General features: G+C 46.2%; 1 long non-coding RNA gene across 3 annotated transcripts; it reads left to right on the top strand.

Annotated features, from left to right (window-relative positions):
* Positions 1–42,811: 42,811 nt before the first annotated feature.
* Positions 42,812–69,885, top strand: LOC139077024 (uncharacterized). Of its 3 annotated transcripts, none has more exons than XR_011529161.1 (5): positions 42,812–43,207; positions 66,435–66,747; positions 66,920–67,079; positions 67,221–67,312; positions 67,429–69,861. It is a non-coding gene; the product is annotated as an uncharacterized lncRNA (long non-coding RNA). The 3 variants fall into 3 exon arrangements; XR_011529163.1 differs by lacking the exon at positions 42,812–43,207 and adding an exon at positions 43,407–43,590; XR_011529162.1 differs by lacking the exon at positions 67,221–67,312 and having other exon boundaries at positions 67,429–69,885.
* Positions 69,886–71,906: the final 2,021 nt, after the last annotated feature.

The following is a 71,906-nucleotide window of genomic DNA, read 5'->3' as shown; positions in this document are numbered from 1 at the left end:
AGAAACTCAGACTTGTTCATTTATTCATTCATTTAATCAGTCAGTTACAAATATTTATTTAGCACCAATTAGGCACTGGCATTACAGCAGTGGGGACAAAAGAAAATAGACAAAAATCCCTGCCATCTTTGAGTTTACATTTTTTTGATCCACTGTGCATGGCCTTCACCTCGTGGTCCAAGATGGCAACATCCCTGCAGTCTAGGCAGCAAGATGAAGGAAGGAACGAAGAAGAAGAAGGCAAAGAGTGCACTTATGTAATCTTTTAAGCAAAGTTTTTGGGAGCCACATGACTCTTTCCCCTACATTCCATGCAATGGTTAGTCACATGGTCCCACATAGCTGCAAAGGAAGCTGGGAAATGTAGTCTTTATTTCAGGGGACCACCATGTGCCCAACTGAAAGTCTGTTGTTAAGGATGAAGGGAAGATGAATAATGGCAGGCAACAGAGGACTACTGGAATCTTTCACAAATAAAACTTGTAATTAAAAAAAATAGTACATTTTATTTAATTCAGTATATCCAAAATATTATTTCAACATGCAACCAGTGTAAGAATTGTTTTACATTCTTTTGCTTTGTTACTAAGTCTTTGAAATCCAGTGTCTATTTTACACTTATGTCACTTATATCCTTTCACTCATTCACTCACATCACATCTCAGTTCAGATCAGTCACATGGCAAGTGCTCAGTAGCCATGGTGGGCTGTGTAGCCCTGGGGCCTGGCAACTTGAAGTACGGCCTGCAGGTCAGCACCCTTGGCCACACAGGGCAGCTTGTTGGAAATGCTGATTCTCAGGCCCCACCCTAGACTTACTAGATTAGAATCTTTGTTTTAATAAGATCCCCAGGTGCTTGGTGTGCACATTAAAATATGATGTGCCCTGTTCTATAATTCTCCTCCAGACGAGAATTTCCATTACAATCTAATAAAAAGTCTAAAGAAAAGAGAAGCTACCCCCAGTGAACTCTTTGCAGTCAAGTGTGGAAACTTGTCGGACCTCATCTTTCCTTTTTCTGGTCCCATTAGACTGCTAATTGGACCTTCTGAGAAGGGGCCATTTTAAAGAAGCTACATTCAAACAAATCAATTAATTTTAGTTAATTGATCGAGAGGGACTTGAAAAGACACACAACCTGGAATTGTTGGATTATGAATGGATTTAATTTTCAAGGCTATCCTCCAATACTGTGAGCACAGCTTTAAAATACATTGAATTTCTCTTAAATTTGTTGCCTGGCTTTTTAACAGCTTTACTGAGATACAATTCACATACCTCCCAATTCACCAATTTCAACTGTACAATTCAAGGTTTTTTTGTGTATTCACGGAGTTGTGCAACCATTACCATGGTCAATTTTAGAACATTTTCATCACCCTAGAAAGAAATCCTGTACCTTTTAGCAGTCACTACCCATTTCCTGGTAGCCCTAGGCAACCACTCCTCCACTCTCTGTCACTATAGATCTGCCAATTCTGAACATTTCATATAAATGGAAGCGTATCATGTGTGGTCTTTAGCGATTGGCTTCTTTCACTTAGCCTAATGTTTTCAAGGTTCATCTCTGTTGTAGCATATGTGAGTGTTTTATTGCTTTTAATGGCTGAATAATATTCCATGGTATGGATATATCACATTGTATTTTTCCATTCACAAACTTGTAAAGTTTTAATACAGAAGCCAGAAAGAAGGGGAAAGACAGTAAGTCGGAACTCAAGGGTATGACAGCTCCTACAGGGTTCAGAGTCACAGAGTCAGAATCGACAAGAAGCTTAAAAATCCTTCGGCATCTTCTTTTCCATGTGGAAAACTGAGACCCAGCAAAGGAAAACCATTTGCCGAGGGTCCCTCAACATCGAGGAGTCAAGCTGGGATGAGCACCAGGTTATTCTGACTCCAGGTCCTGTGCTGTCCCTGCCACCACACACATCCAGGGCCTCAGGGCTCCTCTCCAAGGCAGCCATGGAAACAGTAGCCCCTGGTGACTGCAGGGGGAGGCACAAGTCTTTTCATCTCAGTCTTGGTCTCAATTTTAGAAAACACTTCAGAGTTCAGAGCCTCAGGGTGGATTTGGAGTGACTTCTGATGAAGTGTTTTGAAGAACTGGTAGGGAGAAGTTTGTCTGACATTCTGGACCTCTCTCCATTTCGCTTTCAGCCACATCTCTTAATCATCAGTAAGAATGTATTGCAAATTCGGGAATAGAGCACATGACAGCTGGGATGGACCTCATGGCATCCGCTCAAACAGAGGAGCAGGGAGGGAAGATGACTTGCTCAAGGAGCAGCCACGGTTCACAGGGCACCACCCATCTGTGGTTCTCTTACTGTCGGGGCCTTGCTTGCAAACGACAGAAGCCAGTTCTTGCCCATGGTACCACAGCCCAGGAGCTTGCCGCTTCTCCACTGAACTCTTGACTGCCACTACCATCCTAGATAAGCTCTGATGGTCTCTGTGTTCCTGCTTCCCTGTCAGATTCAACTGCTCAGGCATGAGCCTGCGATTAGCCGAGCGCCTTGAGGTGTGCAGAGTGAATGCCTGCTCCCCTTCAGCCTCCGTCATGAGAGGCACGGCCCTGGCTCTCACCTATTTTGGGATTCTTCTAAGTTAGGAAGACTGTTTGGATGCTGGGTAGTCAAAAAACAACAGGTGTCCATGACAGTTATAAATATAGTGTTCTCAATGAGAAAAAAACATGAAGCTCTGTCCCATGAAACAATACCAGTGTTGGGCAGTAACTCAGGAAGGCAGCAGATACGTGTTAAAAAAAGATCGAGAACCTTTCTGGGGGAATGTGCTCCATTCTGACTGTCTTTCAGAGAGAAAGAAGCAAGTTGCGTGGGGGATGGGCGTCCAAGGGAGGATGAGCCCATGAGGGGCCAAGCAACTAGGCCATGCGTAACCCTGAGAAGAGCCAGACACTGGGGAACAAGGACAGCATGCTCCCCGTCTTCAACCATCAGAAGTGCTGTCATGAGGGAGAGAGAGTCCAGGAGGACTAGTATCGAGAAGTGGGAAATTCTAAGGAGGAAGATTTCAACTTGATATGAAGCTGTTTCCAGCAACCAGAGGTGCCCACCATGTAACTAGAGTGATTCAGACGGTGGGGACCTCTCCTCCCCTGGAAGTCCTCAAGCTGGGACACACGACGTCAGGCGGTTAACCTCTAAGATTGCACCGTTCACTATAGTAGCCTCCAGCCACACGTGGCTTTTGAGCACACATTGAAGTGATAATCTTTGATATATTGGCCTGGCCCAATGCCCCCTGTTCTGATTTGAGCTGGGCCCCGCAGGGACAGGTTCTTCTCCCAGACTCCCCAGTCAGACAAATCATCTCCCCTGGGGAGGAGGGAGGTGCAGAGTCAGTGTTTCTCCCGAGACTATGAGTGTCAGGAGGTATGTGGGAGAAGGAGAGAGAGTTAGGTTTGCCCAGGCTTAAACCTCCAGAAATAGTCATGTCCACCACGGCGAGAAGGAGAGAGATTGGGGTTAGAGGTTGCACACCTGCTGAGCCACGTGGGCGAGTTACTCAACCTGTGCAAGCTCTATCTTCTCCCCAGGGCTAGTAATGCCCACAAGGGCACAAAATGTGACCATGCAAAGAAAGGCACAGCACCTTGCCGAGTGCGTCCTCAACACAGAGCAGCTATTGTTTGAGTCCTTGACCGCAATGCTCGGTGTATTAGACACGGTATCGAGCAAACTGGGAGTCGGGGCTGGGCTTCTTCCTGTCTCTGCCCAGCTGGTCTTGTAGCTGAATTACAGAATTGTGGCATTTCAGAGCCGTTAGAGATCCCAGATACCATCTCAGCGTGCTGCAGATTAGGCAACTGGTCTGTCAGAGGGGAAGTGAGGTGGCAGCTAGGAAGAGGGCCGCGTGGGGGTTGTATGTGACACGTGTAACTTCTGCCCCTTCTCCCCCAACCCCTGTCACCACTGCTTCCTAGACCTGGTAATTCAGGAAGGCGGTCTGTCTGACCAAAAGGCAGGAAGTCCGCCGGGCCCACTCCCATGCCGGTGGCGGCTGGCTTCTATTCTCAGGCTGTCAGGGACCACACACCCTTCAGGCACGTAATGGAAGCTGGACTGCTCGCTTTAGCTCCAGGATCGCCACTTCCAGTCTGTTTCCTATTGTTCATCTTTCCTTCGTATTTTACATCTCTGTGACGATCTCAGGTCATCTCAGCTTCCAATGACGATATTCCTGGCCCAGCATCTGGGAAGAGAGAAGCAGATATTTTGTGATTCTTTTTTTCATACTTTTCTCATTTACTTTATTGTTCATTATCTGAAAAATATTGTTCAATATTTTAATGCAAATCTATTTCAAACTCCAAGTATTTGATAATAAAAGAGTTTTTCTTAAAGCATTTTGAAAAAAATAAGCTGTGATGCCTTCAATAGAATATAGATTACAAAATCAATTTTTATCTTAAAATAAATTTAACGGAGCCAAAGTTTCACTTGCAACGAACCAGAAATGTGACGTGCTTATTTGATCGACTCCTTGCCTCTGTATATTGGCATTTCTCTAATATCCTTTTTGTATACGCGAAATGCATTGTAATCATTTATTCTAGATAAATCTACTCCTTGGAGAGCGAGAGACTGATGACAAGACACAAGACATGTTTTGTTTGAAGAGAAGCATCGGCAGGTGAGGTTGAGTTTGCTCACAGTTCGTGTTCACAGCACAGATGAGGAGCAGAGGCAGGGTGGACTCAGAGACCCAGGTTCTCATCTTGGCTTTGCCACCACTGGACTGGAGACCTTGGGCAAGGCACCTCAGCTTGGCTACCACTTCTCCAGCCTTGAGGATCAGCTGAGCTGAGCCCTGTCACTAAAGATGGCCCTGGGGTCAAAGGAAAGGTGCTGGCCCTGGTGCCCTGGGCCGTGGTGAATGGCCCGAGCAGCCCAGCCGACAGCGTTGGTGCGGGTCCCCGCCACGGTGTGTGGAGGAATGTGCTCTTGAACAGGGCCCTCCTACAGCTGACCACCCCAAACCTCGTTCCTCTAGTGCAGTTGGGTGAGATCTCTCCCAAATTACGTGCTTCCAACTGTTTTTTAGCATGAAAAAAATTGAAATCCACCCCCTAGGTCTGCCTTCCACATTGTCCTATTCGCTGAGGAAACAGCCTTTCTTGGGCTCAAACTTTTGAAACTTTCCTATTCAGATGAGGTCCATCCTAAGGGAGATGATCTTTAGCATTGAAAACACTGTCTTTCCATCTTTGGTTTGCTGTTTGTTTTCATTTATTCCAGGCCCTAAAGTTCAGCTCAGTTTGTGATGTCTGGATATTTGGCTTAAGCAGCCAGCCTGGACTTCATCAGGATGGCAGTATTTTAGCAAATCCACTTGCAGGGCTAATGACTGGGGTTTCGAAGAGCATAAGCCATAGCCTCTGACCTGAGCTCCAGAAGGGTAAAGGTTGGCATTAAAGGCTGCCATTTTTATGGGGGACATTAAGCAAATGGGGCTTTCTCCTCATGCAGCCAAAAGACGTAGCAGCTCCAATTCAAGTCAAAGAGAACTCAATGAAGGCCCCATCGGGGCCCAGAGCTCCCGTCACTGGGAGTCTCCCGCTTTCCGCTGAATGTCTGCATGCTCCTGGAAGAGTATTTACTGAGCACTTACTATGGGACCAGCTCTGTGCTTAGTGCTGTGGGGGACAGACCTAACACACGAAAGACTGTGTATCTCACCTGAGTGCTGGCGGCACCTTCCAGCTCTGCTGCAAGCTTCAGCCCAAGGCTTCCTGCACTCGGGCCTGAACAGCCCAGCAGGAGGAGGGTCTGGCATCTGTTTTGCAATCACAGTCCCAGCACCTGAAGCAGCTGGAATGAGCTGACTTTTTGCCTTAGGCCTCCAGTACTCCTCTAGGACTAGAACTCTGTCTGAAACCCTCTCTGAGCCGGGGCCCAGGCACCTGGCTGATCTCTTGCCACCTTCTTCGATCCTCCTGGTGTCTTCAGCTGGGGCTCTACTCCAGTCTGATGGCCACCTGCTCTCGCCTCACAGCCCGACTTAGCTGCTAGGATTGCCACTGTCCCATGGCCCTTGGAACAGGCAAGACCAGTACAGACTCTTCATTTCCCGGCTCCCTCAACCTGCTTCCATTTCTGTTGGCCCCTCGCCTCCCTGAGGGAAGGGCACCTCCTCCGCTCAGCACCCAGCCAGAAACTTGAGAATCATCTTATATGACTCTCTCTCCCTCACCACCGTCGTCCAATTACAGCTGATTGTCTGTTTCTCAAATCCATCAACTTCTCTCCATTCTCACCCTTATAACCTTAGTTCAACCCATGTGTGTCTGTCTTGCTCACCACGGCAGTCTCAGCCCCCAGCATAGGACCTTTCAAATGGTTGCTCATAATATGTGTTGAATCAATGAAAGAGAGCGAGTGAGCCAGTGTACACCTTCCATGCTTCTCCCTCTAGTCTCATCTCTCCCTTTGCTCCAAAGTACCCTTTACCCAGCACCCATCCTGAACTCTCGGCTCCCTGTACGGCCACCTCTCTGGAAGCCTTCTCTCGTCCTCCTGTCTGAATTAGATGGACCCTCTGTGCCCAGATCACCACATATCCAGCTCGTTCCTATAGAGTACATACACCAGGGCATCAGCATTGCCTGTTGGTGTATCAATTGTCCTCACTCGATGATGAGTTCCAGGAAGCAGGGGCCGTGTGTCACTAACCATTGCATTCCCAGCACGTGGCACATAGGAGGCCCCATAAATATTTACTCACTAAACGAAGGTCTAGGAACGCCCGCTTCTGTGCCTACCCCTTGACACCCCCGTCTCTCTCCACAGTCCCCCTAGCCCATCCATCTGGGTTTTGGCACTGGTCATTCTGCACCTCGGTCCATGAGCCTTGGGACTAGCTCCACGTGGTAGTTAGTTTCTGGGCACCGGGGTCACCCATTCGGGTTCCTGCCCCACACTGGGTCCCTCGGTTCAGAGTGTCCTGACCTGCACAACAGGATGTGCTTGGCTGTTCTTTGACCTCCAAGAGTCTATCCAGTGCTCGTGCCCTCTTCTGGCATTTTCTGAATGGGTCTCCTATGGTGTTTTGTGCTGATCCGTTCACTGGGCTGTGAACCCCCTGGAGAAGGGGCAACATCTAATTCGCCTCTGCCTGCCCTCCTCATCCCCTCAGCACCCAGAACAAGGGCTTGTTTGTACTTAGTAGGTTCCCAGGAAAGGGCAGGGGCTATGAGAATTAGGATGACTGGAGGAGAGTTTTGAAGGTGAGGGAGCGAGAGGAGAAAAGGGGAGAGATTCCTCACCCAGAGTGTGGGTGTGGGAGGAGATGATGTAAAGGACTGTGGCAGGAGTGGCAGGGGGACAAGGCTGGGAGGGAGGGAGCTGGGAGAGCAGGGGTGCTGGCCTCAGCGCCCTGTTACACAAGCCCTAGGCCCTCGGGGCAGCCAGCAGGCCAGGGCACAGGTCCAGGCTCTCGGGCAGCAGAGAGCCCCAGATCAGTGCACGCGGCTACCAGTGCACGCTGGGAGCCGCATGCAAGCGTCTCTCCCTTGGCTCCAGGGCCCTGGTTCCTTCTCTGCCAGTTCTCCCCGTGTTAGGTAAAGGGCCTTTCACCCTGTGATTGCCAGGTAAGAATCAAGTCAGCAAAGTGTTGTATGTCCCCTCTAGAAAGGATGTGAACCGAGGGTTAGTTATCTTGACCACTATCCCCACCACCATCTTCCTCGCCATGGCTCACATCTGAACACACCTGCGTAGTTTCCCCGGGTGTTCACCTTTATTATCTCATTGTGATCATCACAGCTGCCATTATTTACACTTTACAGAGAGGTTGAAGGGCTAATCCCAGGTCACACAGCAGTGTGGACTGAGCAACTTGCTCTGGAAACCCTCTTAGAAAGTGTTGGCAGGGGTACAGCCAAGTCTGTGTGTGTGCATGTGTAAGTGTGTCCGTCCCGATTCCCTCCGTGTGCACCTGTGTCCATGCATACCTCTGCGTGTCTGGGGTGTGCGTGGACAGTTCTGTGTGTGCCTTCATAGGTGTGTGTGTGTGGATCGGTGCCGGGAGTGTCCTTGGGGTCGTACACGTGTGTGAATGTGGCCTGGGTGCACACACACGCGTGCACGCGGGCTCTCCGCCCCCTTCTCAGATGTCTTGGCTGTGGGTCTGACAACTGAAACCCAGCTGCGCTCTGGCTGGGGCAACATCCGCTGTGGAAACCGAGGAGGAGCTGACAGTCCCTAAAGAGGGTTTACACATGCTGCCAGCAAGCGTTCCTGGCCCGCTGCCTAATTCCCTGCAAATGCTCTTTAAATCTGTTTCTAATTTGGACTCTGCCTTCCCCTGCCCCCACCCACCCCTCCCCGCTCTCCCAACTTGCCTCAAACCAGTCAAATTATGCTGAATAATGGCTGCGGAGCCGGGAGAGCGCTAAAGGTCGCCGGTGGGCTGTTGCAGGGTGTAATAATGTCACATTTTAATTTACACAGGGAACGGCGCAGCCATCAAAACCAATAAATTCGGGCTGGGCTCCCAACTCTACCCAACGGTAACTCTGGCAGGTCACGCCACTTCCAGGGAAGAAATCACTGACTGTCACACCCCGCAGTCCCCAGGGCTTGAGAAAATCCATGTGCGTAGGTACAGATGCAAAATTCGGCGTTCTCTGTCTGAAAGGGGACTTGTATTCGGAGATCACAGCATCAGAAGAAACTTTGGTTGCCTGAGTATTACCCAGATGTCCTGGGAATTAAGATTCTAAAACAAAATATGTCTTCCATGTATTTTGCAGTCCTGTGAAATACTCAACAGCAGGATGACCCAGATCCATGGGAAAGTGTACACAAAGCTGAGTGAGAAGAGTGGAGAGCAGGGTTGTGTGTACACATTGATGGCAGATCTAAAAACCTTATTTACATGAGAGAAAGGTGTGGAGGGGCCGCTGGGAGACATCTGTGGGAACTGTGTTTGTTCATGTTGAGGGGTTGGGGATGTGATTTGAGGTACAGTTGTTTTAATAGTTCACGTGGACTCAAAAAGAAAACGTGCATTCTTTGAAGCCAGGGGACTTGCTCTGCTGACGCCTATGGCCCCTTGCAGACCAATGGAGTCCAGAGGGCGGAGGTCTAGAGATGGTTCCCTTCTGTGTGCGTGGCCAGGTAGCTGGGACAGACAGGAGAGGACGAAGCCATAGGTCTTCAGTGTCTGGAGGCCTTTGCAGGGGAGGCCACGGTCATGGTGATCTGGTGAGAACCCTGTTCCCTCCCTCCAGCACCCCAAGAGTCTGCAACTGGCGTGTGCTCCAGGGGCTGCTGGAGGCGCCTGGCGTGCTGCCCATCCCTCAGCTGGCTCTGCAACCGCAGGAAGGTGGGGTTTGCAGTCCTGGGGGCCACCGCCGGGAAGCGAGAGGCTGTCAAAACTCTGGAGTGCAGGCTTCTCCATCTGGCTGGAAAGGAAGCGGGGGTGGGGGAAGCTGGAAGCTGCTCTGGGTTGAATGACACCCTGAGGACTTCTGCTCCCCTTTCCCTACCACACACCAGACAGCGGCCACCAGGATGTCTTGCTTGGGGAGAAAGGGAAGGAGGGGGCCCACGCTTCTGTTGTGCCCTAGGATCTGTCTCCTATTTCATTCCTCCGGGCACTTCCCTTTCATATTTTTTCATTTTTAAACTGTTGCCATTTATTGAGTTGTGTGCGATGCTAAGGACTTTGCATATGTCAAAAGCCTCATTTAATCCTCAGGACACACCTGCAAGGTAAGTGAGGCAGAGATGGCTAACTTTCAACCAGGAGTCCGTACTTCCCTTTCTTTCGGGTTGCGTTCTAGCTGGGAAATAGCTGCTCAGCCAGGGACCACATTTTCCATCCTTTTTACAGTTGGTTGCAGCCACCACACTGAGTTCTGACCAATGGAATGTGAGCAGAAGTGAGTGCTCTGTGGCAGAGCATGGCCCCTCAAAACCTCCCAGGAAGCATGCTCTAGGCTCTATCCCCTTCCGCCTGGAGGGAATAGGGACGGTCCCCAGGATGACCTTGGAAGCCACAGATCTAAAATGGCAGAGCATCCATCAGCCTGGGTTTCTGAATGCCTGTGTGGAGACAGACTGCCCAGGAAGTATGGTCCCTGCCCGGTTCTGAGCAAGAACTGAACTTACATCCTATTGCTTCCAAGCCATTATGCTTCCGGGGTCTGTTTGTTATAGCAGTGAACCTGCCTTAAGTAATTAATCAGGAATTTTCACTCCCATTTTACAGATGAAGACACTGAGAACCAGAGAGGAAAATACATTGCCCCAGGTCACATATTCGGTAGTAGCAGGGTCACCAAGCAAGTTGAGGCCTCCCTGGTTTCAAGGTCATGCTCTAGTCTTGTGAGTTTCCCCAAGTGTGTTCCACAGAACACTTCCACGCTCAAATAAGTTTGGGAAATGCCAACTTAAATGAAGTCAACAGGTTTCTTCTGGCAGTAGGATCTTTGCATGCTAATACCACACAGAATCACCAGCCAGGCACCCGCCAGGCAGGCGTCAGCGTTTTCCAAATCTGTGAGAGCACGGGAGCCTTTCACTACAGAGCTTCTTATGGGGCTAGCACCCTTAGAGGACGCTTTGGAGGAAGTTGAACTCCAGGATGCTGCCTCTTAGGGTTGAACTGGATCTCTCTCCGTCTCTACATAGAGACACACTGAAGTTTTAACCCTCAGGACCTCTGAATGTGCCCTTTTTTGGAAATAGGGTCTTTGCCGATTTAACCAGGTTAAGATGAGATCTTTAGGGGAGCCTTAATTCAATAGAACTGGTGTCCCTATTAAAAGGGAAATTCAGACACAAACAGGTAGGCACAGAGGGAAGATGATGTGAACATATACAGAGACACAAAGGGGAATGCCCTGTGAGGACGGAGGATTGGAAAAATGTGTCTATAAGGCAGGGAACGCCGAGGATTGCCAGCAAACCCCAGAAGCTAGCAGAGGCTGGGAAGGAGTCTCTCTTGGCTCCGTCAGAGGGAGCACGGCCCTGCCAACACCTCGATCTCTGGCTTCTGGCCTCCAAAACTGTGAGAGAATAAATTTCTGTTGTTTTAAGCCACTGGGTTTGTGGCACTTGGTTACGACAGCCCTGAGAAATGAATACACTGCCTTTAGCTCCTTTCAAAACCAAGGTTTCTCAGCCATGTTTTCTTACAGATGATCATCCAAATGACAAACTGAGGTGGCTTCAGTTTACCAAAACACAGATGGAGGAAAAGAGAGCCAAGAGGGGCAAGTAGCAGCTAAGAACTTCAGCTTTGGTGCCGGGCTCTGCATTCCACTTTGGCTGCTTGACCTCTCTGTGCACAGCTTGCCTTTCTGTAAGGTGGGGATAACAAGGCTCACACTCACTTCATAGGTTGAGGGAGGGTTAAATGAATCAACATACCTCAAATGCCTAGACTAGTCCCTAGCAGATAGCTAGTGCCCATTCCTTTAAAGTTATACAGGCAGGATTGCCTGCTCTCTGGAGGGAGGAGGACCTGCATTTGAATCCAAACTGTGCTATTCACCAATAGTGTGACCCTGAGCAATTTGCCAAATCTCTCTAAGTCTCAATTTTCCCATCCCTACAATAGAGAAAGTAATGCGTATTGTTAAAAGAGGATTTTCAACAAAGGTAAAATTCCGACTCAAACAGGTAACAGGTGAGCACATGAAAGATTTTATTTAACTTCTTGTTGAGTGAATAGGGAGATGCTACAATTGGTTCAAAGCAGAATCCAAAAAGTAGACACATGTATAGATCAGGAATCTTGAAATGCATTTTCAAATGGACACAATGAACTAGCTTTTGCACAGGCAAAGAGGGTTGTGTGTCCCCAACCAGGCGTCCCTGTGTGTCCTCTGTCCCCTACAACTTGCAGAGCTGCAAAATGAGCTCAAACCTCGAATCCAAGAACCAGAAGGGTGTGCTCTAAACTAGACGTACTTTTCTCTTAGAGACCCCAGGAATCCTTCTTGCTTGTTCCAGATTTCCTGAGAGTCTCTCACATGTTTATACATATGGGATTAAAAAAAGATAGATGAATTTGTGGAAAAAAAGCAGATGGCCGAATAAGCTATGACCCTATTTTCATAAAAACAAACAAGTTGTGTGTGTGTGTATATATATGTGTGCACACCCGAGTGGGTGTGTGTATATCACGTTGATTAGATACAGACAGACGTCAGGAAGGACACAGGACGGTAAGCAATGCCTGCTTCTGGAGGGCAGGGCTCATGATGGTGATGCAGAGGGAAGATTTCCTGACTGCTTTTCTAAACTTCTGTGTTGTTTGACTAAAACAAATACCTGCTTCCCAGTATACTGTGAATGGGGAATGTCTGAAGGAGAGTATGTCCATCATGCTTGGCGCAATTCCTAGCATTCAAGAAACAGTGGGTTTCGTTATGATTATTAATATACATTCAAAGAGCCCAGAGCCCCAGGCCTATTGGGAAGAAATCAGGAAGAGGACAAACCATAGGATTTCTCCCCTTGAGAGAAGCTGGTTTTGGAAGTCTGGACTTGTGTTTTGGGACCCACTTGTCTGCCCCTTCCATCCTGAGGATTGGAGGAGGCCTCCTTCCTGAGTTACGGCCTTGGGGTGGCTCATGTGGGCTGTATTTCCTCAGCACTGCTGGCAGCCCCACGCTCAGGCCCACCCAGTGTTTAGCTGTGATAAGCTCCCGGACCACCGGAGGGAGGCTTGGCTGGGCCAAACTCTAGACAGAAGGGCTGCCTGCCCCAGTGCCCTCCTTCTGCCCAGCCTGGGGCTATGAGCCACCCATTAGCTCCATAGGAGTGTGGTTAGCATCCTCCAGCTAGGGGAATGGGGCACGAGCACAATGTGCAAAGAGATAAAATCGAATTTTTGGTAATGCAAAGCTGAGGATCTAATTTTAGCCTCCAACTCATCCCCAATGGGCAGTTTGGGTACATTGGAGGGGACATGGGATGGGGGCTGAGCACTTGACCCTGGTACAGGTTTGGCCATTAACTGGCTTCATCACCATGGACTGGGCCTTCCTTTTCCCATCTGCCCAATGGGATAAGAATAGTCTCCAAGGGTTCCTGTGAAGCTCAAACGAGGTGGTGTCTGTGAAGGCACTTTGCGAGCTGTGGAGTTCTGTAGAGTTAATTGTGGTTAATGCCATGAGGTACTTCATGATGCTTGATATGCTCAATAATGGCAAATGTTATCTGGCACTTGCCAGGTGCCAGGTCCTGTCATATATTTTTACATGTTTAGTCATGCGATATTCACAGCATTCTCAAGAGGAACGTGCTGTTAGCCAATTCCGTTTTACAGATGAGAAAAAGAGGCAAAGAGAGGTAACTTTCCCCAAACCTTTCATGGCAACAGTCCCACTGGACAGAATCCTTTCTCAGGGAACCATCTCTTCACCAAATCCACAGACTTGGCTGGGCTTTCCTTTCCTTTTTATTGTATAATATTTCAACATATATAAGAGTAAAAAGAATGTTATAATAAAATCCCATGAATTCCCATTACCCAGATTTATTAATCATCAACTCATGGCCGGTTCACTTCACCTTGATCCCCTCATCTCCCTGAATTATTGTGTAACAAATCCCTGACATCACGTGTACTTATAGTCCCTTTTGTAGTTGCACAAAATAGAGATTCTTCAAAAAGCATTAACTATAAAACCATTAGGTCACCTAAAATTTTTTTTAACAGTAATTCAATAATCTTTAATATCATCTACTATTTAGTCAGTGTTCATATTTCCCTGATTATCCTATACACTTAAAAAATGTGTTTATTTGAATTGGCATATATATAAGGTTCATATATTGTAATTGGTTGATAGATTCATGAAGATTTCTTAATCTATAGGCTTCCTCTTCCATTTTTTCTTGCATCTTTTTTGTTTGTTGTTTGCAAAACACCAGGTCACTTGCCCTATAAAATTAACCATAGTGTGGATTCTCTGAAATTAACTCTATGATTTGTTTACGGTTGTGGTCTCTCTGTCCCCTAGATTTTCTGTAAATTGATAGTTATATTTAGAGGTCTGCCCAGATTCAGGCTTATTTTTTGGGTTTTGGTTTTTGGGGTTTTTTTTCTGAGCAAGAACACTCACAGGTGTTGTCCTTTTCCTCCTCCTAGTCCCCCAATTATTAGTCTCTCTTCTTCCCGGCATCTAGGATGCTGTCTTGACAGAGTGTGTCCTGGGAGTAGAGACACAGGGATCTGATAGGGCAGGGCTGAAAATGAAGTAGTTTCAAGAGAACATCTAGGAAACTCAAGGTCTCTACCTGTACCCACTGTTTAGTTGGGAAGGCTTCCCTTCAAAGTAGTAATAATGGTTACCATCACTTCTTGAGTGGTTACAGTATGCTAGGTACTCTTGATTGCTTTTAATCTGAAAACTAATTTCCTCTGCTCAATAATCCTGTGCAGTCAGTACTAGCCGTATTATCACTTAGAAAAGTGGAATCAGGCCCAGAGAGATTAAATCAGTTGCCCCATCTCACTGGGCTTTTGCCGGAGGGAACAGTCCTGTCTCGCGGAGTCCTTGACTTAGGGACTCTATCACAAACACACTTTGAAATGCTGCGTGCTCGCTCCGATTGACCCTTCATGAGCTCAAAATAGTGTGTCAACTGCAAATTCCTCCTTTATCTTTTAGGGAGTTTGCCTCTGAGACAGCCACTCACGGCCAGATTCCTCATCTCAAGGTCTCCTTGTAGACACAAGAATGATGCTTTCTCGTCAGGCAGTGCTTTGCAGGCTAGATTCGGGGAAATGGCCCATCTGCCTGGAGCCTTTTGGCCTTCTGGAAAATTACTGGTGCTTGCCTTTCTCTTGATGCTAGAGGACCACAAAAAAGCTTTCCTATAAAGGCAATCTGTTAGGCACTCTTTAGTTTGACCACTTTACAAAATATGCCCTCCTCACTCCACCTAACAAAACCAATTCACCCTTCCGCAGATCTCAGAGTTGGAGTTCTTCCTACCTGGCCTGGGGATGTGGATCAAACAGCGAATCTTGCTTCGCTTTACCTGCAGAACTGAGATAATGATCTTTGCATCTTGCAGGGATGTCACTTGTCTAAGATTTCTCATCAGAAAAACGGAATTAAGGGCTGGCCCGGTGGCATAGTGTTTAGGTTTGCACGCACTGCTTCAGCGGCCCGGGGTTTGGCAGGTTCAGATCCGGGGCACAGACCTAGCACTGCTCATTAAGCCATGCTGAGGCAGAGTCCCACATAAGATACAGGAAGACTGGCACAGATGTTAGCTGAGCTACAGTCTTCCTCAGGCAAAAAGAGGAAGATTGGCAACAGATGTTAGTTCAGGGCCAATCTTCCCCCTCCCCCCCCACACACACAAAACAAAACAAAAAAACCAACAACAACAAAAAAGAGAACCAATAATATATCGTGCGAAAACTTCATGAACCAAACCTCAAAGTTCTACTGTGGGCCAGATCTCTCTGCTCCAGAAACACAGAGCAGGTGGAAGGAGGACAGGGGGAGTGGAGAGTGACAACAGCAGGCAGTGGCAGGACCAGTTACGTACTGTGCTGGGTTCATTGCAAAATGGAAATGTAGGGCCGCTTGTTCAAAAATTATCAAGAATTTCAAGATAGAGACAACAGAACATTAAACTGAATATGTGGCCTTTCTAGGTTGACCCTGGCAATGACGGCCCTCACTGGCACTTTGTGACATGTCCAAAACACTTTCGTAAATGGTGTGCTGTTTGCAAAATGAGACTGGCGAGGCTGGGTTGTCTATGCTGCTACTTATTTATTTTCCAGTAATGCAATATTTTTATTTTTAAAATTTTTTTATTGAGATATAATTGACCTATAACATTATATTAGTTTCAGGTGTACAACATAATGATTTGATATATGTATATGTTGCAAAATGATCGCCACAATAAGTCTAATTAACATCCATCACTACAGATAGTTACAAATGTTTTTTTCTTGTCATAAGAACTTTTTTTTTATTTGAGGAAGATTTGCCCCGAGCTAACATCTGTTGCCAACCTTCCTGTTTTTGCTTGAGGAAGATTCTCCCTGAGCTAACATCTGTGCCAACCTTCCACTGTTTCGTATGTGGGTCACTGCCACAGCCTGGCCACCAACAAGTGGTGTATGTCTGCTCCTGGGAACTTACTTCAGCTGCCGAAGTGGAGCATGCCGAACTTAACCACTAGGCCACAGGGCCGGCCCTTTTAAGATCTACTGTCTTAGCAACTTCCAAATATACAATACAATATTACTAACTATAGTCATCATGGTGTACATAACATCTCCAGGACTTATTTATCTTATAACTGGAAGTTTGTGTCTTTTGACCACTTTTACCCATCCCACCCTAACCCCCCACCCCTGGCAACCACCAATCTGTTCTCTGTATCTGTGAGTTTAGTTTTTGGGTCTTTTTTGATTCCAGATATAAATGAGACCATACGGTATTTGTCTTTCTCTATCTGACTTATTTCACTTAGCCTAATGTCCTCAAGTTCTAGCCATGTTGTTGCAAATGGTAGGACTTCCTTCTTTTTTATGGCTAAATAATATTCTATTATATATATATGCATATACATTTATGCCACATTTTCTTTATTCATTCATCCATCAATGGGCACTTAGGTTGTTTCCATATCTTTGCTATTGTAAGTAATGTTGCAATGAACATGGGGATACATATATCTTGTTGACTTAGTGTTTTCATTTCCTTTGGATAAATACCCAGAAGTGGAATAGCTGGATCATATAGTAGTTCTATTTTTAATTTTTGAGGAACCTCCATACTGTTTTTCATAGTGGCTACACCAATTTACATTCCCACCAACAGTGTACAGGCGTCCCTTTTCTCCACATGCTCACCAACACTTGTCATGTCTTGTCCTTTTGACAATAGCCATTCTAACAGGTGTGGGGTGATATCTCATTGTGGTTTTGATTTGCATTTCCCTGATGATTGGTGACATTGAGTACCTTTTCATGTACCCATTGGCCGTCTGTATGCTGCTACTTTTAGCTGTGGCTCAGCTAACTGTGAACTTTGGAATACTCCAGACAAAGGCACAGCGGGAGTCAACAGCGAGTGTGGAAGGGGAAAGTCTCAGGGTGTCTGAAGACCACGCTCTGGCAATAACGGCCTGGCACAGTGATTTCTACCTCAGAGCGAGAGGGTGCGAGCAAGCAGAGTGCGAAAAAGCACATTTATTGATTTAGTCATGCAAGTCATAGAAAGCAAAACCCCACAAAATCTTCTTGGCATGTTCAAGATGCAGAAGGTAGGAGGAGAAAGTGTTGTGCAGGGTTGGGTTAGAGAAGGTTGAGAAACAGCGTCTTCGAGTCTTTTTGAAAAACAGCAGAGCGAGAAGATACATTTGGTAGATGTTTATCAATATAAAAGAGATCCGGAAATGTGAAAGGACAGACACAGAGGAAATTTCTTTGAGGAGAACCCACAGCAGAATGGAAGGCTCTGGGCCACCAGCCTCCCACTTCTCTGCAGAAGAGAACTTGGCCACCATATGGACAGGCCATGCCCGTAAGTTGGGGGCGGGAATATCTGGAGTTTGTGAACCTGGCAGTTTTTTCACCAGTGGCCTCTGCAGGATCTCAGAGACACTTCCTTCAGAAGATGTAGGGATTAGAATCCACATTGCACAAGCTGGGGAGAACCATTCAATTCTAGTCTACACAGGGAGCTGCGCTCCAGGACACCTTCACATGCGCTATAACAGGACCAATACCCCTGGAGTTGCGTGGGGTGGCTCAGCATCTCTTTCCTCCGAGGTTCCTGGGACATTCTATAAAACAGTGGCGTTCCCACTGGTGGTCCTGTCCTCCCTGCTGTGGCCAGGCCTAGGCTGACGAGGGGGGTTCTGTGTCCTTTTCTCTTCTCTGCTTCGCCATGCAGTGCCCCAATGAGTTCCCATGAGGGGATGAGACCAACTTGGAGCAAAATCACCCCAACTCCAGAAAGCAAAACTTGATCTTCCTGAAGTTATTTAATATAGCTCTAATGCTCATTAATCGTTGAATCTGGCTAATTTTTCCCGGCTTGATGGTCATTCAATGCGATTGTAAATAAAAGGTTGAGCATTGCAGTGACTGAGGGCACAAGGTCTGCAGCCAGACAGCCGGAGTTCAAATCCCACCTCTGCCAGTGATAGCTGTGTGAACTTCAGCAAGTTACTAACCTCTCTGGGCCTCAGTTTCCTCATCTGCAAAATGGGAATGCTATTATGGACTGCTGAGAGGGTTATATGAGGTATTACAAGAAAAGTCCTTCTGTCATTTAATAAGCATTGTTATTAAATGAGAAACATGATGAATTAAATAGATATGTACAATTATTATTAAATAAAAAAAGATCACCTCATTGATTTCTCAGTAGCACCACTACCTTATGTGGGCTAATTTTTTAATCTGTGATTGAAATGTTGAGTATTATACCTAAAAGCAGCTTCCCGATTGACTCAAAAATCACCATCCCTTGTCTCCAGATGAGTAGATTTTTTTCTTGCTTTGAAAGAAAAAAGAAAAGGAAAGAACTGATTTCTTCTGCAGAGTTGGCTGCTTTCCAGGACCTCATGGCCATGCTGTAAGTTGATGAATGGCTGCATTGCTTGTGGAGACTCTGACAGGCGGGGACTTCCGGGATGTTAAAATAAAATGATAGAAAATGAAGACAATTCAGCTTGAGTTTCCACAGGGGCATTTGATCTGACCAGAATTCTTTCGAGAGCAAATGAGACCAGAGTGAGCCAACACCTGTAACAACATCGTTGGTGTCACTGCCCAAAGGGCAGCCACTGCGAGCTGGAAAAGGAAATAAAGAGTCAGGGGACGAAGGACAAAGGAAAGATGTAGGCCTGAGGACCGAATCGCTTCAGGCCGCTTTTGAAATGACAATGAGGGTTTGAAAAACCCAGCACAACTTAGAACAGGAAGAGAAGGGGCTGCTTGTCTGTAAAGATGATGCCTTGGCCCTGGGTCAGCGGGGTCTGGACTCAGCCGTGTTGGAGCTGTGTGTGGCCCACCAGGTCCTCTGGCCTTGTCCCTCCCACGGGCTGTGCTCTGCTCTCCACCCCCCATGCTGGGCTGCTGCCTCGGGCAAGCATCAGGCTCCAGGCTCCAGACCGAGGGATGTGAACTCATCTTCACGGAAGCTAAAACTCTGACACTTTAACTATCTACAACAGTTATGAAATTTTAAAAACAGCATTTTTATTATAAAAATAATATGTTATCTGAAGAAAGCTTAGGAAAAATAGAAAATCAGAAAAAAGTAGAATAAATTCTCCCAATCTCACTACCTATAGCCAATATTTGTTAAAAGTTTGATGTGTTTTCTTCCAGACTTAACAAAAAAAAAAACACCCCAGAGTGATATTTCTGAAAAAATATAGCTGTGATTATATCTTAACAATATTTCATAATGATTCTGTATAGTATTAAAAAAATTGTAGATATGATTGAATGGCTGTATACTATTCTATAAATAGATTCATTGTAAGTGAATTAATATTCTTTTATAAAAAACATTTTGAATACTTCCTTTTTTACTAGTGTAAATAATGCTACAATGAACACTTTTTAAATAACTGCTTTATTGAGATATAATTCAATACCATAAAATTCACTTTTTAAAGCGTAGAATTGAGTAGTTTTCAGCATATTCACAGTTGTACAACTATCACCACTATCCAATTCTGGAACGTTTTTATTACCCCTCAAAGAAATCCCAAACCCATTCCTCCTTCCCTCTCTCTAGTCCCAGGCAACACTAATTTCCTTCCTCTTTCCATGGATTTACCTATTTTGTACACTTCGTGTAAATGGGACCATACAATACGTGGTCTTTTGCATCTGGCTTCTTTCAATGAGCGTAGTATTTTCAAGTTCATCCATGTTGTAGCATGTGCCAATACTTCACTTCTTTTTATGGCCCAATCCTATTCCACTGTAAAGATGTACCACATTTTGTTTACGCATCCATCAATTGATGGACATTTGGGCTACTTCCACTTTTTTGACTATTAGGAACAATGCTGCTATGAACACTCATGTACAAATTTTTGTATGGACATGTATTTTCAATACTTAGCATATATACCTAAAAGAAGAATTACTGGGTCATGTGGTAACTCTATGTTCAACTTTTTGAGGAACAGCCAGACTGTTTTCCAAAGTGACCGCACCATTTTACACTCCCACCATCGTTGTGTGGGGCTCCCAATTTCTTTATATCCTTGTCAGCACTTGTTATTTTCTGTTTGTTTGTCTTTTAAAACCATCCTAGTAAGTGTGAAGTGGTATGTCATTGTGGTTTTGATTTGCATTTTCCCGATGTCTAATGGCAGCATCTTTTCATGTGCTTATCATCCGTTTGTATGTTTATCTGTGGAGAAATGCCTATTCAAATTCTTTGACCACTTTTAAATTGTGTTATTTTTCTTTTCATTGTTAAGTTGTAGGAGTTTTTTTTATATTCTGGATAAAAATCCCTTATCAGATATATGCAGAAAATGAAAATATTTTCTCCCATTCTGTTGTCTTTTCACTTTCTTGATAGTGTCATTTGACACGCAAAAGTTTTAAATTTTGATGAAGTCCAATTTGCCTATTTTTTCTTTGGCTACTTAATCTTTTGGTAGCATATCAAAAAACCATCACCTAGGCCAAGCTTGCAAGGATCTATACCTACGGTGTGTTCCAAAAGTTCATAATTTAAGTTCTTATATTTAGGTCTCAGATTCTGTGTCCCATGAAACACCTAGGATTGTTTTCTAGAAGAGAATTTGCTAAGTTAAATGGCATGAAAATTTTGATGTCTCTGGATATATTGCTTTCTAACGTGGTTGTACCAATTTACCGGCCTATTAACAAGCATGAGAGCTCTTTCATCGCACTCCGTAAAGCTTTGTAAAAGGTTCCTATTACTCTTGTTAGACTAGGTATAACCAAATTCCAGCTGCGCTCTCTCCAGTTGTGCCACTCATTCTTTTCTGACTGACATTTTTTAGGGATGAAGACACTCAGCAATGAGTAGAGCTTTTTGTGTTGCGGTAACTAATGTAATTGACTAAAAATTGAGGTAGCCATAGAGTGATTTATCTCCTTGTTGAAGGTGGACATCCACTGAGCCTCAGCTCTGTGCAAAGTGCTGTAGAGAACAGGGGAGGAAAAGGAGGAGAAGGGGATACAAAGATGGATGATACACAGCCCCTCGTGCCCAGGGCTCATACCCCAGTACGAGGAAAACTTCTTATGTTTGTAAGGAGCCCTGCCACAGCCTTCACTTCGGGGCCCTCCCAAACAGCTGGTGGTCGGCCGACAAGATGTCATCCCTACTTCAATGATGAAGAAGTCAGCTCAGAGGTAAAATGACTTACCTAACGTCATGTGGCTAATGAGGCAAAAAGTAAGTCAACCAATATTTAGCGAGTGCTCACAATGTGCCAGGCACTGATCTAGAGATGTACACCAGTGATGAACGAGGAGCTCGCATTCTGGTTGAGGGGAGACAGACACAAACAGGTCAACAAATAAGTTAAAAAGAATCACGTGGGGTGAGGTGGAGGGCTACAGCTTTCCCTACTGTATGAGTCAGGGTTCCCTTGAGAAACAGAATTGATATATATTTTATGCATTTGTTATAGCAAATTCGCTCAAGAGATTATGGAGGCTGAAAAGACCCAAGATCTGCAGTCTGGAGACCCACAGAGCTGATGGTGCAGTTCCGGTCTGAGTCAGACAGCTTGAGAACAGGGAGAACTGATGGTGGGAGTTCCTGCCTGAAAGCTGGCAGGCTCAAAATACAAGAAGTCGATGTTTCAGGTTGAGTCCAAAGGCTGGAAAAGCCTGATATCTCACCTCCGTCAAGCCCCAGGAAATGCCCTCTTACCTGAGGGAGGGCCAGCCTTTTGTTCTATTCAGGCCTTCAGCGGATTGGATGAAGGCCTCTCACATTAGGGAGAGCATCGGCTTTACTCAGGCTACTGATTCAAATGTTAATCTCATCCAAAGATGCCTTCACTGAAACACCCAGAATAATGTTTGACCATGTATGTGGGCACCCTGTAGCCCAGTCAAGTTGGCAAATAAAATTAACCATCGCATCTAGGTTTGGCGAATGCCTAACGGTGACATTTGAGCTACAAGTGTGAGCATTTGGGGAAGAGCATTTGAGGCAGAGGGAACAATAAATTCTGAGGTGAGAACAATTCTGAATATTCCAGAAATATAAAAAGGACCTGTATGGTTGGAAGGAGATAAACAAAGAGATAATTCATAGGAGAGGAAGCTGGAGATGGGCGCAGGGCCAGATGGAGTGAGGTCTGTGGACCATGGTTATAAGTTTGGATTTTATTCTAAGTGGGAAAGCATTAGAGTGATATCAGGAAGATCAAGGTGATGAAAAGGGTGCATGGGGTGTGTGTGCGTGTGTGTGTGTGTGTGTTGTGGCAGGGAGACCACTTGCAAGGTCAAGGTGACGGCCGCTAGAATTAAGGTGGTGGCTGTAAAGGCAGTGGTCAGAGGTTGGATATATTTTGGAAGTACAACTTGTAGAACTCATTAGTGGATTGAAAGTGAGAGGCAAAGATAACACATGAATCAAATATTACCTCTAGATTTTGGCCTGAGCAACTGGATGGATAGTGGTACCATTCAAGATGGGGAATGTTTGCCGGGCCTTTGGGGTGAGGAGTGGAGTTTTGGAGAAAATCGGAAGTTCTGTTTTGGCCTCATCAAGTTTGAGTTTGTTACCTCTGACTAGAACCTAGGCCTTCTAACCAGACAGGTGTTTTTCCTACAATGTCACCCTATTTATCCTTTCAAAATATCTTTATTGAGCACCTGTGTGCAAAGCTCTGTTCTAGATGCTGAGGAAACAGTACGGAACAAGCCAGACACAGTAGGGGCGTTATCACAAACAGTGCCAGACATCAGAACTAGCAACTCGTTCTTGAGGCTCTGCTGTGTGCCGAGCATTGTGCAGAATACACAATGAATCCGACACATCTCCACGTCGCCAAATGCTTTCAACTGAATTGGATAGTATAGGCAAAGAGACAAATAAACAACAATTGATAGCCATAAAGTAGTTCAAAGTACATTTATCAAGGACCTGATATTCCAAGCACTCTGCGAACCATGCCACATGCTGGGAGTACAAAGATGAATTAAAATGCAGTCCTGTTCTCAAAAAGCTTACCTTCAAGTGGAGGAGACAGACACCTTCCAGGGGAGGCAAGATTAAGTGATTTTAGTCCAATGTGGTTGATGCAGGGCAAGAGGAAAGCACAAATATGCTTAGCAGGGACTATGATCCCACCTTAGGGGGGCGGCTGAGAAGAGATACTAACTCAGCCAGTCTTGAAGGAAGAGTCAGACCAAGAAAGAGCAAAGGCATTCCCCGCTAAGGAGAGAGCACAGGAACAGCGCCCCGCTGTAGAGTTTTCAGCAGAGCAGCGAATGGCTGGGCTTGCATTTTATAGCTTCATGTATGTAGATAACTGGTGGTTGAAATGAGGACCGGGGGCCAGGGGTGTCCTGGGGGGGGACTGGAGGTGGCAATGCCAGCCAGGAGGATGTGGCTAAGGATGACATCTAAGAGAGAAGAGATGGGAGCCTGAAATGAGTGACAAGAGAGGTTCAACGTGATGAGGGTTCTGCGATCCTGCAGACCTGGGTGGCCAGTTCTCACCCGGGAGGGGGCATTGAGAAGGGCTGAAAGGAGGGCTTGAGGGGGTTCAGATTTAAAGCAGATCAAGAGGCTGGCAGAGAGGGTTCAAGCAGAGGTGGTCCTTGATGACAACCAACAGGCACTTCCCTTGCCATTTAGCACTTCATGACGTCAGGTAATTCTCAGGGCGATGCTGTGGGTTAGGCACACAGCCCATTTCAAAGGCCAGGAGATTCAGGGGCAGAGGTTGGTGATGTGCCTAAGGTCAGACACTGCACAGGGGTGTGGGTTTCATTTTGGCTTATATCTGCCCTGGTGGAACTGGTTAGAACTGAGACAACACCACCCCAAGAGAGACCCTTGGCTTTACAACCGAAGACCTCAAGGAAATAGAAGGAGAGTGAGGCTGGGCCAGAGCCTGTGGAGTTCCTGCCCAGCACTCTCGCCTCTTCCCGCCCGGCAGCCCCTCCCCCGCTGGGAGTGCCTTCCCCCACTCCCTGAGACGTGTCTCCCGCCTTCCCTGACCCCGACAGGCCTGACAGCCGTCAAGCTCATCACCTCTGAGATCAGAAAGACTGGGAAGTAGACATTAGTGGTCGTGAGCTGAGGAAACACACAGAAGGGCAATTAAAGCAGGCGCATGGTGGTAAGCTTGCCTTTAATGGTTTGCAGCTGTGGAAAGCACTCGCCTCCCCCTTCGGGCTCTGCCTTGCTGCTGGGGCAGCCTGTCTGTATTTCGCATCCTGACCAATTAGATCCCCATGTGTGCTGCAGGCGTGAAAAAATAGAAAGTGAATAATCCTTCATTCTCTGCATGGAGAGTGGCTTTGATCCTCGGCGCGGTGGCCCTGTTCCATCAGAAAGTGCATCCCTTCTCGGTTTCCTTTTTTTTTTCTAACCCAGTTTCCTTGTCTCAAAATGACATTAACCTCCACCCAGAGACCTGTGAAATGACCACAATTCATCTTCAGACCCTTCTGATCAAAGCTGGGTTGGGTTTTTTCTTCGTCTCTCTTTTAAACTCTAGCTGCACAGTCCCTCTTTTCTCACATTGGTTTGCTGCCAATGTTTCCAGGCTGAAATCAAAAGGAATAGTCTATTAATATCAGGCTTCTGCAACAAGGCCACCATTGTCTGCTTTACTGCAGAGTACCTATGGCCTTCTGGTGAGAGAGAGATCGTGAGCCTGTGTGTGTGTTTAGATAAGCAGTTTCAAAAATGAGCAGGAAGAGAGGGAGTTAATAATCCTGGTTTATTTCAAATGTGTGATAAATACCAATGACTCTGGCTGTAGATTCAAATACTGATCACCTGTTTTATTTTGAAAGCATTAAGGTCCTGGGGGCATATTTGGTAGGAAGATCTATTTTAATGCTACAAATAAGGTGGTGGTGGTGTAGGGGTACAGGCAACGAAGGAGGTGATGGTGGACGAGCAGGGGGAGGCGGGGTTGTGGGGATGACGTTGGTGTTGGTGTGGAGGGGATGGAGATAAAGTAGGGGGAGGGGAATATGGGAGGAGAGGGGTGGTAGTGGGGATGATGTAGAAGAAATGGAAGAAGTGATGGTGGCATTAGAAGTATGAAGGAGGAAATATAGGAGGGGATGAAGGGAGTGGTGTGGTGGTGGAGGTAGAGGTGGTAGAGGGAGTGGAGAAGGAGGTGAAGGATGTGGTCTTGGTGGTAGTGGAGGCAGTGGTGGTGAAGGAAGTTGGAGGTGACGGGGTGGTGGTGGTGGTGGTGGAGGCGGTGGTGTGGAGGAAGTGGAAGAGGAAGTAAAGGAGGGGATGGGGGGTGCTGGTGGTGAAGGGAGAGATAAAGTGGGGCAGAGTTACTGAAAAAAGAACAAGCTGCTGTCTATGCTTCCTTCACCCTGTCTCAGTGGATCCCACAAACTGGGGAGAATCAAAAGCTTATCCCAGGAATCCCTGGTTTCACCCAGGGGTATGCAAGGCCTTTCCTCCTGGGTCACTGGGCAGGTTTTGGGTGGTGATCATTGCCAGCTGAGGCCTGTTTGGAAACAGCTCTCCCCGGATCAGTACCTCATAGACATATGTTCATATCTTCCAAGTTCACGACATACATCCATTACAGTGTAACCTTTCTGGAAGTGGCGGTGGAATGGGAGAAGTGATGGGGTAGACATCACCTGGATCATCCAAAGGAACATGTTTACGGCTCTTGAGTGAACTGTGTGGTTCAGTAAGAAAAACTAACTGGGGGTCCTGGGGCCTGGCTTCTGGCCCTGCCTCTGCTAGCTGTGTGGCCTTCAATGGGCCACTTTTCCTCTTGGTTCCCTAGCCTCCCATTGTGTGAAATGAGGCTTTGAATCAGAAGACCTCTGCCAGCTCTGACACTCTGTTTCTACCTTGGAGAAATTAATGCAACCATCAGAGCTTTGCTTGAGTCCCATCCTGACTTTTTGAGGATGGAGTCCTATTTTTCATTTCTTCTAGCTGGTCCTTTTCTGAACGTAGATCAGAGGGGTCCTTAATTTACCTTTGTTAGCCTTGGATAAACGGATGGGCCACATCACTCAGTACCCATTCCCCTCAAGCCACGGCCAGAACCAAACCCAGATCAAAGTCAGATGGATTCTGTCCACACCTGCCTTGGAGGAAAGGTCACAAGTTTGGAAAGAGGGTTCCAAAGTGGCTGTTGTCACCTGTGATTGCACATTGCCAGAGGCGAGAAATGCAAGTCAGAGCCCCAGAAAAAAGTCAGACTATCTTGAGACCAGAGAGTAAGCAATTTCCATTGGTTCTAGAAAAGCTGGCAGAACAGGAGGAAGGGAGGGCATGAGGCAGGAAGGGCAATTCAGGAGGGAATTCTCTGCTGCGGATCATGAGTCAGGACAGTTGCTGGTGGTGAACTTTTGCACCAAAGGACAAAATTGTCCTTGTCAGGAGGCAGTGGTGTGGCAGGAGCACTGGAATTTTAGTCAAAGATTTGCCATTGCAACTTACTTCTGAGACATTGAACACATCACTCCCCCTCTCTAGACCTCAGCTTCCTCATTTGCATCGTAAGGGGACAGTAATAGCGCCAGCTGCCATGCTGCCTTGAGAGGAAGAGCAATTTGCGAACTGCTCAACATTCTATGTGTTAAAGGACTTTTGTTCCTGTATCTCTCCTTGACCTTTGACTTGGCTCCATGAGGCAGGTGGGAGGAAAGGTGAGCTGGGTGGGGGCTCTTCTGACACACCTGAGCAGCCTGTAGCCATTGCTGATTTAATTACAGATTTCCAACGGAGAAAGCACCACTTTGGGCACCTGCAATTGGAATATTCTCTGAGGGGCACTGGCTATCACCACATTTAAACGCCTCAAAGGATATAATTGAGGAGCCAGGCCTTGGAAGGAAGAACTTGGAATATGGACTACATGCTTTTCATAGATGATTGTGGTTAATTCTGGTAAGGTGGAAATGATTATCATTATTTTACAGATGAGGAAACTGAGGCTTGGAGACATTAAGTAACATGCCCAAAGACACAGAACTGAATCTAAATTCAAAACCAGGCCTGTCTGTTTGTCCGCCTGTCTGTCTAGGTCACCATTACACCATATCGACATCTTACCAAAACAAGTTGAAATCTTTCTCTGATGGATTTTTAAACAAGGCACTCGCGGCCTGCCTGACACCCTAGATCCCTGAGTTGGCACTCCTTTCTCAAGGCCAGCTCTCCCCACCAGGGTCAACCACTGGGGAGGGCTGTGGGAACAGTGTGAGGGAAACCCTGAGTACTATTTCCCAGCATTAACTCTTATTCCTCCAAAAGAGGAATCTAAAGGTACCTCCAAAAAAAGCAAAGAAACAAAAGCATTCCTGGACAACCTCAGAGGGGAAGGAAGTTGACTGTTCTTGCTGTGGTTGCTGGTGGGCAGGGAGAGGACTGCTTAGAGGCTTTGTGAATGACACCCAAGTGATGGGGCCTGGGTGGTTGGTGCTGCTGCAGTGCTCAGGATACGGCAACCTCAGGATGCTTAGTGAAGCGGCCAAAACATCCCTCCCCCCTCCTGGGTCCTTCAGATTCAAGGCAGCAACAAATCTATAAGTGATAGAAAATGGTACGTGCTGTTCAGGAGCTTCTGTTTAAAGGTGGAGTTGGAAGCACATGTCACAGTTTTGGTTGTTTCCTCTTGTTGAAATCCTCCTCTGCTCTCTCTTCCCCGTCTGGATCCTTCTCATCTTTCGGGTTTTAGTTTAAATGTCACCTCCTCAGAGACGCCTTCTCAGATGATCAGATCCGAAGTCTGTCTCTCATAGCACACTGCGACCTTCCCTGTCACAGGTGCACTAGTCACAACTTGCAATGATGCTTTTAATTATGTACCTGTGTAACGTCTGCCTCCACACCAGACTATTAGACCCACGACAAGAGAGACGCCAGGACAGGTCTGTTTCTTCACCACATTTTACTGAGTGCCTAGCACATGGCAGGATGGATGGACACGTGAGAGTGGTTAGGATAAGCAGTTTTTGTGCTTGAAGGGTGAGCTCTAGGGGAAATCCTAGTATACAGAAGGAAGAGAAGACCTAATTCTACGCAGCTTTAAAAAGAAGGACATTTAGGGGCTGGCCCCGTGGCTCCGCTGCAGGTGGCCCAGTGTTTCGTTGGTTCGAATCCTGGGCGCGGACATGGCACTGCTCATCGAGCCACGCTGAGGTGGTGTCCCACATGCCACAACTAGAAGGACCCACAACGAAGAACATACAACTATGTACCGGGGGGCTTTGGGGAGAAAAAGGAAAAAGTAAAATCTTTAAAAAAAAAAAAAAAAAAGAAGGACATTTATTACAGCACCTAACAAGGAGCCTTACAGCAGGTGCTTCCAGGATTGGCACAGCGGCTTCCTAATATCATCAGTGAGCTTCATCTGCAAGGAAGAAGGTGGGGGTGGGGTGAGGACGGGCTTGTGCATGGGCAACAGCTGTGTCCACTGCACTTCCTAGTTAAGGCCCTGGAGACCCCACGACTGGAGGCTAGACTTGTAGACAGTGGGATTAAGAAAGAACATACCTTTTTACTAACTAAAGAAAAAGTCGAGATTACAATTGTTTCATGATTCATTGATGTAATGGTAAAGCTTCACGATCCAGAAATGCTAAGTAATTCATTAGACATCTGCCGTGAAATTAGCCCCACCTCCCTGCACAGAGAGATTAGACCTGGGCCCTTTTCTTGGAAGATTAAGTTAAAGAGTTTCCTGTGCTGAAACCACTAGGGAGTATCACCTGTGCAATGGCTGGGTGATGAAACTTGAGAAGAACTAAGAGGCCTCTCCTTTCCCACACCTACCTCCAGCCTTGGCCCACGTCTTCCTGTTAGACTTCAAAAATTCCTTGATTATTGTATATTCCTTGGGTTGCACACCTGGCTGCTTACTTGACACCTCCACTGGGCTGACTAATAGACCTCTTGAACTTAAAGCACCCCAAACCAACGCTTGGTTACCCTACCCTTACAAACTTGTTTCTTTCTCAATCTTCTCCTTATTAGGAAATGTACCACCATTCGCCTATACTCAAGCCAAAATCTAGGAGTCATGTTTGATTCATCTCTTCCCCTCACAGGCCACATCCAATCCATTAGCAATTTCTGTCAGCTCTATGTCCAAAATATATCCCAAGTCCAGTCACTTCTCCCAGTTTCCACTGCTACTGGCCTAGTTCTTGGACACTCCTCTCTTGGCTGGACCACTGCAGTGGTCTCTTAGTTTGTCTCCCTGCTGCTGCTCCACTTGGCAGCCAGACTTTTTGGTTATTTCAAAATGTGAAAAGATCATACCACTCCCCATCTTAAAAATATCCAATAGGGCCAGCCCGGTGGCATAGTGGTTAAGTCCGGCGTGCTCCACTTCAGCGGCCCAGGTTCATGGGTTCAGGTCCAGGGCGCAGACCTACACGGCTCGTAAGGCCATGTCATGGTGGTAACCCACATACAAAACAGTGGAAGATTGGCACAGATGTTGGTTCAGGGCTGACCGTCCTCAAGCAAGGAAAGAGGAAGATTGGCAACAGATGTTAGCTCAGAGTGAATCTTCTTCACCAAAAAAACAAACAAACAAAAATGTCCAATGGCTTCCGGATGCCTATGGGAGAAAATTCAATCTGCTTTCCTGGCCTACAAGACTCTACATGATCCGCCCTTTTCCCACCTCACTGACTTCTCACCAAGCTTTGTTCACTGTGTTCCAGCCATGGTCCAGGTGCTCCAGATTGTCACAATAGTAACTTCCTATGCCTGGAGTACTTGCCCCAAGAACTCTGCACACTGGGCTTTTCTCATTATTTGGTCTTAGCTTAAGTACGGCCTTCTCAGAGACGTCTTCTGTAACTCCTGATCAAAAACAGCATGTACCTTCAGTCTCTAACTTCTTACCATGTTTTATTTTCTTCATAGCACTTGTCACTCTCTGAAATTGTTTTTTCATTGGTTTACCTTTATGATTAGTCTTCCACAGCAGAATATATGCTCCATGAAGGCTTATATTGGTTATTGCTGTACCCCCTGTACTAGAACAGTGTTTGTATTTATGAGTACTCAGTGAATATCTGTTGAACAAGGACAAATTTTAAAGCCTTTGGATCTCATATTAAAATACAAAACTCTTTGCAAGAAGAAAGCAAGCGATGACCTTTTTGGGATATTGGAAAGACTGAGATACTGTAGGGGACAAAGGAAACCAAAAATATAGATAGGAGAGGCCTAAGACAATATTGTGATGGGTGAGCTTAAGAGCATAAAGGAAGGACGATGATGGGTGCACAGACAGGGGTCCATGATTTGGTCTTGGTCCATTAATGATAAATTTAGATACTGAAGATGCTAGAGTCAAGGTGAAGACAGTCACTCAAAGATCTCTCTGGAGTCCTTGGATTTCAGCCTTGGCTGGACCAAGTTTGGAATCTCAGGCAGGTGGTTCAGCCCCTCTGGGCCTTAGCGTCTCAGGGCATTGGGCTGGGTGATCACTGAAGTTCTGGCCAACTCTGATTGCTCCATGTTCATTCAATGATTCATTCAGTAAGTATTAATTGAGTACCTACTGTGTTCCAAAACCTGTGCTACACACTAGGCTTACAGCAAAGGACAAGGCCTAGCCCCTCTCCTCATGGAGCTTCTTACTTCCAGATATTAGACAAATAGGTATGCAAATAAATATGTATTTATCTGGGGAGGAGAAGGTTCCTTGCAGTGTGAAGAATGGTTTTCCTCTGTGCAGCAGATGAGGTGAAACTTGGCATTTTCAACATTTTATGCCAATCCCCTGACCCTACCTGGCAAAACTCCTACCAACAGGCGGCAAATAGCAGTTGGAGATGGAGGGACTGCCCTGTCCCCTCCTGAAGTGTGTGATCTTGTGGTGGGTAAGAATCTTGGTGCATAAATTCTTTTGTGCAAGAAATACTACTTTATTTATTTTGTTTAAAATTATCTTAAATCCTTCTCCATGCCCCATCCTTTCAGGTGGAGGAAATCAATGCCAGTCATTACTGGGGCTCTCTCCTCTTCTCTCCCCAACAGGTCCTCGGGGAGGTATAGAACCCCTGAGCCCTCCCAGGCTTGGCCTTCTGGTGCACCCATGGAGCCATCCCGAGGAGACCCTGCCACCTCCCCAAAGGGCTCAGACTGCCCAGGACTCCAGGGCCCTCTTTCCAAGGCTAGGAGAAATTTCTCATCACTCACCTCTCCTGGGCTACTTTAAAAGGCCCCCAGGACACCCGGCCATCTCTCTGCACTTTGGCCTCTACAAAAGACAGCGAGAGACTTGACTTTTAGGTGTTTTTTTGCTTCCCGTCCTACAGAAACTCCCAAGACAAGGACTGTCTATCTGCACGGAGGGCTTGTGAAAATTCATGAAAATGCATCCGTATTAATTCTTTAAAAATGACCCTGCCATAAAACTCGGGCTCTGTAATCAAGGAAAATCTGCGTTGGTCCGCGTCCCGGCTTTACCTGGGCAAATCACCACCTCTCTAGTCCTCATTTCTCTCATCTGGAAATTGGGGAAATCATAGTAGACACTCCTTCGTGGAATTGTCATGAGAATTCAATATGGATGGCATGCAAAATACTTAGCCCAGTGTCTGGCACATGGCAAATACTCAATAAATATTAGCTATGATTTAATAATATACTATGTTAGCTATGGGTATAAAATAGACTGTTAACTTTGATCTCCTAGCTTAGCGACCACATATAGAAAGGTTTTGTGGAGGGTGGTTTCCCTGAGGCTGTTAAGCCCTCCCACCTTCCCGGACTGTGTGCAGGGCTTGGCGAGGCTGGCAGTGCTTTTCACACCCCTTGAAGAGCAGGAGCTAGTCCAGTCATGACTTTTCCCATCAACCCTCTTGTCAAATCCATAAAGAGCGATGATCTCTCCTCCTTGGAGGTTCCTACTTACTGTGTGGCAGCTTTTGAATTACACCTCTCTTGTTCAGACAGATCTTTTTCCTTCCTTCTACTCCTCTTTCCCCTCCAAAACACCACAAGTAAATATCATTTATATTGATTTTTTTTTTAAGCCTACCCTCTGGGGAACTCATTCCCACCCTTTGAAAGTCTGGGCCAGCTTCTGATTATATTTTTCCTAAGGCTAAGTCAAATTTTCATTTGTTATGAAAATATTAAAACTTTTTTAAAAACAGCCTCAAGTCTTTGGGACGAACGTTGATGTGGGCTGTGTGCACACGTCGATGACAGGAGAGGCGAAGCCGGAGGGTAGTGTCGGGGAAGTGGGAGAATTCCCCCCACCGCCTTTCCTCAAGGTTCTTATGGCTGGTCAAATAATCTTCCAGCCAGAGAAGGCAAACTTGCCAGCCAGTGGGCATCCTGCCGACTATGCCAAAACTGTAGGGGAGGAGGACATTTCCTCTCCCCAAATGGGGGTTCGTCTGGCCGGAGAACGAACTAAATTCACATGAGACAGAACAGCAAGAGAAAATTAAACATAGCTTTATGAGGAACCATGGCCCGGGGCCTTTCTTCCCCAAGGAAGAAAGGGCACCGAAGAAGTGGGGTGCACACAGTGGTTATATACCCCCAAACAGGGTGTTTCACATGTGACTGAAATGTCCCTCCCACAATAGTCACAAGATTGCCCTGTCGGCACAGCGCTTGATGGACACAGCAGGTAGTGGTCTGCTATCTCAGAGGGCATAGCCGGAGGCAAGTCTATTGTCTGGAGCTGGGCGGTCACAGGTGAGCTCAGCAATCAGTTCCTAGCCTAAAGAAAGATGCTTAATCCTTAAAGAAATGCCAGCATTGGGAGGGGGAGGGAAGTTAGTTACAGGAGGTTACCAGACTAGCACAATAAAATGCAGATTTAAGTCCTTGCCTTTGGTATTGATGAAGAGTTTTTAGAGAGAAGGTCATCTCCTTTCTTCTTCCTGGTACAGAGAGGGAGGCACCTTTTACAGATAGAGATTTACCTTACAAATGTAAACGTGTCCTAAGGAAGAGCAAGTTCCATTCCTCAGAGCCTCCTTCCCTGTCCCAGTTTATCAAAAGCAATCAGCCTCAAATAATCCTGATGCCAAAGAGACATATCTTGGGGTGGCCAATTCCAGTCCCCACAGTAGCAAGGCTTTTATTGATGGGCATTGACAGAAAGGATGAAGCCTCAACGAAAGATGGGAAAAGGGGGACGAAGAGGAGTATTTCTGGACCCGAGACGGGAGAGAGACAGAGAGAGACAGAGATCCATGGGATGGGGACCTGGGGTAAAAATAAAACAGGGGCAGATTGCCTGTGTAGTTTTCTGAGTGCTCAAACTATGAAACTATTTGAAATGAGAAAAAAAGGGCATGTAAGGAAAATGACTTTAATGGACAAGTTGGCTGCATCTTTCAAAACTGAAAGCCAGACCCAGGCAATTTCATTCAGCAATTAAACACATTGCAGGGCTGACCAACTGGATACCAGTGGTCATTTTTTCTGACTTTGAGTCATTCTGTATATTTGAATAGGTCGTCTCTGCATGCATTTTCTACACTTTCACGAAACAAGAAAAAAACTTGACTTTATGGGTTTTGCTGATAATATGTTTGAGGATTAATTTTTATTTGGTGCCTGATATGTGCTACGTATTTAGTAGAGCCTTTATGAATGTGTCTGAATCAACGCTAAAACAATCCTGTATGCGAGACGTATTTTTTTATAGATGTAGAAAGTGAGGCTCAGGGAGGTCAAACAGCTCGCCTAAAGTCATGTGGCCCAGAAGTACCGTAGCTGGGATTCAAACTGGTCTGGCTCAGGCTCACTTTCCAAGCCAGTCCACCTCACCAGACAGGGCCTCTCTCACCAGACAGATTCTCTCTCCAATGTTCTACCACCTTCTCCCACTTCCAAACTTTCATCATTCATGGGAACCCATTTCTCAAGGCTCCTTTCCTTTCCCAGCTGCATCCACTCAAGGTGTTGGCCGCCCTTCGGCCCCTCTGCTGCGAACTTCCCGCATCTCTCCCTCCACCTCTTAACAGCTCCGAAGGGTGGGCCTGTCCCAGGTATGCTTCTAACACTCCTTTATCTGACAGTCTCCCAAAGACGTTGTTACCCCCTGACAGCAAGCACGACGTCTTATTTTTAAAATTGTTAGCCAAGGACTTTTTAATTTTAGTTTTTATATTTATCAAAAGTACACATGCACATGATTTGGAGAGTCAAATTGTTCTGCAAGGTTTGTCTCTAACTTGCTTGTGTTTCTGTGCTGAGGTTTCACTTTTAGGCATTAACTCTTGAATTCTCACTACAGAAGATGAGTTTAGCTCTTTCATCCCTATTCTAGGCACCCCCTTAGATACACTTCTTTCTCATGCCTCATCTCCTGATCTCGTTAGGTGCTAATACAGTTTATTCAAAATTCTGTGTTTACATTATGAAAATGCAAACTAGATTCGCAATGGAGCCCTTCGGTTAACTGTGATTGCTTCTCCTTTCTCGAACTTAGTAACTATCTTGTTTTTCATTTGCTTTATTTTCCTCAGTATTAAACAGCACTTAAAGTTCAAACTCTTTGCCAAAGAGCTAAACCTACTCCACAGTTGTTTGGATGGTCAAGTCTTCTAGCAAATTCATCTTTGTGCAGAAGTCCCTCCTGGAGCTCTGCCTGCCATGCTGGGGCCTGGTGCCCTCCATGCCTGGTGTTCAGCCCTCCTCCTGGGGGCCCCTTCCAGCATCATCCTGGGGCTCCCTTCACCGCCCCTCCGGGTTGGCGCTCCCCTTTCCTGCATCCCATGTTTTCCTCTTTCTCAGTTTACTCTTTTTTGTGAGGAGCTCATTTTCCAGTAAGTTCATGAGAAAGGGGGCATGCAGCCATGCCTTTTTAATCTCAGTACCCCCTGGCGCTGGGCGTTAGATGTGCTCAATAAATATTCATTAAATGAATGAAAGGATAAAAGAAGAAAGGAGGACAAGAAAACATCAGCAGAGAAAAAGTTATCACAGATCTAACAGATAGAAGGGAAGCAATAAATCCTTGATGATTTGATGTTTAAATGACTGACCCAAACTTTTAATTTATGATTGACATAAGTAATAATGAAAGTTCACAGGAACACCTGGATTTGGGGAACGCTTCTCATCTTTTTAAAAGGCAGTTTGGCGTGGGGAAAGAACACAGGTTGTGAATGAATTACTTAACCTTTCCCTGTCTTGATTTTTTTGTCCATAAAAAAATAGGGATATTAGTACCTTCCTAGAAAAACTGTTGTGTCAAATAAGAACGAATCATTGCTGAGCACTTTCACATACTATCCCCTTAAAACGACGTATAAATTAAAGTAAATCATTTGTATGCAAAATACTGAGCTCAATGCCTAGCCTTTTGTAGTAATTGGTAAACGAAAATGACTTCCTTCCTTTCTTCTTTTAAGAACTCAGGCCACTCTGACTTGCCAAACACAACAGTATCAATTGTACTGAAAATGATTATAAAAAGCTTAGATTTGGATTCAGATGTGATGGCAGCGATGGTGGTGAGATGCTCCATTCTGATCTTGGCTCTCACGGTGACTTGCTGTGTATCCTTTGGCAAGACTCTCCCACTTTCTGAGCATCAGTACTTTCTGCAGTAAACTGTGGGGCAGCGAGGATGGTGACTAAGGTCCCCTACCCCCACCCAAACTCTGTCATGCTCTACTCTCATTCTATGAAATGCCCTTCCTAGAACCGACTCCACCCAGCTGCTGTCGGCACAGTTCGCCGCCTGTAAGACAGATGCTATCTCTGCCCCTGGCACCAGCCTCCTACCGGACTGGGGCCTGGGGTAGGTGTCCTCTGAGGCTGACTGGGGAGAAGAAGCCATTACATTCTTCTGCAATGTAATGCAAAACAGATTCGGCCTTGGCTCCAGCCAACACCAGGGAAGTGGACTTCATTGTAAAAGCCACCTTGTCAGCGTCAAGCCGGGGTGATTAATGACTCTTTAATCCCAGAGCAGAATACCTGACAAAATATGCTTGGGCCCAAAAGGCAGAACAAACCTAATTAGCCTGGTCAACCCACTCACAAGGTGTGGGTTGCTAAGGATCTCAACCGCGTGGAAAGGAAGCCTCTTCTTGCCTCTCCCTTTAGGTCTGTGAAAGAATCAAGTGGCCACAATGGGAAAGGGACTCCATTAAAAGGAGGGGACGGCCAATGAATAAACATGCAGGTTCCTGTGTTGGTATTTCACTGAATGCTGTTCTGAAGTGGGGTGCTTGGGGCCTCAGAGGCCGGCGCCCCCGGTATTGTGCTGGGGGAGGGACTGGCCATTTGAAGTCAAGGTGAGGACATACTGGGGGCAGATGGAACCTGCTTTGTTTGTGAAAGAGTTTTTCTGCTATTTATGCTAATGAGTGGGAAACACTTCTCAAGCATTTCAGATGATTCTGTAATGAGGCCCGGCAGAATGTGCCAACATTGTTGGCCCAGGACAATTTTAAACTCCCACTCGCCACATTAGCAGCTCCTTTCTTTACATGAAGGCCCTCGGAGGGCGAAAGAGGACAATGAAGGAAGAGTGAAAACATCACAAAGAGAGGCTTTTGTTTCGCTTTCCTTTGAACCCTCTCAAAAGCCCGGTTTCAAGGGGTGTGTTGGGCCTGCCTTTCAACGTTACTGAACCCAGAATCCCCTGTTGTTTAGCAACATAGAAAGCTGACCTTAATTGACTCCACTTCTGAGCAAGCTTTGTAAATCACTCTACCCCAGAGTGAAATTTCCCGATGGGTCTGTATGTGATGTATACGACTCACACCCAGGATACCAACATGCCAATGCAACACACACACCTTCACACGTGCGCACTGACTTTCAGCTTACAACCCGCTTCATGGACCCAGTTTAGTTTAATTCTCACAAGCACCCAACCTCTGGATTAGGAATCATTATTCTCATGATACAGATAAGAGAACTGAGGTGCAGAGAAGGTAGGTGATCTGACCAGAGTTGTACATCAAGAAAGAATCAGGGACCGGCCCTGTGGCCGAGTGGTTGGGTTCACGTGCTCTGCTTTGGCGGCCCAGCATCTCATGGGTTCAGATCCTGGGTGTGGACCTAGCACTGTTCATCGAGCCATGCTGAGGTGGCGTCCCCCACAGCACAACCAGAAGGACCTACAACTAGAATATACAACTATGTACAGGGGGATTTTGGGGAAGAAGAAAAAAAAGAAAGAATCAGAGCTGTGACCAGAACTCAGGTCTCCCCGAAGTTTTCCACCCCATCACGGTTGTTCCAGGGACTGTACTTCATGTATATGTGTGTGCCAGAGAGAGATTGCCAGCAATAAATTTCCTAAAAACATTATTTTTTGGAGAAAGAAGGGCACCACTAGATTACAGCGACATTTTGGATTTCCCCTTAATTTCTGGTCATGATAGTATTCCCTTGACAAGACTTCTCCTTTCACTGTACTCCAGCTGTGCCCAGCTGATTTGTACCCATCCCCTTCCTGCCTCACCCCCCAAGTCACCCAGCTATAGACACATGGCTGGTGAGTGGAGCGGTGCTAGATACTTCCTCTTGCCTATGGGATGGCAGCTTTGTGAGCCTTATCAGTTCCAGGGGTGTTATGAGGAAGGGGATCCACCCGGGAACTCATCTAGAAGTTTGGCTCCAGTTCAGGCCTGGGAGACATGTCTATATGCTCAAAGACTCCTGACTAATAATAATCAAAGTTGCCTCTGATTTCTGACCAGGGCTGGCTTCATGGGCACGTGACCTGTGCGGTTGCACAGGACTCCATGCTCGAAAGGGCCCTGTGCTTGGTTTAACACTCTGCTGTCAATCTAGAGATTCTTAATCATTTCACTTCTGAACTTCTGTTTTGTAAATGAAGTCCAATGAGAGGGTGGAGTGAGGGAGATATATGCAGTTTGCGGGTCTACGCAATTCCTTGCTACTCCATTCTCATAGAGCATTCTCCACGGCCCAGGAGCACAGAAGTCCAGTGGGCCCACAAAGCACGGGAGTTCTGTGAAGCTCAAAGTGAGGTAAGAATGCTGCACTGCTAGTGAGTAAGCAGGCTGCTAATGGCCCCCAGAGGCCAGGCTTTCTATTTAGACCAGAATGGAAGATGGAAGAATGCAGAAAGAAGACGATGGCGTTTTGTGAAACACAATTGACCAAAGAACCCATCATATCTTTCTTTCTCATGTGACTCCCCCTATTAGCCAATATTTCCACTGAAAATGACCCCAGAAGGAAAGAGAGAGAGAGGAGGATGCAGTTGTTCATCCTTCCAGCAGCCTCAACAGCAAGCCAAAGGCAGAGGCTGGTGGGAGAATGTGTGTGTGTTACAAAGGGAACGAAAAACAATTGAGTTGGTTTTCAGCAGCACTTCCACTGTTCGGGTGCGAAGAAAAAACATATGCTTCTGTGAGCTACAAAGTCAAAATTCTGTAATTTTGGTGATTCTGCGTAGGAATTAAATGCTCTTATATTTGCATTTACAACTGGCATTGTACAATCTAAAGATGAACAGTAAAACTCAGGCTAATAATTAAAATTTTTAATTTCTCTTTCTTTAGAATGACATTAAAGAGCAAATAAAAACTACCATGACACGCTGAGAGAGAGAACACAGAGGAAAGGAGAAAACTTTCTATTTGCGTGCCTATAACGGCACTTTTTTTCTGCGTTTTGGACAAGGGACGCCATACTTTCATTCTGCACTGGATCCCAAGTATTATGTAGCCAGCCCTGTTTCTGGCAGAAGACATATAGACATGAATATTACGTGTTAAAAAAAAAAATCTGTGATCACATATCTCACAATTAAGTCAAAAAGAGCTGCTCTGTGAATGGTGCTGGTCCTTGTGTTCTATCTGGGTGCTGCTGGGGGCTGCTGCGTGGTGCTGTGTTGCTCTGTGGGCAAAGGATGGTGGGGCACACGACGCTGGACGTACAACCTATGTGAATGTGGATAAGTCGCTTGTCCCCAGGCCTCTGTTTCCTTAATCTGCAAAATGGAGATAACTCATGTTTTACCCATTTCATTAGGAGTTCCAGTAAAAGAATGGATATGTTTTGAAAAATTTTAAATGTTGTACATGTATAAAGTACTTTATAATTTTTAGATTATTAAAAAACCACAAAGCAGCAATCATGAACATGGCTGCCTTTGTTCCCTCTGACTTGCAAATTAATTTTGAATGAATTCCCACTGAATTTGTATAAATCCAAATTCATCTCTTCTCTTCTTTTAAACAAATCTGTTCATAACTGTTCGGAAGATAGTATGAAACTTCAATATATTCACTTTTTTTTCCCCCTTGTAGTAATACAATATACATCAATGTTCTTAAAGGCCAGAGTGGTTTGGCCAAAGGAAGGAAGCTTTACTCTATAGAAAACAGCAAAATATAAAGTAATTTATATAGTCTTCTATGATTACACAGTTGTCAAACCTGTGCAGAGAAAAATGACAGGGAAATAACCAAAAGCCTAACAACTGGAAAAATAAACAACTTGGTACAGAAGACAAACGAGTCATAAGCACATAGGTCCCCTATTATTACATGGTTGCCTGTTTTTATCACACCATTTAGATGACTTCTGGATTAAAACATGTTTCTCCAAAGCTAACAGCCGCTCACAGGCAAAGTCTGGTTCATTAACCTGCTGAGACTAGAGAATGGCTGACCTTGTCCCTCCAATGCCAGCCTTATAAGTAGGTCTCTTCATACGGTAAGAACTTTATAATAAGTGGCAGACCAATACAGGAGAATAATGACTCTGCTGGGAGGGAAAACATTTTTGCCCTGTGACATTGGGAAACCACCTTCTCTTAGCACGGGCCTCAGTTTCCCTATCTGACCTTGAGATGGAGTGGACCATGAACTCTAAAGGGCCATCCAGCACCGACATTCTGTGTTTTAATGGCTTTGATGTGACCTTCAAAGTCTTAGAGCCAATGTCACCTTCAGGACCACCTGACGTGAGGCGATGAGTACACGTGGGGACGTCCAGTGTAGAGAGGTTCTGGGTCTCCAGGTGATGCAGCAGGTCCGGGCTCTCGAATACCTGTTCCAAGTCCAAATCCACCCTGACCCTCAGCCTGATGTGCACTTGTCTGGATGGGACTCAATCTTCCCGATGCTCGGAGGAGTGGGCGCGGCCTTCTCTCTGCAGGTCGTCTGCATCTCCCCAGCACGCCAGCACAGCAGCTGACCTGTAAGTGTTTGTTGAGCACTGCATTATGGTTTCATAATTTATTCCTCATTTTATTTCTCCTTTCAGACTGTAAGCCCTTTGAAAACGGAGGTCTCATCAAATTCTTCTCTCTCTTCCCGTAGTCCCTAGTGCACTCCCAGAACCATGCACGTAGTAGGAGCTCAGCAGATGTGATTTCAAACATCTTGAGTAGACTTGAATGATGGCCAACACCCATTTTGCTGAGATAGATATTCTTGTTCATGAAGGACCCCAGGCTGCCCTAGATGTGTCCTGGTGTATGTCTCCTGCCCACTAGCAGGAGGAGTGGGGACTCACTTTGTGCTCCCTGGGGAAGATGTGGACAACCAGAAACGGTCAAGTTCCAGAAACTCTTCCTTGTCTTAACTAAAGACCACACTTTTCATGAGCTTAGGCTTTCCTTGCTTTGCAGTCTTGTCTAAAATGGCATTTTGAATATATCCTATAAGCCAGCGATGAAAAATTGTAGAAGGCGGTTCATAGCAGCTGCATTCATAATAGCCTCAAACTGGAAACAACCCAATATCCGTCAGAGGGAGAATGGGCAAACGGAATGTGTTATATCCTTACTTGGAAATACTACGCAGCAATAAAAAGGAGTGAACTATATGGATGAATCTTAAAAGCATGCTAAGTGAAAGAAGCCAGACACAAAAGAGGACACACTGGATGATTCCATTTAAATGCAGTTCTAAAACAGACACAACCTATCTAGAGTGAAAGAAATCAGAACAGTGATTGCCTGGGGGCAGGAGGGGGGATGGTTTAACTGGAAAGAGGACACAAGGGAACTTTTGGGGGGGACGGAAATGTTCTAGATCTTGACTGGGGTGGTGGTCACATGGGTTACATTTGTCAAAACTCACTGAACTGTGCACTTAAAAAGCTGTCCATTGTATTGTTTGTCAAATTAACCCTCAATTAAAACCCCCACAATATTTTGAGCTGCAGTTTCTCAGCCTTTCAATGGCTGCCTGTCTTTGGGCTCAGATAAGTGGGAGGGGAAGTGGTGATTCCTGCAGCTGTGACCACACTGCAGATTTCCTGACATCCGCCTGGGGCAGCCCCAGCACGTGGCCCATTTCTCATCCAGGCACTTTGCTGGCACTTTCTGAATGCCTGTCTCTCCCTGCGCTCTCTCCGGGCCCACCGAAGACGTTCATCCTTCTCCCGCTTAGCATTTCTTCAGATCTCAAGTTCTCTCTGTGTGTTCTCTTCTCCAGGCTAATCCCCAGGTTTTCCGTCCACGCTTCACTGAAGGTGGTTTCCAAACCCTTCCTCCTTGTAATGTCCCTCCCCTGGACGCGTTCCAGCTGCCCAGGGCCCATTTAAATGATGCTCTGAACACTTTGGCACTTGACTTCTCCCTCCAAAGTGATTTCAGCAGGCGGAGGCAGGCTCTGAGCCTTTGAACGAACCAACAGGTTAAACTTTGTTTTTAGGGGAGAAGAGAAATGAAAACGTGGTGGGAATTCCACAAAGCCCCCTGTAACTGATTGACATGCATTTAAGCAGACAACGTATTTGTGCGATGCCAGGGGGCTGATGCATTAATAGATATAATTTGTAGGCTCCCAAGGAGAGGTTAAAGAGGCCAGCACAGAGTCCTTTGAGCCGACTTGGTGCTCCCATGTCATCTGTCCCAGTCTTAATCAAGTTATCATATCAACCCAGTGTCTCCTGGACCCCAGCTCTCTGTCTGAATGAGGAAAAAATTTGCAGACAAATTTCTAGCAGCAGGAAGTTGCTGCTCTCCTGCGAGCCTGGATAAAAAGTACCTGTAACCTCTTCAGGCCTCCCTCTCGCTCCTGCTGGGAGTTCAGTTCAAGTGGCTCCCTTATTTGATTATGCCTCTCAGGCCTTCACTGGTGTAGGTATCCAATCCACCACCATACCACGGGCTCCCTACAAAGCAGAAAACATTAGAGTCACTCTTTTGTGAAATTATGGGGAAGCTGAGTGGGCCAAGCGCTTGTGTGTGTGGGGGGTGGTGTGTGTGTGTGTGTGTGTGTGTGTATGTGTGCAGACACACAGATGTGTATAAAGAGAGGAATGCTGTTTGTTAGCAAATGTGGCATTGATTTATACTCGCTTCCTTTAGTCACAGAACAACTGAGTAGCATCTCTACCTTCTCACGATAAAAAAAAAAGAGATAGAGGAAAAAATAGACTCTTGCCAAGTGCTATATATCATTATTTTTTTTAGTGTTTGCAAAAGCTTTAGGACATGCATAATTTATAACCAATGGACCAAATTCTCCTGTTGTGGATTTCTTTGCTTCGTGACGATATAATTCAAATCACAGTGCTGTATGTTATTTTATAATGAGCATACAAATTATGACCATCTTTGGAAGTTTTCACGGGAGAGTATTATAAGACTAATGTTGATGTGTTGGTAGATTTGCGCATATCCGTCTCTCCTGTACATTACTTTCTGAGTGGTCAAAAAGAGTGGAGATCTATGTGTTTTAAGCATGTGCCTACTTTAGATTGTCTTTTTTCTTTTATTGGTTTTGTTAAAAAAAAAAAAGGACATTTATTTCCCACACAATCACAAAAAGGAAAGAAAGAAAGAAAAAGCTTGGCAAAGCAATATTTTGTATTCATTTCAGGAACTCTCAACCTGATCGAGAAAAATGATGGAACATCTTCTCGTCTTCAGGTGCCCAAGACGTATTTAGTCCCTGAGAATCGTCCTAAGAGAGGCATTTTCCGGTTAGCCTGCAGCTTCAAGAAGACCCGGCACAGGCGAGAGGCTGGCAGAGCTGAAAGCTCAGAGGATGACATCGGACTTGCCGGGGCGCGTAGAGGACAGTGCTGGGCTGGTAAGAAATGGAGTTATCATTCATCTATTCATTCCTGGAAAAAAAAAAAAGGAAACACACCCTCCGAACTCAAGATGTCTATTGATTTATCCCCTTTAACAGGCAAGACACTTGAGAACCCACCGTCTTGGGGCTCCTTAGCGTTTTTATTGAGAGAAGAACATCCCTGGCGAGTTCCCACAGGGGCCGGGGAGTCCGAGGACCAGGCGGGGCGGGGGCGGCCGGGAGCGGCCGGCTTTTCTTTTCCGCCATAAAGGCCTTCACAATGTCTGCTGGAATCTCAACGGTTAAAGGGAGCTCGCTGCACAAAGGGGCGCTATGGCTGTAATCGGGAAATAAATTTGATTTTCTGAATCCTTTGGCAGCTGGTGACAAAGGGCCAGGTATGGCGCCGCGGCGGGGGGGATCCTTGCAGAAGGGGCCGCTCAGCGGGGCGTGGGCCCAGGATGCACAAAGGCGGCCGCGCCCGTGGGGGGATCCAGCCGGGGCTCTGGCTGCCGGGTGCATGGCGAAGTCTGGCCCCCCGCCGAGCTCCGAGCCCCGGGCTCCCGGGGTGGGGGCCCTTAGCGGCTGGCCCCGGATCGGCCGGGGTGGGGTGTGGGGGGGGGGGGCTCCAGTGGGGCGCCGGCCTGGTTGACCGAGGCCACTGTCCCCACTGCTGGCCTAGCTGCGCAGGGACTGAGTCCCAGGGACACCTCCTGAAGGAGAAGGGACCCCCACCCAGTGTCTTAAACCTGGAACTCCAAGGGCCTTTTGCTGGGGCCACAAACAGCAAGAGACTTAAAGCTTCAATCAGTTCATCCAGAAATGGCCACAAACCCCTTGCCTAATTCAGCCTTTTGCTGGGGTTTTCGAGAGGTCACCAGAAATTCTGCACTCATGAAGGTTTCCCAGATCATCCCAGGCTCCCTGAACTGGGGGACCCCTTTTGTCTTTATTTACGGCGTTATCTTCAGTGGCTTCATGAGCCTCGCCTGTCTGTCCTGTTTTAAGTCCCTTAAGGGCACTGGTGGATCTTATTTTTCCTTTGATGACCAAGGAGAAGTGCTGGGGAAACCTAGGGAATAGTAGCTGCAAGGCTTCTAAGGGCAGGAATTAATGCGTCGTTCATTCATTCAGAAACATTTACAGGGCACAGCTCACTGGCCTCCCAGCCCGGTACTGATGTCAGAATGTTTTCACCTCCTCTCCCCGTCTTGCTGCTGCGTCAGCTGCAGTAACAGTATCTGTCACACGCTCGGGGAACAGAAAGTGGCCTGCTCCCCCACCAGCCCTGAAGGCCCTTGAGGCAGAAGCACAGGCTCGCTCCTCCTCATGCTCAGAGTTGTGTGTGGCCATGTTTCCTCAGCCACCACTTCAGACACTAGCCAAAATGTGCACCATGAGGCAGTCCGTGGTGTCGATTTTATATGTAGGGGATGAAGGCATTCCAGCAAAGCAGGCTTATAAAGGAGCAAAATGTGTTAAATAACATACAGCTTACTAAGCCTCTTTCACACTCCGTCCGTGCCAATCTGTACATAAATGGAGCCCAGTATCTCTAGCTGCTATTAAAATACAAGTGGCCATATATTTTTATTGCAGAAATGGGGTTTTCCTGCTGGACTAATTCTTCCTCAGGCTTGATTCATTTTGGCGGAATCTTCCTCTTGACCCTTTCTCTCAGAATCAACACCACCAAATATAATACCAAAACTTCTTGCTCCGTGTCCTTAGAATCTTTCTGAGAGGGGTCTTTTTTTTCTGCAGGAGCCATTTTATTTCAGGTTGATCCCTAATTAAATTCAGTAGAATCTAGGCCCTGTGTGCGTGAATGTGGACCCGTGCGTGTGAGAATGGTGTTTGCAATCAGCAGTAAGAAGCCTGGAAAAGAGCCCTGATTAAATGAGAATCTAAATATAGAACAAGTACCCCAGGGTTTCTAGAAAGATAAATTATTCTCAACCCAGCACAGTGACAGCGGCTGACAACGTGTTTGTCTATGTCATAATGGAGTAGTTTTATTTGTGTGCTGTAATGCTGCTAGCATAAGAATATAATGATCATGCTCACAGAATGCCAGGTATAGGAAGGTTCCAACTGCTTCATTATGTTACTTATCTATCACTGTATAACAAATTACCACAAACATAGTGGCTTCAAATGACTGACATTTATTATCTCACAGTTTCTGTGGGTCTGGAGTCTAGGTACAGCTTAGCTGGGTCCCCTGTTTCAGAGTCTCTCACAACACTCTAATCCAGGTGTCCGCCAGGGCTGGGGTCTCATCTGAAGCTTGACTGGGGAAGGATCCACTCCCCAGCTCATGTGGGTTGTTGACAGGATTCAGTTCCTTGGGGGTTCCTAGACTGAGGGCCTCGGCTCCTTGTGGGCTGTCAGCCAGAGGTCTCCCTCAGTTCCTTGCTGTGTGGACCTCTCTATACGGCAATTTACCGCATCAAAACCAGCAAGAGAGACAGTCAATAGACTGTGCTAGTAAGATGAGTGTTCCAGTCTTATGTAATATAATCATGGGAGTGACAACCCACCACCATTGCCAAATTTATTGGTTAGAAACAAGTCACAGGTCCTGCCCCCACTTGGAGGGAGGAGGAGGCATGGACCATAGGGGCCTCCTTAGAGTCTGTCCACCACATTCATTTCTCTTCCAGGTAGACTGAGGCCCTAAGATGGGCGTGTGCCTTGGTCTCAATCTCCGTGAGTTAGTTTAGTGGCTAGACTTTCATCCAGCACTTCTCTTCGGTCTGTGTTCTTTCCTTTATAGCATACCTCCATAATACAAGTTGAAAATTTGTGAAGTCTCTGGTTCTGGAAAGCAGACCATGGGCTCTACACCCTAGGTTGCTACCAGGTTAAATCTGCCTCCCCCGTAATCACTGTAGTCCCCTACAAAAGAATTCAATTCCCCTGGCCCCCACAAAATATCCCCAAACCAAAATGGTAGAAAGAAGCCCCTTTCCAGATCAATTAAATCAGAAAATTTTAAGAATCTCTGGATTTTCTTTGTCCCCCACCCCTACCCTGCCTAACTCCTTTTAACAGATAAGAAAACAGGTCTAGGAAAAAGAAGTGATTTATTCCAGCTCACGCTGACATAGCCTGGTTCTCTTTCTTTTTAACACATTTAAAACAATCACAGAGAATGTGCTGGCTTGAGCAACCGACCACAGGAAGGGCTGGCTCTCCATGGCAGCCTGCAACTCCAGGTCCCACCCAGGCCCTGAGACCAAAAAGAAAACAATCAAATAAATGAGGGTCCTAATCCCACAACCCATGTTGCCTTTTCAGGGAGAAAAACTACTCTGATCATAAATTCTGAACAGGCAAAGTCTACTTAAATCATTAATTCCCAAGGGACCACACATCACTGACAGATAAAGCACAGCTTAATGGGACCCTAGCTTTGCCTCTGTGATTTCAGTAAGATTACAATTCTCACCTCAAGAAATGGAAGTTAAGTCTAGTTTGACAAGAAGAGTGTGTGTGTGTGTGTTTTTGGGGGAGCAGGGGGTCCAAATCTCTGTCTTACCTCTTTGCTATACTAGAAAGAAAAGTAGCATATTCTGACCTCCAGTCACGGCATTTGGCCAAACAGTGTCCCAGCAAAGTTATGAACAAAATTTCCTCCTCCACTTGTGTTCTCATGAAAGGGGCCTCTGGCTGCATTCACCTTCCATTGTTCTCAGAGAATAATGAAGGAACAAATGAAACAGGATGCACTGAGTTTTGTGCCTGTTCATCTTGAGTTAAGACGCCATAAGTTACCTCTTTGCTGGCTTTGAAAAGCTGAAATTGCTCCATTTGTTGGAGTGGTTCGGAGACGAAGAGGGTGCTCCTAGGATGAGCTAAATAAGTACTTCTGATCCTGGGCTGCCTTGGTTTTATCTCCTGGGCCCAAATGGACTTTCTGAAGGTGCTTGTTTTCCAACATCGACAATCAGAAATATACTTCAGAAAAATAACCATTGAATCATTTGGGAAGAAATAAAGAAAGAACATTTACTTTAGCAATAAGATGATCTCTTCTGGGATGCATGACTAATTTGGTGGAAATGTTTCTATTTTAAATAAAGTCCACATGAGCATTAGAATAACATGGATTGATTTTCAGGGTGCTTAGACATGCTGACCTCACCATTTCCTGAATGTGGACTGTCAGGACTCTGTCTTTTTGCACGAGCTGCCCTCCATACCTGGAGTAGCTTGTGCCTCCTTTTTCTGACAAACTTCTTCCTACTCACCTGTTCGGGTCGACCGTCACCTCCTCTGTGAATCCCACCACCGCTCTCCTCACTACGCCCAGAGGCAGTCCCTTCCCTCTTTGGACTCCCACGGCCCTTCTTCATAGCTCTGTCTGGACATTGACTCCTTTTGCCGCCGAGAGACTGATAAACATGACAGTGGGGATTTGATCTCATTCATTTTCACTTTCATTTTGCAGGCCTTGCAGGACTTCTCCAGCTCACGGTGGCACATGTTTGATGGGTGGATGAATTGGTAAATTGCTTTGAGGAAAATCTCTTTGACTTGATTATTCTGAATCTTTGTTAACAAATTCTTACGAGCATTCCTGGGTCTCTGCAGCCAGATCTCGAACAGCATGGAAATGATAGAGAGCTGCTCTGTGCAAATGTGTGCTTTAGAGGGAACAGACAGACTTCCAGGTGGCAATGTGGCACAAATGAGTCAGAGCGCTCCTGGAAATCAGAAGGGGATTACTTCTCTACCATCCCATATTCCCAATCATTCCCTACATTTCCTGGGCGCTCAGTGTATCCTGACACTATACTACACACTTTACATGGACCATCACAAAGTCCCTTTGAGGTGGGCCCTATTGTGCTCATTTTACAGATGAGAAGACTGAGACACAAAGATGAAGTAGGTTGCCCTAGGTCTGCCAGCTAGTGACAGAGCAAGTGTTAGAGCCTGAGCTGTCTGACTGCAGAGCCCAGCTCACCACCTCTAAAGGCTCCCAGAAGCTCTGTCCCAGGTATTCATTGGCTGTAACTGAGCATCTATGACACGCTAGTTCTTGCTTCCGGTGCCTCAGATACTTAGATGAAAGAGATTGGGTCACTGCCCTTGAAGTTCTCTAAGGAGGGGTGGAGGTGGGAACTCAGATAAGCACACAAATTATTATAATGCAGGATGGACTGAAAGTGTCATAAAGAGGCGTGTGCTATGGGGAGGGAGCACGCACCATCTGGGGTATGGATCAGGACAGGCTTCTTGTAGGAGGTGGCATGTGCAGTAAGTCTTGAAGGATGGGAAGGATATTAACAGATTTGTGGGGAGGGATCCAGAGAGAGGCTATGGAGGAGAGCCCTAGTGGGCCCAGGTGGGAGCCGTGGGAAAGGAGGCTGGGAGGTGAGGCTGCGCCAGCACACAGAGGCCCCTCCTCCCCCCATCTGCCTGGAGGATGCGGCCAATCTGATAAGCAGAGCCAGCGGCTATTTTAAATGAGCGAGGAGAACCTGCAGGAGAGATGGGTGAAGCACAGCCTGGTGGGGCTGAAGCTCCAACTAGTAGTTTAACGTCTCTGTTAAACAGGTTCCAAACTTGCCCCTCCTTTCTGAAGTGTCTACCTTCCCTGTTGGTTTCTGACAGCTCTCTATGCCAGCTCCCACATCCCCTACCCACCCCTCATTACCTTCTAATTTTGATTTGAGAGTTCCTTGGGAATTTCTTATTACCCTTCAGGTAGTTGGAGGGGGTGACTAACTTGTTTCTCGGTCTCCCCTACCGAGAGCCTTTCTGTTCCAGTTCTGTGATCATCCTCAGCTTTCCTTAGCTGCTCCTGCACAGCCCCAGTAGCACTCAGCCATGGAGCCCCAAGTTTTAAATATCACCTAAATGGTCCCTTTGCCCTCTCTCAGCCTACATAAACATTCTTAAAATCCCATTGTCTAATAAAGTGAGTTGAAACTCACTCATGTGAATCCACTTAATGGCTTTGAAATGAAGTGCTGTTGAGGAGTTCAACCGACAAGGTGTTCAGGGGAAGGGCTCAAGTCTGTCGTTCCTGTGATGGTATCCTCCACCTCTGCCTGAATGTGTCCAGTTGTTGTGTTCACCGTCTGGCGAGGAGCCTTGGCACCTTCCTCCCTCCCCTGTGTCACTAGCTGGGGTGATTCCAAACCCACTGGAGAAGCTGAGGCCACACTTTAGGAATTCGGTACTTCCACTTCTCCTCTCGGCCCTGTGGCTTCTGCTCACTCATGCCTTCCGCTCCCTGTGGCTTAGGGAGATTGTACAGCAATTGAAAACATTCTTTGAAGGGGGTGCCTTGTTTGTTCATCTTTGAATCCACTTAGCCTGGGCTCTGCTCACCAAGGTTATTCAATAAGTGTTTATTGACTTGCTTCTTTCCAGTTCACTAGACCTCATGGACTTGGAATCCATTCCCCACCTCTCCTCTGGTTGTGTCGCCCACAAGAGTGGTCCCAGCCATTCTGGCTCCCTTCACCCGGCTTTGTAAGTCTTGTTCCCTGACGCTGTATAATCATGTGCTTAGCTCCATTCTGAACCTCCTCCTACTTATCATGTCCCTCTAAACCTGCAACTTGGCGCTCAAAATGGAGACAATGGGCTTTGAAATAGTCTTTGAACTCCAAAGTGCTGGGCCAGTGTAGAGAATACAAGTATAGTGCTGTGGTTCCTATGAAGGACTATAACGGGGAAGAATAGTGGTGGGAGTGGGATGGTGGGATAAGAAATGACTTTAACATACACAGACAAGGCAAATGACTGTGAGTTGCACATACTAGTCTTAGGAGAATAATTATCTTCTTGCTTAACAAATATTGATTAGATATGCCTTGTATATTTTTAGTTGGAAAACAAAATGGATTTCTTTCACTAGTATATTTATGATTTCATTCCATCGACTTCCAAAATCTATTTGAGAAACATGCAGTGAGTTATCAATCAGGGAAAGAGAAAGAATTTATCTATTGGCCCCAGCTTTAAAACTGTGTGACCACTTCCGCTCTCTTGTCTCTCCTTTTGTAAAATGAGGAGGTTAGAAAAGATAATCTGTAAAGTCTCTCCTGGCAGTGACAGTCTATGGTTTATTGAGAAAACTAAACCATATTTTCTTTTTCGATTTCTTATAGGACCGAGTTCACCTTCTGTATGTCTCATCTTGATTTACATCTTGCTATTTGCCATTCTTTGTTGAAGTATAGTTTCCCCTGGCTAGACCATGTGCCCTCCCAGGTCAGGAATGTGTCTTGTTCAGCTTTGTGCTGTTCTAACATCGTACCTGGCATGTAACAGATGCTCAATAAATATTGTCAAATGGAGAGGTCAGAGATGCTGAAGACATCTCTGTCTTCAGATGATTAGGAGAATGGGCTAATGAATGAAAGTGAGCACTCATGTACTTGGAAAGGATTTTTACCGAGAGAAAAAGATTTCAAACAACCGGTCTGAAAATGTTCTTGAGGGGTTGTTTCCCACATCATCTGAGGGTGGTGAACTAGGTAAGACTAAAAGGATAACATGTCTCTATTGTACCTGGTGTGTTCAGTTTGTATTCATTTTCTGACTTCTTTTGGATTTAGCTGGTGTCTGTCTGACCATCTCTGATCCCTGACAGCATTTTAACATAATAAGCAGCTTCACAGGTTGATGGAGAAGAGCCTTCTGTACACACCTAGCTGCTTGTTCAGGAGTGTCTGGGTTGTTGTGGCTGGCTCATCATTCCATCTGAGCTAAGGTGATGTCAAGACATCATTTCTAAGTGGAAAACTCAGTCATTCGTCCAGATGCTTTGTTTTCAAGAAGCAGATACCCTGACCTTTGGTAACATGTGTATATGAAGGCCTGTATCAGGGTCCATTAATTTGAAGGGGTCCAAGAATACCCTAAAAGTGGATACAAAATGTTGAGACTGTGCCAAGACTGCTGAGTTCGGGGACTGACTGAATGATTTCCTTCTTATCAGAACGACAGCCATGGTCTTAGTTTAGTCACTGCGTTTTTTTAGAGCAGCTTACATTACTGTGGGTTTACTTTCCCTTGTGAAAAATTAATTTCATAAATAGGATCATTCAGACAGGAAATGTTGTTTAGAGGATGCTGCAGTTTTGGTAACAGCATGACATCTCATGCATCAGAATCCCTTGGTGTCATCTCCTTCAGGCCTGGAAAGGGTCCTAGACAGCACAGCTTCCAAGGTCTGTTGTCTGCTGGAGTCCAAGCCAAGAAGGTTCAATTCCTGAACAGATTCAGTGGGCAGAACGTACTCTGTAAACTCAAGTCAAGAGTCTGGAACATGGCCGGACAAGTGCTATGTCTTGCTTGGACGAGCAGATAGAATGAGAGGGAAAAATAAATAGAGAAGATGAGGACTGAAATAATTAAAAAAGTAAAATTCAAGGGCAGATAAATAGAAAGGGGAAATATTTTACTGGTCTAAAATTGAAGAAATGTAGAACTGAGTATACAAGGAATTGTGAAATGAGTTCAGTCCTCTGTATAAATAGGGAAGCTGAGGCTCAGAGAAGGGCCAGGACTGCCCAGGGTCACACAGCTAGTTAGAGACACACCTGGCATTGGAAGCCAGGCCTTCTGACTCCGGTGCCAGTAATAGGAGACCATAAAGTCAGCCAAAACTTATTTTACTAAGGTCATTTATGTTTATTTAATAAAGCCAGAGAGTCAGAGAAGAAAAAGCAATTTAATTAGTTATGATCACCAGTTGTATTGGCCCTCAATTCCTTCTGCCCTTTCTTTCTGTGAAGAGTGTTTGCTACGGTTCAGTTGTCCTCCCAAACTCTCCCTGAGGCCTTGCATCTTGCAAGAGGAAGAAACTCTCATCTGCTTTGTCTCAGGAGAGGAACCTGTAAAGACAGCCACCTGAGGACTTGCCAGAGCAGCCCCTCGGAGAATAAGATTTTATCCAAACCTGTTGTTTCTTTAGAAGCCCTTTTTTCAGTCTTTAAACATGGGACAGTTCGAACATTTCTTAGGTAGCATAGGCGTGTTTATTTGACTGCGTGGCAGATAATATTTTTGAAGAATTAACGGCTGTGTTCTCATTCCGCTCCCACCTCCACCCCCAGCAGACGCTCACATCTGGGATTTCCTTCTGCCCCGAGGCCCTTCCTCTCTGGTCCAAACAGCTGGGGCCTAATCCCAGCACTGGCTGCTTCCAGGAAGGGTGTTGCAGAGAAACAGGCGTCAATTCCTGCATGTCCCAGGGAGTAGCTGGGGACAAGGCTGGAAGAGTAACCAGGGTCAGCTTATGAGGGCTTTAAATGCTCAATGAAAGCGTTTTTTCTTGATCCTATAGGCCGTGGGATGGCCAGAGGAAGTCTTTAAAGCAGAAATACTGTGATCAGATTTAGTGTTCAGAAAAGACCCTGGTTGAGCTGTGGAGGGTGGGGATAGCAGAGGGAGTTCGCAGTGGGGAGCCAAATGACTGGGCTCTTGCGATTGTCGAGGGAGAGGTGCTGATGGCTTGACCTTGGGCAGTTCCAATAAGGATGAAAAGGAGATGGATTCAGTGGGAAAAAGCTAGAAGGAAGGTTTGGAAGGATCTGGCTGTGACGAGCAGAGGGTGGAGGAGGCCCATGAGGTTGGGGGTTTGAAGTGAGGGAGGGGTAGTCCAGGAAAATGAGAATTCTGGCTTGGGAGCTACAGCATATCTAGGGGAGTAGGTGGAGTGGAGAGGAGTGGCGGGATGCGGGGCAACGGGGGAGAGGCAATGACAAGTTCAGCTTCTGGCCCATTGAGTTAAGGAGCTTCCAGGATGTGTAGGTAGGTGGGTATTTCCTATAGGGAGCTGGAAATGCAGGTCTGGAATGAGGACTACAGCTGAACAGGTAGACGTTGCAAGCCAGGTGGTGACAGTAGCCATGGGCCTGAGTCTCAGATGAGTTTATGTCTAAACAAGTGTTCAACACTCTAACCATAGTGTCAGTGTTCTATACTGTCGCAGTACCAATCTTTCTAACGCACAACTGAGACTGAGTACCCTACTGCTGTGCACAAACTTCAGTGGCTTTTTTAATGAAAAATGAAAGATTTCTTTCAAGGGCCTTCATGACCTGGCCTCACCCTGCTCTTCTGGAATTATTTCTTCTACATGTAAATACCCCTCCGCTCCTTACAAATTGAACTGTCTCTTCTTGAATGTGCTTTAGTTCTCCTGCCCGTTCTCATCTGTCTGCTTGGAACGCTTCTTCCATTTCTTCCAGTTGAAATCTTATCCATTCTTCAATGGATCAAATGAAATCTTTCCTGGTCACCCCCATAAGTGGTCTTTTGGATTCTTATACCTCATAGTTTGAATTGTGATAACGCTTCTGCTCTGTGACACCCCTCCACCCACCACCACCACGACATACCTTGGACCCTCCGCAGCCCCCAGGACTTCCACATGGTACACTCAAGGAAGAGACACCTGTGCAGATGCAGAGAACAGATAGGGCAGATCTTGGCCTATCTTGAAATTCAAAAAAATTTCAAGTCGAGGATGTGGAATTACAAGAACCTGGACCTTTGAATTTTATACAGTAAATAATAGATTTGGAAGACTACATTAACAACCTGGCTTCCTTACCCCAGATTGGATGAAGACTCTCCAGACTTGGGGAGAAGGGAGTTGGAGGGGACTTGATGAGGGAGAGAGTTTTATGGGGTTCAGGATGAGAGAACCAAGCCTGGGGGTACCACTCAGGCAGAAGAGGAATCAGCTTCTAGAGGTCACATAGGCTCTGTTCTGGTGGGCACTGACCCTCTGGTCTCCATCCCACCCAGTCTCCATGCACCTGGTCTCCATCCACCCAGTCTCCATCCACCCAGTCTCCATCCAACCCAATCTCTATCCCGCCCAGTCTCCATCCAGCCCGATCTCTGTCCCACCAGTCTCCATCTCCATCCCACCCAGTTTCCATCCCACCACCACATTGTTGGTGTCAAGGAGCCTCAGCAGCTGTCCTTCCTGTTGGACCACGGCCATGGACCATCCATCAGGAACCAGTCCTGTCAGTGCCCAGAGACTTTGGATAGTCCCTATCTGGCTTGCCCATGTAGACAACTCCCTTTCCAACAGCCTGGGACTCTCTTAAGCTCCCAAGATAAAGGGTGGGATCCCAGATATCCAGAGGACTGAGGGTGATGTGAACTTCTTCCCTACATGTCTATACTTCTGTGACATTACATGGAAATAGCTCAAAATTTCTTCCTTGCAGAAATATCCTCCTGTTACATACTTCTCTATTGACATCAGATTATAATCTTTTTTGTGTTGTAGATATTTATTACTGCTGGCTATATTCTGTTTGCTTCTGCAGATACACTCTCCACTCTGCTCTCTTCCCCAGAGGCTGGTCAGTGTGGGCCTCAGGCCTTTGGGTTTCTGTTGGGTTCAGCCAATGGGGAGCCCTGGCAGCAGGTTGGAGGCAGGGGGAGAGTGAGGTCAGGGCATTTATTTCCCTAGTTGTCTCCCTGTTGGGTTGTCTTCTCAGGGAAGCTCTTTCTGAACTCTTCTCTCCTGAGTTCCTGTAACCTCTCCTTCCTCTTGTTCCTTCCAAATGGGACGTAACCATTTCTCTGTTATGGCTGCGTCAGGTTACCACACTTATCTCATACTTCCCTACACCCTGCCTATATTGTCATGACTAGTGCCTTTATTCAGCTCCTTGAATTATCCTGATTTGGATGTGACATCTGTTTTCTGCTGGAACCCAGTTGCAGATTATATTTTCCAAAGAAGGTTAAAACACTATCTCCCATGCCACATACTCCTCTTACAAGGTGACTTTGACAATTCTCCCTCGAGAGGAAGTGACACTGTGACTTCTAAACTAGTCATAAAAGATGATATAGCTTCTACTCGATTCTCTTGGGACGTTCACCTTTGGCGCCCTGAGCTGTTACGTAAACAGTATGTCCTCAGGCTGCCATGTAGTGAGGAAGCCCAAGCTGGCCCACCCAGAGAGACAATATGGAGAGGCTCTGAGACTACAGGAGGGGACAGGTTCCTGGCCAGCCCCAGCTGCTTCAGCACTCCCTATCTGACTGCAGCTACAGGAGGGACTGGAGCTGGAATCTCTCAGCTGAGCTCTTCTCAAATCCGTGTCCCACAGATGCTATGAAAGATACTAAAACGATTGTTGTTTTAAGCTGCTAAAATTGGAGTGAACTGTTAGGCAGCAATAGATTACCAGGACAGACCCTGACAGATTTGTTATTTAAACGTTTCTCCCTTCTGAGCTGTGAGTTTTCTGTGGTGAAAGGATCATGCCTTACTCTATTCCTTAGAGCCCCTATCACACCACAGTCCATTCATGAATATTTGTGAATGGGTCCAAAGGATATGGATGATTTGAGTGTGGGTCCTTAAGGGAGACTTGAGTGTTCTGCTCACTTGGGAAATAAGAAAATAGAGAACATTGCGTTGTTGACCACATGAAGGCAGACTTGTGGGTCTACTTCTTCTCCTTACAAGTAGGCCTCTTTGAACCCCGTTGACCAAGAGCAATGTCCCTCGGATTTAAGATATTCTTTTAAAATAATATTTGCCTTAAGAAGTAGAACACTAATTGTGCCAAAATGAGATCATGGACTTTCCCAAAAACTTATCTAAAGCCCCATGCTAGCTGTGGCCTCTGTGTTTTGTTTCGTGTGTGTGTGTGTGTGTGTGTGTGTGTTTTGTCGGTTCAAGGCCAGAAAGAGAACTGTCCCAAACTGGGAAATGGAGTTAGATGTGGGAAAAGAGGCCACTGCTCGGATAACATTCCTGAGATGATGGGTTTGAAAAGTGGGTGTGCCAGAAATTTCCTGGAAAGTTTATTTTTGCTGAGTTTTAAGCCTGACTTCAGGCCATTAGAGTTCTTGGACAATGCTAGTTTGTTGAAACATGTAGAAAACCAGCTGCCCCTAGAAATGAGGCACTCTCTTGCCAGCTGAGAGTTTTGTGGTCTGGCTTGTCTGTGTGCTTGAACATTTAACTTTTAAAGCAAATGGTAAGGAAAGGTCAGAGGGACGCTGTGTCGCTCAGATGCAGGGCTGATCAGAGCTCATCTAGACCAGTGCCTCTCCCAGGGGAGCTTGTGAAAATGCAGATTCTGACTCAGGCCATCTGGAGGAGGGCTGACACTCTGTAGTTCTCACCACCTCCCAGGTGCGGCTGGTGCTGGTCCACTGACTACACTTTGAGGCCCACTGGAGGGCCTTGCTTACTCACTCTGGGGAGGCCCCCAATCTGACCACCTCCATTGGGCAGTGCTCCTGTTGGGGCTCAAAGTTTTTTTTTAATTGCAAGAATCTTCTAGTAAGATGAAAATGCCCTTGGGTTGGGGGAGGGGTGGTGGTACAGAAAGGGTCTCCACCTGAATTTGTTCAGAAATATGTCATTGCTATTGAAAATAAAAACGAATCATAACAACTAAACTTATGGAAATTCACCCTTTGGCGGGCTCCGTCCATGCTAAAGGCTTTGTGTGTTCTGTTGACTCATCTGATCTTTACAATCACCTGGTGAGCAGGTCCTATTGTGCCCTTCTAACACACGAGGAAACTGAGGCACAGAAAAGTTAAGTTCCCTGCCCCGGGCCAAACAGCCAGTGAGGAGCAGCACTGAGATTCGCTGTCAGACATCGGAGCCCCAGGTCCCGAAGAGGACAAGGGAGGCTCCTGTACCTAGCAGGAGGGTCAGCTCCCGGAGGAGGCAGGAGACAGTGTGAAAGGCCAGCCTTGCCAACCTCTTAGTATTTCCAGAGACACTGTGGCTGCATGCTTGGCCTAAAGTGATGGTGTTTTGTCCACATTAAACAATTCATCCATGTCTTTATTTAGCATTTACTGAACATGCAGTGATGCACCAGACCCTGCACTGGGCGCTGGGGGACACAGCTGAAGGAGCTTTATCCCTGCTGTCAGGGAGTTCAGAGTTGCCTGGAGGAGGATGAATAGCACCAATGCCAGGAGGACAGAAGCAAAAACATGCAACCACTCACAGCTAATCCCATTGCCATTATCGTGACCATGGAACAGCCCCTTTCAAATGCTGAGGTTATAAAGTCTCTGCCCCCAACACTTATTCTCTCAAGGATTGAGTAGATGCCTTGTGGCATCTTTATCGACCCCGTTTGCATAGTCCTGCTGCTCTGTCTTTCCTGACGCTGTGTCCTCCTCTTTCTAAAGTACCTTTCAGCCCTTTCCCCTTTGTCTAAATCCTACCCAAGGAACAGGCCACCTCCCCCATGAAAGTTGTCCAGATCCCCCTCAACACATGTCACATGGGCCTGCCGTCATCCAGGGTGACCAACTGTCCCAGTTTGCCTGGGACTGAAGAGCTTCCTGGGGTACTGCGTTTTTACTGCTGCATAACGAATACCACAAATTGAGCAGCTTAGAACAGTACCCATGTTTGCTCACGGTTCTGTAGGGGGAAGTCCAGGCATGGCATGGCTGGGTCCTCTGCTTAGAGTCTCAAAGGCTGAAATTGAGGTGTCTGCCAGGCTGAATTTGCCTCGGGAGGCTCCGTTTTCAAGCTCGTTCCAATTGTTGGGAGAATTCAGTTTCTTGTAGTGTAGGGCTGAGATCCCTACTCAGCTGTCAGCTAGAGGCCACTCAGCTCCAAGAGGCCACCCATCTTCCTTGCCATGTGACCACCTCCATCTTCAAAGCCTCAGTGCACCTCCTTGTGCTTTGGATCTCTCTGGCTTCTCTGTCTCTGACCTCCAGACCCAGATTTAAAGGGCTCCTCTGATAAGGTCAGGCCCACCCAGCAGATCTCCCTACCTTAATGTCTACTTATTTACCCCTGCAAAGTCCCTTAATAGCAACACCTAAGTTTACTGTTTGGTTGAATAACTGAGTGGAGCTGTGTGTCCAGCAGGGGCCAGGAATTTGGGGAGTCGTCCTAGAATTCTTCCCGCCACATCTGGGGTGAAAGGTTCTTGGTGCTAAAACTGGGACAGTCCCAGGCAAACTGGGATGGTTGGTCACTTTGTCAGCGAGTTCAGCAAGGATCAGCATTGCTTATTCATCTCTCTTCCTCACTTCTGACCATAACCCACAGCTCTGCACATAACTGATTCTTTGTAAGATGCACTGGATCTGGGTGACAGGCAGCTGCTGCTTTTGCACGTGCATCAGTGCCATGCAGTGTTGGGACAAGAGGGGCATTGTGGCGGAGACCCCGTGGACACCAAGTCAGACAAACTTGGATTTGCATTCTAACTTGTCACCTTTCTAAGCTTTGGCTAGACACCGAAACTCTTCTATAAAACATAGATAGTAACAATACCCACCTATTAATGTTGCTATGAGGATCACATGCAATCATGTATATTAAGCGTTGAATTCAAGGCCTGGTGTGTAGTAAGTATTCAGTGAAACCAGCTATTATTAGCATTACCATACCCGAGTCAGCTGAGTCCTAGCAAACAGGTATTGTCTGGGGTGCATCTTAGGCAAGATGCAGAGGGAAGGGCTGTCTGGCTGACCATTTACGGTCCCCAGCCCTTGGAATAATAGAAGGGTTTTCCTGCAGTAATGTCCTGGCCAATCTAGGTAACTGAGCTCTAGTCTGAAAATTCCTTTGGTAATTTAGTGCAAGAAACACATCTTCCTTCAATTTAAAACTTTTGGGTGGTACAGCAGTACAGATGTTAAATATTTTCTGTGTATGACTCCAGAGGGTAGGGGGTGGGTCGGTAATTCTGAATCCTTTGAACATCTTAGCGGCCTCTCTGGATGAAAGGTGCGTGTTGAATGTGGCATTTTATGAAATTAAAAGAAAATAATTTTCTGCTAAAACAGCTGTGGGATCTCTACAGTCCGGAGGGATGTCTCAAAGCAGTCGGTGCACCTCGGGGCTCAGGGCCCTTTGGGAAACATCTGGAAACTGCACATCCAGCTCCAAATGGTAAATCAAGTATAAAGTTGTTTATTGAGGAATTTCTTCATGGCATTTCATTGCAAAAAAGAAGGAACTTCTAGGACAAGCTTGTGCCGCGAAAAGTGTATAAAGAGGATTTTATTGTTTTAATTAAAATAATTTCAACTTTGAATGATTCTTTACAAAACAACACACAGACAGAAACAAAAGATGTCCAAACATCTCCTACTCCTAGAGCACGCAGCTTTAGCTTTAAAGGGGGACGTACTGCCTTTGTCCCGGATCCAGCCAACCAGGTGGTCACACCATCGGCAAACCAATAACAATTACAGACATTACAATTTTCTGCTTCGCTGCCATCAACAAACATTGAGCAGTGGGGCAGAGAACGCCTGGAACATCAGCAGTGCGAATAGAAAAGGAAGACAAACAGACTTGTCTCCCAAGATTTAGAGTAGGCCTCAGGCAGCTCCAGAGCTAAAAAAAACCTCCTTCCTCCCTTCCTTCAACACAACTGTTCCAGCCAGGCTCCCCTAATACCTGAGCTTAGGGGAGCTTAGAGGACTGTAACAGGCCCCAACAGGGGCCCTGGTGACCTCCACAATAAATCACTTCAGTAAATCGTCCGCGAGATAGGGACTTCTCTCAGTCCCTGCCCGTCCCACGCTGCCTGCAGGTTGGTTTTAAGAAGCTGAAGTTGAGGGGAAATTTTTTTAAATTTCCTTTTCAACTCTGTTTGTTTGTGTGGATCGTATTTCCCATCATGAACGTTATTTTTCAAAATCTTAAATCTGTGAGCTGTTCGGCCCTTCTTTTCCGTGTCATTGAAAAGAAAGTTCCATCCCCAATGACTTTGATGTCATTGATAGTAACCCTTTTCAATGGCAGTCTCTGGGCCGGAGAGGACTTCAGAGGGCCAGGGGTTACCTAACATGGCTAGTCATCAGCACCAGCCTGGAGGTTCCCAGACCTCCGGAATCAGGATCTGGGGGTTGGTCCAGACAGTGTGTTTAAATGCCAGTGCCCCTCATCCAGCCCTTGGTGAATCTGATATGGCTTTTGTGAGATATACATCTGGGAACCGCAGGAGGTCTCAATCTTCTCCCCACCCTGTCATCCCAGTTTATAGATGTGAAAACTAGGTTCCAGAAAGAGGTCAAGATCTGTCCAAGGTCGTGTGGTAAGTGGCAGGGGTCTCCTGACTCAGTCCATCACTGTTTCCATGGCCTGTCCATCTCCTGAAAAGGTCTCCTTGTTGGCCCATCAGGGACAGGGACGTTTCCCCAGCAGCTATGCATGTGGCGATTCTGACTCCAGGGCTCGGGAATGGCCCTGTAGTGAAGGGAGTGGCAGCAGAGTTTGAATTCATAGGACAGTTGCCTCTTCTGGCGACCACATTCACGTCACAGAAACCTCACTTGGAAGAAACTCAGTTCCTTGCCCGACTCACTCCATCTGGCTCAGCGCCCTGCGGGTCATTTCTCTTGTCTACTGTGTTTGTCCAAGATGGGTCATTGTAGCTAAATTTGAGATTTATAGCAGCAATGATATCACTACTGGTGGACTCTTTGTTTCCCTTTTCTCCTTTCCCCTTTCTTTCCTTCCTTCTTTCCTTCCTTCCTTCTTTCTAAGAAGAGAGAACAGTTATTTCCCCTAGCCACTAATCCTTAGAATAATTATTTGCTGGAACTTTATGAGCATCTGTGGCACGAAGCCGAGTGCAGACATCACCTCTGTGCACAGGAACCACCGGGGTGTTTGTTGGGAGCATCAGTTGAGGGCGCTGTATGTCCTGGATTCGTGCCTTCTTTCCTTTCTAAAAAAGGAAAAACAAGTTTTAATCTGTCTGTCATCACTCTTCAGTTCACTGCCGTCTGTGGGGGCAGTGGTGGGAGGGGGCAGTTTTCAACTCTAACATTCACGTGAAATAGTTTATTCATAATTTAGAAAACCAATGACTTTACTTAGGACCATTTTTTCTCTTTCTCACCTTCTCTTTTTTTTTTCTTTTCTCTCTTTTCTTCCTCAGTCTTTTTGTTTCTTCCCTTCACCCTTCCTTGTTGTTTGTCTCTCCCTTCTCCTCCTCATCTGTCGTCGTCATCATCATCATCATCATCATCATCACTGTCATCATTGTTTCCTACCCTAGAGCTGGCATACAGAAGAGAGAGGAGGAGGGAGCAGGGGAGGGGAGGAGAAGAAGAAATTAGTGGATGAACGAATACAAGAATGTAATTATGATTACCACCGCTCTGGTTTGGGCACCTGTGCAGAGGTCTGAGATGGTATAATCCACATTTTGAACTGCTTAAACAGGAGATTTTCCTGGAATTCCCTCCTGCCTCATTGCATTTGATATGGGGGAGCTAAGAAAAGGTTATAGTTCATTTTGAGAAGATAGTGAATTTGAGGGTCTCCATCCTAAGCCAAAATTCTCTTCTCTCTCTGCCACCACGCAATCTCGGACACTGCCTTTTATGTCTACACTAGATGGACCTCAGCTGCAGCTTGAGGGGTCTGAACACACGTGAAACAGCTAAATGACACCCGCCAACTTCTACTCTAAACCAATTTCATCCCCCACTGACTTTGTTTTAAGCACCACAATTTTGTAACCTGGGAATCGTCTACATTCAGTGCCGTGCTGAGCCATATTGCAAACTGAGGCAAAAGGGAAAAATCAGTAATAGATCCTGTCTTTATTTAAAATTTTAATATTTTATACATCAGGAATGTTTTGCATTCATTTTTATTTTTAAAAATAATTTTTATTTTAAAAATATTGTTTATCTTGGCTATTGAGTTTTTTGACACCCCCTTCAATTCTTTTCTTTTTTTTTTTGCTGAGGAAGATTTACCCTGAGCTAACATCTATTGCAAATCTTCCTCTTTTTGCTTGAGGAAGATTTGCCCGGTGCTAACGTCTGTGCCAATCTTCCTCCATTTCATATGTGGGTCGCCACCACAGCACAGCCATGGATGAGTGGTGTAGGTCCATGCCCAGGAACCAAGCCCTGGCCGCCGAAGTGGAGTACACTGGGTCAGCCCCAATTTTGCACAGTGGTCTCAGCTTTGCCTAACCACCCCCAACTCTCCAGTGCTCAGTTGACCAAGTCCAAAGTCCTGCTACTTCGACCTTGTAACTTTCTCTGTTCATCTCTCTCTTTCTCTCTGCCTGTCTGTCTCTCTCATTTCCAGTGCCACCACTTCGTATGAGGCCACGATCGTTTCTATCCAGGATATAGCAACAGCCTCCTAACTTGTCTTCCTGCTTCATCCACCCTTGCTCTCTCTCAGCCCTTTTTCTCCAGTGATTTCAGGGTGACTTTCTAAAACACAAAGCCTCTACTTGACTTCTTCCAGTGTGTTCCTATTGCCAACCAAATCGCTCCCACCATCCAGCTTGACATGGAGGCTCCTGTGAGGTTTCGCCTCAGCCTTCCCTCCATCTTCGCTTCCCCTGGTTCCCAAGGCATGAAACCAGTGCTCCCCCTTTTCCTGGTTAGGGAGGGTGGAACCTGAGCATACAGGAAGCACACCAGGCCTCTTGAGAGGGAAGGTACTTGTGAAAAAGTAAATCAGAAGTCAAATAAGCTTCGACCTGGTTTCCTGTTTCCCCTTCTTGGTGATTCAGAATTGTTATAGCATGTTAAAGCCTCTGAGAAGAGTAGGGTAAGAAAACTCTTTACCTGTAATACAACATTTCCCTAATACTTGCCCTTTGAACCTCTTTTGAAAATTTAGAGTCAACTTTTTAAGAGAAATATTTTGCAGAGCAGTTTGAGAAACGTTGGTCTAATGGCAAAAACCTTTTGGACAATCAATCAAAAAACCAAGGTTCTAGGGTTGCCACTGACGGTCATTCAGTCCATCATCCGTATTACAAGCAATGAATTCTGAGCAAACCAAAATGGACGTGACGTTAAGTTTTGGCCTCCAAGAGTGCACTGGGAAAATCGACAAACGAATTCGGTAAGAGATGTCACAGCCATAGGAACAAAACAAACGAACAAGTCCTGCTGGGGAGTCAGAAGGACCTTTGTAGAAGAAAGATTTTTGAACTGGATCTTGAAAGAGTGAGAGTTTGTGGATGGAAAAGCAAAGAGATACTTTTCTAAGAGCAGGACCAGTGTACGTAAAGAGCACAAAAGGACGTCAAATAGGTGGGAAATGGTGAACAGTGCATGTGACGGCATGGGGTTGGAGGTGGCGAAGAGTTCCCCAAGAGGACGAGTCCCACATTTCACAATCCAGAGGGCACTGTGTGAATGGCTAACCTTTGAGTTGTGCAGTGCACAGCCTGCATGCCTGAACATGGTGGCCTTGGAGCACATGTTAGAGTTGGGCAAGGCCATATCCTAGAGTGATACTAGACTTGAGACTTTAGTCAGAACACAGCCATGGCCTACTGAAATCACACTGCTATTGGTTTAACTTCTTTAAATCTATGTAATAGATGATTATTTAAAAATTTTAAAACATTTGAACAAAATATACATTTAGAATGAAAAGCAAAACCCCCACCCTTCCTTTATCCCACCCCAAACCCAATCTTCTCCTCCTCGCTCTACTCCCAGATGACACCTCTATCAACGGTTTGGGTGTATCCTTCCAGAATTTACATGTATATATTTGTACACTTATGACTATATACTTGCTCTGTATTTCTAGAAAAAATAACTAGAAGTGGAATTGCTGAGCTGAAGGGTATGCATACTTTTATTTTGATTATACTCTCAAAAGGACAAACCACCACCAATAGAGTTGGAGGGTGCTCAGCGGTAAGATATTAAACATATTGAACAGTGCAGATCCGTGAAGGGAGGTCTGGTAAGATAAGCTTCTGTTCATTGCTCTTTTTCTTGACTGTTTTTTGACACTGTCTCTCCCAGATAAAGTTTGTGCAAGGGGCCGGCCCCGTGGCTGTGTGGTTAGGTTCACGCACTCTGCTTCGGTGGCCCAGGGTTTCCTTGGTGCAGATCCTGGGTGCGGACATGGCACCGCTGGTCAGGCCATGCTGAGGTGGCGTCCCACATGCCTCAACTAGAAGCACCTGCAACTAGACTATACAACTCTATACCGGGGAGACTTTAGGCAGAAGTAAAAAGGAAGCTTGGCAACAGATGTTAGCTCAGGTGCCAATCTTTTAAAAAAAAAAAGTTTATGCAAAAGGCTCTGATTTCTAGGTTGCTAATTTCATCCTCTGCTGGAGAAGGCATGTACCATTCCTTTCTGAGGCAAATCTTTGACCACGTCTACCAGCCATTCTTTGGGTCATTTTTCTGAATTAACTAGTTAGAACCAAAAATAAAGTGACAAGGTAGTCTAAAAGTCTCAGAGAGTTCAGTGCTGGGAAAAATGATGGATGGAAAGAGAAACCTCTCGGGCTGCTGTGTCCCATTTTACAAATGAGAACACTTGGATCAAGAGGTGAAGTGACGTGGGAAGGCCACACCGAGAGTGGGTGGCAGACGCAGCAGTGCGGTTCTGGGCTGCTGGGCTGCACCCCCTATGCCCACCTGCCCCAGGCCAGGTGGCTTCTGTGTGGCAGTACTTCTGTGATGGGCACAGCCCTGTACAGCTTTCAGGACACGTTTGTGCTGATTATTTCGTGTTCCCTGCCTGCTCACAGACCTAGGAAGGGAGATGAGACAGTGCTGGAGTGCACGGGAGTCCTCGAAATCAGTGTCCCCAGGCCCTTCTGGAGACGTTCCTTTTTTTTTCTTTTTCCCAAAATCCACTTTTAATTACTTATTTCTCACTTAATTATAAATGGCTCTTTACATGGATAGTCATAACTTTCATAAAATCTAAAGGATGTACCTAAACCACACAAAGTTTTACTAGCAACAATTCTTAAGCCGTTGCAATGGTTAGTGACAGGGAGATGGCACCCAGCCCTTACACCTGCTTTCTGTTTAATTTGGTTATTTGGGTTTTACCATTTCAACATTCATACATGGAATAAACTGACTGTCAACTATGAGGTCAAAAGTAAATGCTGCCCGTGTTTTCTACATGTAACTCTCAACCTGCAGTTTTAAAACTTTAGCTAGAATCATCACAAAACCCACATTAATAACGCAAGCATTTAAACAAACAAATACTTTTAGTTTTCACTTTTTCTCTTTTACCTGTGGAAACAAATGGTCCTTAAATGCTTCCAGACTGTGGCCTAGGCTAACGAGTCGACCGGTTGCAAAGATGAGGGGTGACTTTTCCTTACTTCCCAGGCAGCGGTGCAGAAGTTTCCAGGCTTTCTCCCCTCTGCTCCAGCTGGAAAGGAACCCCAGAGGAGCTCAGAAAATCACGAATGGAGTGGAAGAACAGCCTCAGAAAAGTCAGGATGCCAAATCATCATGGTTTGATTTCTGCTTTCATGCACAAGCAGTTTTAGAGAAAGCAAAGCAAGACGCATCAGAGACACCACAAACCTAGTCTGGAGACACGTTCTTTAGCAGACAACCCCCGTACCCTGCTGTGTTGTCCTCATGCCGCTATCACCACTCAGAATGTGATTTATTTATTTCTATTTGCCATCCATCGTGCCCTCCCTCCCCCAGAACAGGAGCTCTGGGAGAGCAGGGACTTTTGTCTGTGACCATGTCCCACGCGCCTAAGACAATGCCTGGCACGTACTAGCTGCTCAGTGAATGTTTGTGGAGTGACAGGATGCACTGAGTGTCTGCCTTAGTTCTGCCGCTAGAACAGAACGCCACAGACTGGGCGGCTTGCAAACAACAGAAGTTTACTTTGTACAGCTCTGGAGGCTGGGAAGTCAGAGATCAAGGTGCCAGCAGATTTGGTATTTGGTAAGGACCCTCTTCCTGGTTCATAGACTGCCATCTTCCTACTGTGTCCCCACGTGGTGGAAGCGGCGAGGGAGCTCTCTCAGGTCTCTTTTATAAAGGCACTAATCCCATTCATGAGGGCTCCTCTCTCACGTCCTGATTGCTGCCCAAAGGCCCCACCTCCTGTTACCATCTCATTGGGGGTCAGAGTTTCAACACTAGAATGTGGGGGAGACACAAAACAGACCCTAGTGGTGACTGAGGAAGCTCTTGTAGGTGTATAGCCTGTCTCTCTAGGGAGATGAAAAAGTTGAGGCCAGTCAATGTCGTGGCCGTGTTGAGGTGTGAATCAGGCGGTGGGGGAGGGGGTGTGGAGACAAATAGAGACCGAGGACAGTCTCCCAGCTCTTGGTGCCAGGGTACAATGACCTCAACCAAATAGCCCGAGGGAATTGAAACAGTTCTTTTCATCATTCACTGGATTTCTTTCCAAAACCTTCAAATCCTGTGGAGGAACAAAAGTAGGAGGATTATTTATGATCTTTGGTCCTTTTTTCTTTTTTTAACCTTGAAGCTGAGTGAACACAAACAATGGAGCTTACGCAAGAAGAATGTTGAAAGTTGCCCTTGGTTGTTTCACCCAAGTTCATCCGGCTGTTGAGAAGTGGCAGAGGAAATATGTCAGCCAGTGGTGTTGACAAATGTTAGTTTACGGAGAGTTCGGCCAAGTTCAGAGGATATTTGACACACATGGCTTGCCACCCGCTTCTCAGGACCGGGAAAAAGGAACCACAAATATCTCATCATGTCCCTATGCCTTGGTCTCCTCGTCTGTAAAAGAGAGTGACAAAGAACTAGCTCACCATGTTTGAGGATGCAGCAAGCTGGTGAGTACGAAAGTGCCCTGTAGACTGTCAGAGGCTGTGCAGATGCATCGTGTTCCTTAAGAAAGGACCCGAATTCTGCCTGGTAAAGGTGGCATATCCCAGTGTTAGGATAATTTATTGAGACGTCCATTTGGAATTCGTTCTTACTGCATTTTTGTCTCTCTCGTTCTAGGTAGATTGGCCTTTGGGTTTCCTTGTTTCAGGACTCTTTGGGCCACAGGATTGAAAGCAGGAGTTCTTCAAGATCGTTCTCTCTCCCTTTCTGGCCTGGCATTAGAGAAGATTGTGCTAATGGAGGAAGGAGGCAGCCGGGGGAGGCTGGGGAGCAGAAGGTGAGAGAAGGGGAGGGGGTGGAAAGCAGGCTGGAGAGGTTCTCTCAGACCTGAACGGTCCAGGTCCTTACTCCCTTCCCTCCCAGGGCCCCAGGGAGGAGGGAGAGCTTCCCTGGGCCCATGGACCCCCATCTTCTGCAGAGGCCACGGCCCAGGAGCAGGTGAGCGGCTGGCCTGTCAGGACCTTGGGCTGTGAGAACATCAATACCCAGAGGCCCTTCCATGGCCTCCAGGTGAGTGGTGCCACCGTGCTTCCAGGATGAGCCTCGCTCACTTCTGACCAAATGGGTGACTTTCTCCACCAGCCTGGTGAACTGGACGCTCCTAATCAGAATTAATTTGTTTTCAGAAAAAAATCACGTGGTGTTTCTTTCGTGCCCATGTTTGTGGAATAAAACCCATCGCCTGCTCCATACAGAACACTATCTGATAAATGCCCTCTGACAAAAACGCTAGGTAAATAGCCACACCTGGACGAGACATATCCTGAAAGAACCAGTAAGAGTCAGGAAATCTCAGTCCTGTTTTTGCCTCTGGCGCTAACTAGCTCCGTGACCTTAAGTCAGTCACTTCCCCGATCTGTGCTTCCATTTATTTATTGGCTGAATAAAGAGAACTGGCCTCAATTCCTGGTCCGTGTTACTGCAAATTTAGAATGGATTTGGGAAACATGGAATAGTCACGAAACCGTATTCTTAACCGAAGATATAGTTTAGAAACTGTTCCAGGACTGCTAATCTCCTCTTCAAAAAGAATTGACTTTTCGGAAAAGCAGAGTTTCTGCAACGACAGAAGACAGCCCGAAAAAATGTGACATTATGTCTGTTACCTGCTTAAGCCACACTTGTTCATGCACTTGTGGTCTCTCTGTCGGGATTTTGGTCTTCATGGTAATGTGTACCTCTCGAGATTTTCATTCTAGAAAGAAAAGCGCCTTTGAAAAAAACCCATCCTTCCATAACGGGCTCATCTTTCACTGGGGCTGGAGCAGTGTAAACACAACCGCAGGAGGCTCCGTGTTTATGTTTTCTCAATGACTTCCAGATCAAATTTGCTGTGTTTACAAGATGGAGACACTTTTTCTAACCGCCAGCATTGCAGATTCAAAGTGGGGGGAGGAGGGGGCAGTGGGGACGCCCCAGCTGGGCTCTCTCTGCTTCCAGTTACGTTGCATCTCTGGCAGTGACTCCGTGGTGCCCCAGCAGGATGAGCGCCTAGCTCAGCAGCCCACTGTAGACACTGACTTTTCATACTTAAATCGAATCAAGATGCCAGGTTATTATGATGATGATTTTAAACTTTAAGCCTCAGGCCTAGAGGTAGGATCCTGACTACAGAGAGAATCTTTTTTTTCCATGCTTGGCAATTGTTTTACTGTTCCCTATGCCTCCCTCAGTTCTTGCCTCATCCAGACTCTGTGAATCTCATTTTGAAGTTTCTCTTAATTCCCTTGAATCGTGAACAGTGTTAACCAGAAGCCCCTAGGGGAGCATGAAATTTGCAGGTCATCTCTTAAGGTACCTGTTAGTATTCAGACATGAAGCCCTTGAATCTTTTACCTTGAAAAAACATATCCCTTTAAAACAACCATTTCACTTAAATGCCCTTATGTCAGATGCTTAATGCTTATTTTGACCATGGAGCTGGCACCCCAACTGGCTGTCACAATGTCCTTGCAGGGATTTGTCAGTGGGCAGTGGGAGGCATTGGTTCGTCCATCAGTGTCTTCCATTCTTTCATGGGGAGGAGAGCGGAATTGCCTTCAGGAGCCTGAGTCGCATCAGGAGCTGATCCACCAGCAGCACTGCCCGGCTGTGTGACTTTGGCCGAGCTTGACTCTCTGAGGCCCAGTTTCCTCTTCTGCTTTGGGGATAAGCTGCCGTTCCATGGGAGATGCCAGGCATGAAAGGACCTTATACTTAGTAAAACACCATGGAAGTGAGAAGTTCTGTGACCATCAGGCTCAAGATTCCTGGGAAGGTGGCTAATGGGGGTCAGGGATGCTCTCTGTTGCTATGCAACTGGGGATGTTTGTAAAAACAAGTTAAAAATTTTTGTTTAAATCATTAACATCCCTGAAACTCAGACCTGAGGTGTCCAGTGTCTCTCCAGCACTCGCTTACCTTTCCTTGGACTCTGCCATTACCGTGGCAAACACGTCCCTCACTGGGATTCCAGTTGTCCCCCTGTCAACGGGAGGGTTGGACTTGCTGGGGTCTAAGGAGCCTTTCAGCTCCAATGGGCCGCCCTTTTGCTCCGTGCTTCTCAGGCTGGTGTGTAGGAAGACGTGACGGAGTTAGAGGGGAGAAAAGGAGAGTCTCCGCTCATACTTCTACTGAAAGCTTTTTTGGAAATAAATAAGCAAATGCAAACTTTATTACCAGGAAACTCAGATCTGAACCGATTTTAATGAGCGCTCTTATTCGATGTTTTAATTTCAAATACGTGTTCTTTGACTGTCCCCATCTCACTCACAGACCACGCACACGTACAGGTGGGCATGCATCATACATACACACCTATTTCTACTCTCTCCCTCCCTCCCTCCTTTCTTTCTTTCTTCCTGATTTGATTGTAAGTGTCTTATTGTATGCTATTTAAAATTTTTTTGAAATTGAGTAAGTAAGAATATTATTTTTTTAAAAGCAAAAAAAAAAGATGATTTATAAAGGAAGTGGGCTGTGCTCTTTTGTATTTTCAGTTCTGTAATTTTGTTGCTGCAACTCACGATGCAAGTTCTCCGCTGGCTGGTAATCAAATAAAGCCTTCACCTGGGTCTGGAGACGTTTTGTAGACCTGACCCTGATGTTGACTGCTGTGTGACCTTGGGACAATCACTTCCCCTCTCTGGACCACAGCTGCCTTATTTGGAAAAGGAAGGGGTTAGACCAGATAGTCTCGAAGGTACCTTCCAGACTTAACTCTCTCAATATTGGTGTCTCTCACTTTAATAAAAAATCTGAAACAATTAATAAATAGAATCCACCCTCCCAAAACACCTTTTTACTGATGAAACAGGCGAATACAGTAAAACTGCTTGCATTACAAAAAAGAATTTTTAAAAAGAGCTGCTTCATTTTAGAAATAATTTGATTTACGTGTAGCTTTTCAAATTCTCTCATACCTATAATTGATAAAATTGTGGCTAATTGGACATTTCAGTGATGGTTCTTTATCCCTAGCAGCTGACCCTGCCACATCCATCAGACAGATTCCCAAGAAACATCCCTGTAACGTTCAGCTGAAATCTCTAATGGGTGTGATCAAATCAGGCTTAATGTTGGCTCCAGTGAACTGTCACTTTGAAAGCTTGTGTTGCTTTCTCATTATCATTTTATTTCTACCATTAGCCACATTCAAACATATAAATCACTCCTAACATCTTCCAGGGTGAAGGTTAACTCTCCCTGCTCAGAGCTGATCATCACTACAAGTGAGGAGCAGGGCATTGTGGAAAGAGGGGGACACAGAGTTGAGGGGGCATGCATGAGGTGACCTTGGGTAAGTCACTTCTCTCTCGGGGCTCAGCTTCCTCGCACCTACGTGAATGCCAGGTTGGTCTAGGTCATTCCAAAGCGCCCTTCGGTGCTGATGTGCAAAGACGTTGTACAATAGTCCCAGCAGCCCCTGGGGCTGTGTATATAAGAGCATGATGCCATAAAGCATTTCTGATGACTGCCCCTGCCGCAGTCCGGTGTATAATGGACTGACCCATGACGTCCTTTAGCTTTAGAAGGCGGAAGTAGTTCTTCAGACCCAAGAAAAGCACCTTAAGGTGGGGGGTCAGCAAAAGGCTTTATTTATTAAGCTCCAACTGAGCCTTTCGCTTACGAGCTTCCTCCCTCCCACCCCCGCAGCAGCCCCAGCTCAGGCGCCTCCTCAGTTGAATTGCGACGAGACCCAGTTTTCCTGTTCAGTCCTGCAAGAATAAGGTGAAGTCTGTGGATAGTGGGTCTCGGGGTCCTGGGGAGCAGGTGAAAAGGCTCAACTTCCCTTTGCTGCTCTAGAGAGGGGCTTTCAAACTTTTTGAGACACGGAATTCTTTTTAAAAAATGAAATCTAGGGGCCGGTCCCATGGCTGACTGGTCAAGTTTGCGCACTCTGCTTCAGTGGCCCAGGGCTTTGCCGGTTGGATCCTGGGTATGGACGTAGCACCGCTCATCAAGCCATGCTGGGGTGGCGTCCCACATAGCAGAGCCAGAAGGACCTACAACTAGAATATACAACCATGTACTGGGGGGCTTTGGGGAGAAGAAGAAGAAAAAAAGAAATCTAATGTGAACCCAATAAATAAAACAAATAAAAGTGGTGTTTAGCCAGCATAAACTTGTTTTGTACTGTATGTTCAGATTTATGACATTTATCATAAACTCAACAAGAGGTTGTTCTAACACAAAGTTTTGAAACTGGAGGGGCTGGCCCCGTGGCTGAGTGGTTAAGTTCGCGCGCTCCGCTGCAGGCGGACCAGTATTTCGTTAGTTCGAATCCTGGGCACGGACATGGCACTGCTCATCAAACCACGCTGAGGCAGCGTCCCACATGCCACAACTAGAAGAACCCACAACGAAGAATACACAACTATGTACCGGGGGGCTTTGGGGAGAAAAAGGAAAAAATAAAAAAAAAATCTTTAAAAAAAAAAACTAAAAAAAAAAAACAAAGTTTTGAAACTGGAGAATATGGGTGACAGTTGCTGTCTTATCAGCCTCCACATCTGATAAACTTTTGTAATTTGTTTTGTTGCACCGTTTCCAGGTTGCAAATGGGAACTTGTTTTGAGGGTGGCATTGCCATCCCAGGACACTCAAGTATACAGAGATAAGAAAC

Source organism: Equus przewalskii, chromosome 18 (genome assembly GCF_037783145.1).
Source record: "Equus przewalskii isolate Varuska chromosome 18, EquPr2, whole genome shotgun sequence".
In the NCBI taxonomy this organism is placed as follows: Eukaryota; Metazoa; Chordata; class Mammalia; order Perissodactyla; family Equidae; genus Equus; species Equus przewalskii.
This window is presented reverse-complemented; position numbering and strand designations above follow the sequence as displayed.